Consider the following 60,371-nt stretch of genomic DNA (forward strand, 5'->3'; position numbering starts at 1 on the left):
ATTGTACATTTCACCTTGCATTGTATTTTGCTTATACTCCTGTCTCCCCTATGAGACCATAAGATTCTTGAAGGCACAGATCCTGTGACCCTTGCCTCTAGCACATGTGCTCTAGCCCGATACATGGGTAATCACGTAAACAAATGAACCAAAACTCCAAGCAGGCTTTCAGATATGTGCAGGACTGTCCTGTAGACAACAGAAGAGATTTTAATATGCCCACCTCCAGAGAGCCAAGAACAAGGATGAATGGGGTCATGTGGTCAAATTTGGCAAATTCGGGCTCATTAGAAGACGAGGCTTTAGTATTGGTTAGGACTCTTAGATTCCACTAATAGAAGCCTAACTTGAATCAGCTTGAGCAAAGGGAGAACTTTAGGGGTATGGATTCCAGGAAATGGTTGAACTGCCAAACTGCAGGAAGGCCATGGACAAAGGTGGATCACAGGAACACTTGCAACAAGGCACCTGAAAGCCATCAGGACGCTGTACCCCTTGCCTTTGCTTCTCTCTGTGTCAGCTTCCTTCTTCCTCACTGCAGACTGGCCTCCTCCACATAGCAAGAAACATGGCTGCTAAAAGCTGGGACCTTGCAGCTCACAGCTTTCCACCACAGAGGGACAGGTTTTCTTTCCCAATTCCAGGTGAAAACATATTGGTGAAGAACCTTGATTGACACAGCTTGGGTCTGATGCCTGCTTCTGTAGTCAGGGAGATGGGTACCATGAATAGACTGGCTTGAGTCAGAAGGGAGGGTGTGGGGAGTGGGGGGAAGGGAACATGTAGGATCAAGGCAGTTGCCATTGGAACCACACAGTGAAAGTGAAGGAAGAGCCATTTCCAAAAGGAGTGGGGATGTGAATGTAGCTTCTAGAACAGAGGGGTTGTACTCCTTTGCTCCAACTTTCTTTCTTTCTTTCTGGCTGCATTGGGTCTTTGTTGCTGCGTGCGGGCTTTCTAGCTGCAGCGAGCAGGGGCTACTCTTTGTTGTAGTACACAGGCTTCTCATTGCGGTGGCTTCTCTTGTGGAGCACGGGCTCTAGGTGTGTGAGCTTCAGTAGTTGTGGCACTCGGGATCAGTATTTGTGGCTCATAGGCTCTAGGGCGCAGGCTCTGTAGTTGTGGCGCATGGGCTTAATTGCTCTGCGGCATGTGGGATCTTCCCAGACCAGGGCTCGAACCCGTGTCCCCTGCATTGGCAGGCAGATTCTCAACCACTGCGCCACCAGGGAAGCCCTCCAACTTTCTAATAATTATAACCATCCAGCTCCAGGTACTTTCTGGATGCTCTCAAGGATGTAGGAAACGAAAGAATGGGTAAACAGACTGTGGTCATTCCCAATATTTACAACCAGGTTTACACAGTGATTAGAATTTTGCTCTCAGAAATTGTTGAATGATTGTTTTTCTGGGCATTAGGACTCAGCCCATTTCCCCCTCGGGTGCTGGGAAATCGAGACTGAACAGGGTGGAGAAGGAGGTTCAATTATTCTAGAGGTGTTTACTGAACCCCTAATCTACTAGATAATGGAGAGGAACATTCTGAGGAGTACTGGCCTCCTCCTCCGGAACTGAGGTCACTTATGCAGGTATGTGGGTTTGGGTTTGTCTAAGTGCTGCATCAACAGCCACTGGCAAGGCCAGGGTCAGTCAGGGCTGCTACCAGCAAGAGGGGCGGGTCCCTGGCTCCCTGGTCTCCCACTGGATCCAGCACCCCAGGTTCCGAGCAGCTTTTCCGCCCCCTCGCGCCCCCCGCCCCCCGCTTCTTTGGCCTTCCAGGGCTTTGGGTCGCACACCCCACGCAGCTCCTTGGGTACTTCTGCACCTTCCCCTTGGCAAAGGCCGAAGAGCCCGAGCTTCCACACCTGCGAAACGGGGGCGCGAGCAGGAAAGGAAAGTTGGCAGGAAGCCTGGGTCCTAGGGACCTGGTGAAGGGCATATGCTTGGTCTCCTTTTAAGAACCGCACCCCCCTTTCCCCTCTAGCTCCGGGAGGCCTCCCCGGGCGGCTGGCCCCGACGCCAGGGCGGCTGCTGGTGCGGAGGGGGCGCTCCACACACGTCGGGCGGTGGGCTGAGGGAAGGAATCGACGGACCCTCGCGCACGGCCTGGCGGGGCTGGCGAGGCCCCTGCGGCCCGGCGCCCCCCGGCGCCTCGGAGGCCGCGCTGGCCGGGCCGGGGGAGGGACAGCAGCAGGTGACGACGGCCTGGCCCGCGGCTATAAATAGGGGCGCGCGTCTGCCGCGGGCGGGAGCGGCGGCCGGCAGCGCGGTCCTGGCGGGCGGGGGCCTGGAGAAAGGGCAGGGGCCGGCGGCGGGCGCGGGCCGGCAGCAGCATGGGGTCACGGAGGGCCCCCGGCCGCGGCTGGGGCTCGGGCGGACGGTCTGGGGCGGGGGGCGACGGCGAGGACGACGGGCCCATGTGGATCCCCAGCCCCGCCAGCCGCAGCTACCTGCTCAGCGTGCGGCCCGAGACGAGGTGAGTCGCGCCCTGGGGGCCTGGCCGGGCCGGGGCGGCGTGTGGGGAGGGCGGAGGCCTTCGGATGGGCCCTTGGAGCGCCCGCCCGAGGCCTGGGGACATGGTCAGGCCGGACCGGCCCTCACGGCCCCTCACGGCTCCCCTGACCTCTCATGGCCCGTGGGCCTCTAGCCTCCGGCAATGCGAGGCTCTGGGGACGAGGAAGGCCCTACTTTGGGGTGATTTCACAGGGGCCTGAACGCTCTCTTTATCTCCCCTACCTCACTCTTGCCCCTCGCTCAGCTACTCCCGGGCCTCGGATTCCACAGCTCGCGATAAGGAAAGCCAGAGAGGCTGACATTCTTGCCGGCTGGAAGGGAGGGGGAGAACATTCTCGGGGGTGGGCAGGGGAGAGGGAGACATGGGGGGCGCTAGGGGCACTGCCCTGAAGGGGGCTGCTTCGCTCCGGATTCAGCGGAAAAAATAAACTCTTTAGAGAAGGGTCTTCCCCTGGGCCCAGGACTTTGGTCTTCCCCGGGATCTCGGTGGGAGCTGGTGAGGTGAAGGGATTGCTCGAGGTGCTGGTCGGCCCGGCCTGAAGATTCAGAGCTTGTGGCTCTGAGGAAGCCAGTTTCCCTGCCCAGTCTGGGGGACTGGGATGCCAAGGGAAGGGGCCGAAATGATGAGCCCTTTACTTCTCTTCCAAGAATTAAAGAGGTGTGGATGCTTTGTTTTGGGAGCTAGGCTACCCACCCGTGTAAAGACTTGCAGACAATAGAGGGGCATTTTGGCACTCAAAGGCACCCAGACACACAGGAACACGTTCATTACCATGGAGACGGACACTTCCTGTCCCCTCTGGACAGCTTCGTTTCCCTCCAACTCTGGAGTCTATTCCAAAGGGAATTGTGATGGTTGGCTATTGGGTTAGTGGTTGTGTCACAGCCCCAGAACTTGTCTTACCGTAGGTCACACAGAAAACAGCCAGTCCTCTGAGAAGCTGTCTGGAGACTTCTTGTCCTCCGTTCTTAAAACAGCACAAAAACAGGCATCAAGGACATTCAGGAAAAGTCCCAGGCACTTCCTCGTGGATTGGCTGAGTTCTGTTGACCTTGGAGTTGGAAAAGTTCAAATGTAACCGGAACCGGTTTCTGCATAAAACTCGTCAAATGGTGTCACATGTCTGGGACAGGGCTGAGGGCTGGTGTTAGTGATTGAGTCAGACTCGACAAGGTCCCTGGCTGCCAGAAAGAATGGCCCTTCCTCCTAGCGACTGGCTCTATGGAAAAACTGGAATGACATTTGTATATTTACTCCAGTCCATGGTGAAGCTGACTGCCTTCCAGGAGCCTCACACTTGTCTCATACTTGTCACAGTGATTTGTCTGGGCTTTGCCTCCTGTGTCTGGCTTTTGTCAATACCAGTGGAACAAGGAGAAGCGGGATGCAGGGCCCTTCTCAGAGACAGCATTGGGGTGGCTTGAAAACCAGGCAGAACTGGGAGGGCAGGGGATCTGGGCTGTTAGGAAAAAGGCTGGAGAGTGGACACATGTCCACTCTCCAGCTGCCGCCTGAGAAGTTGTATGGTAGATACAATTGCACATGTGATGAGTGCAAAGCAGCGTGTCAGCCTGAGAACTGCAAGTGGATTAGAAATGTCTGGCTTCAGTCCCTTTGGACCTAAGTGAGAATGTTCTTAAATGGAGACTCTTTTCATCAAGTGTTTGGAGGGGCAGGGCTGGGGCAGTGGGAGAGAGGGTTTTCTAGCCCAGGACTGTGGGCTGTGGTTTTGCCTCTGCCACCTGGCCACAGACCCCCGCCCCGTCCCCGGTCCTGAGAGACAAAGAAGGCTAGGTTTCTCTTACCTCTGGAAAAACCTCTGGCCAAAGAGGGGAGACTGTGAAAGTGAATGGGGCTGTGTTGGGTACTTGGGGCGGAGGCAGTTCACAGCTGTCTATCAAGGCCTGATTCCTGTGTTAGAGCAGGCAACCATATAGTCTTCTGTCTCTCAGAGCAACCTGACTGCCTGTGGGTGTGGGAAGAGGGCCCAAGAGATGGAGGAGAAAGAGGGTCCCTTGAGGACTTTGCCAGTTAGCCCTGGCTCCAGCCTAGATGAGCCCTGACTATCCAAGAATTCTGACCAAGAGGCAGGTTCCGTCCCACTCACTCTTGACTTCAGTGTTTTTGGGTCTACCTTGATACACAGCTATCACAGAGCTTGTGAGTCATCATTCTCATGGGACCTTGGGAGGGTAGGCTGCCCCTGGGAGCCGATGGACAGCTGGGCTGTGAGCCAGGCCACCAGAAGCCTTGGCCCAGGTCTAGAACCTGTCTTCCCGTGCATACCTTTCCTTCCTCCAACCCTGGAGGGATTTCCAGTCCGTAGTCAGCTCAAGGATATTTCCAGTACCCCTGGGGTCAGAGGTTCAACATGCAAGTAATCCCCCCAAACTGTAGGCCCTCCCTCCTAGGGCATCCAGCCTCTAGGACCTCACCCCTATAGGAAGGTGGGGCATGGGTAAGCTAGAGTAGGTTAAGGAACCACAGTCGGGTGGTTGCAGTTATCACTAACTTGCTTCCGAGGGACACTTAGAAGTTCCAGAAATCTCTGACCACTCATTTCTTGGACACTCTGGTCCAAGTGGGCTCGGAGGAGCAGCAGAGCCCATGATATTTGCTATAGCTTTGTGACACCTCTTCTGTTCTGCTTGGGTCAGGCAGGTTGTCTAGGGCTTTCAGGGAAACTGAGGCAACAGGCCAGGACTTTCTGAGGGCCTTTTATGTCCCAGAATATATGAAAGCCAGGAAGAATGGGAGGCCCCAGCTTCCAGGGCCAGTCCTGGTCCCCCACGCTGCCGCCCCCTCTCCCCCCAGGCCTACTTTTCTCCTTTATGAAGAGACCTTTCCTTCCTGGGCCCTGAATGTCCATTCTATAAAATGAAGGTATCATTAAGAACTCTTTTAGTCTTTCTACCCCAACATTTGATGGCTCTAATTCTGACCCACTCGCAGTCAGTAAATGGGGAGTTCCCTTCCTCCCCATTTGGGTGAGAGCCCTGAACCTACCTCTGGCCCAGTCAGCAGCGCACAGGCACCTTCTGAAGACAAGGTGCCTCCACAGCCCAGGACTCCTCCTGACATGGCTAATTATGTAAGGGTGAGGCCTAGAGAAAGCAGGATGATGGAGCCAGGGAGCAGAGCGTCACAACCAGCCCTAGAGAGAGCCAGGGAGGGGTCACTATCACAGTTCAGACCCTTGCCCACTTGCAGGTGGAACCTATCGTTTTCTGTCTGAATTAGAGAGCTGATTCTCTCCCTCTCCCTCCTAGGGAAGAAATCCAGACCCAACAAGGGAGAAATCTCTCCACTCTGAGGAGAAAGGCAAAGGAAGTTCATGGTCAGGAAAGGATGGAGTTGGCTAGTGCCTTGAAACCACGGGAGGTGTGCCCTCTTGGCCTCCAGAGGGTTTTTGAAGCTGTGAGCAAAGGCAGCTGCATTCTGGAGCAGCAGCTCCCTCTGGGGGGCAGGACCCTTCCAGACTGAAAGAAATACTTCCCTTCTCTCCCTCCCTCCTCCTCCCTCTTTCTCCCTCTTTCTTCCATAAAACAGAGGTTGAAGACCCACTGTATGCCTAGCACTGTGCCAAGAGCTACAGAAGCTACAAGAGCTAGGTTGAAGGCTGGGTAGGCAGGATTTAGATGAGCAGAAGGAAAGAGGGAGGGCTTTCTGAGCAGAGAGGACAAAAGTGAAGTCTCAGAGGCCAGGAATGGACCTGTCCATGCCAGTTAGGCGACAGGTCTGGTTACAGTGGAACCTGAGTATTGCGAAGTAGAGAACCGTGTGTGATGGGGTGCGAGTAGGTGAGGGAGGGCCTTAAGTGCCCAGTCAAGGAGTTGAGACTCAATATAATACACAGTGGGGGGATTGTAGCTTTTTTTTTTTTCCAGAGAGGTGGTGTGATGACGGGTGAAGGAGAAGGGGATTGTGTGCTCATCCAATATGGAGGCACGAGGGTCTAGATCAGAACACAGCAGCAGGAATAGAAAAGGAGAAAGAAGGGCCTAGAATTATGGACTAACTGGACTTGGGAGGGAGAAGGAGGAGTCCAAGATGGCGGATTTACAGCTTCAGGAGAGTGCTGGTAGTATCCACAAACCCAGGAGCCCTGGAGTGGAAGCCATGTTTTGGGGTAGAGGATGAGTTTGGTTTTTTTTGTTTATAAAGATACAGGCTGTCAGGGGTCAGAGATGCAGACAGAGTTCCATCGAGCAGACTGGACTGCTGATAACGAAGGGAGAGCTATTCTCATGGTGGGGACAGACTGAAGGGAGTGAGTGTGGTTGGGTGGCCCCTGAGATCTCCCAGAGAGCAGTGGGAGATCGTGGCCCTAGACTCCACTGGAGATATTTGTGTTAGGAAAACTGGAGGCAGAGGCAAAAGTGTCTCATGTCAAGTGGGCTGGATCTCCACTAAGGGGCAGCTCTGTGTGAGTCCTCACCCCCCAGTGGCCTACACAGCCCCTAGCTGGTGTCCGCTTTCAGCTGCCCCCGGGGCAGGAGGGATGATCAGGGCCTCTAAGTGTAAAGGGCCTTGGGCTGGTCTGACGGAACTGGGTGCCTCCTGGCTCCTGTTGAATTAACTGCTTTGTTCTTCTCCTGTTCTTCACACTCCCAGCTGGTTTGCCTTGCGTGGTCTGTTTAACCGTACTTTAACATGTTAATGGGTGTTCTCCAAGCCACCTGTCTCCTTCCCAGCCTGTGAGGGGATTTCCAGGAACGGGGGCTCTTCTCCCCATAAAGGCCGAGGGTTGAAGCAGGAGCTGCCCCCAAGCTGGCGTGCTGTGGAGTGGGGAACCGTGCCAGGAAGCTACAAGTGATTCAAGGACCTGGGACACACCTTTCTCAAAGCTCAGCCCCTGGGAGCCTCCTTCCTGCCTAACCATTTCCCCGGACTCTGTTGCATTTAACGAGCTCTTGGTTTCAGATACATTGTGTCGGGTGGTGAGGCCACTTGCTAACTGGAGCTGGCCAACTAAGACAGCTGGTCCCTTTTAATAGAAAAGCCCCTGGGCCCCAGATGGTGGCCGATTAATACTTTGCCGACTGTTGTTGATTTCTCCTCCTCCTCTCCTTGCTTTTTTGGCCTAATGATTCCATTTGCTGTTTTTGCTTAGCTTATCAAGCAACTGGTTGTCTCACCCCAGCTCTGGAAGGTAAACGCACCATTGCATTACATTTCTCTGACTGCTTTTTTTCTTGGGTGTGGGCATTGAGGGGCCTCTGGGTGACTGCTTTTGCACTAACCAGGCTGCATGGGGTGAGGGGAAGGTGGAGGGTGGTTGGGGAGGGTGTGAGAGGGCACTCACGTGAGCATGGGTCTCACGGGGGCCAGAGTTGATGCCTGCATGCACCATCCGAAAGGGGTGCTGGGACCCAGAAATAGGCCAGGGTCCCTGAGATGCCTGCAGCTGTATCTCTGTGCCCCTGGGAGAGGCACCATGGGACCAGAACAGAGAACCACCAGTCATGTGCCCCATTTCTCCCCCATCCTAGGCTTTCATGGTTTTTGTAACCACATATCTAGGTTTGACACCTTATTGTTTATCTTCTAACCATGGATACTTCCTTGAAAAAAATTTTTTTTCTCAGTCCCATAAGTTCTCCTTCTGTCATCTCTTTCTCCTAATTTCCCTCTCCTTTGGCTCCTCTCCACCTCTGCAGGCTGTGAACCCTGTAAGGTCAGGGAATACCATGTTAGTGTATTCCTGCATTAACTTGTTCTCTGAATCTGCTTCAGAGACAGAACGGGGCCTGAGCAGGCCCACGGGCCGGGTTTGCCCGTTGAATGACTGTCCTCTTGCCTCCTTAGCTGGGGACAGCTCTCCACCCCTGGCAGAACTGACAATTATGATCAAAATGGGAACGTTTCCTGGCTACTTCCAACCACTTAGGCCTCATCCCCGACTCTGGCAGATTTGGGGAGAGTTGGCTACAGTTTCTTTACACAGAGAAAGATTTCTGCGTAGCTAACTGGTTTCTGAATAGCTAATAATTAGTGCCTACCATGTACGTTTCCTGTGATAGGCAAGAATACTGAGAGACCTTTGTTCTGGGTGGCTCACTGTCTGAAGGGGTAGAAGAGAGGGTATCACAACGAATTCAAAGCAGAGTGTGGTAAGTGCTAAAAGAGAGAGGGTCTTGGAAGTCTACTTAAAGCAAGGTAAATAACCAAACCTAAGGGCAGGGTTAGGTTCCTTTGAACATGTTGAAAACCAGTGGTGATTCTGGTGTTCTATAGAGACACATGATTAGGCTGTGATATCCTTATGAAGTCACAGAATTGGAAGGACCTGGAGGTATCAGGGTGGGACCAGACCATTTTCAGATGCATGGACTTCCTGGCTTTCCAGGGGGCAGGAAGCAGCAGACTCAGAGTCCATCCCATGTCTGAGTGGTTTGGAAAATGGGAACAGAAAGTGGGTGACATTCAGTAGAATATGATAGTATATGCAATGACTCTCCCTGTCCCCCCAAATGTACCCCAGATCCACTCTCCTAGAGGGCATTCTTCTAGCTATACTTTTCAGCAGTTAATATAGTTAATAATATAGTTAGGACCTAGTCTGGAAAGTTTGAGAAGATAAGCATTCTTTCTTATTCAAAAAAAGTAATGAAGTAACATAACTACCTGTTGTTGAATATCTAGTGTGAGCACTGCAAATTTTCTTAAAGCATAACTTTCCTGTTTTCTCACTTACCCAGTAGCTTATTTTCTTAGATTTTCCCCAAGCAGCTTCATCCCTAAGAGCCTAAGCTGAATATGAGATCCAGGCTCATGTTCATGAGTAGGGTAGGATTCAGATTACGTAGGGAGGACATAATTAGGTATGTTTTGAATTAGTTGCAAAATCGTAGAAGTCTGATTACTTTTGGCATGGCACTTTTCCTTTAGAAACTGTTGGTTGGGATCTGGTATTCCCCAAAGTCAGAAACTGCTGCTAGCATGAGAGCAGCAAGAAACGTTTTCAGATGAAATTCCCGAGTGTCAGGGAGTTGATAGTCTAGATCCTGAAGGACCCTCTATTTTGAATGGATTAAAAGGGAAAGGAAAGGACAGTAAGTTGTAAGAAGACAGTTCTTACAACCATCTAATAAGTTACTTAGGTTCCAGGTGAGAGCGTGGCAGGGAGTGTTATGGTAGCCTTAACTGCAGTCCCAACTAAAGCGTTCAGGCATGTGAGAAGTTGGGATCCCCTTTCTGGGTAGTCTTTGTGGGGGAGGACTCCTGTCAACTGCTCAAAGGCCCAGGCATCTGCATTCCTGTACAGAAACCATGGCTGGACCCCCTCAGTCCAGAAGTCTTACTTGATCCCAGATACTCTTCCTGGGATGTGACCTTTCTCCTCAAACTCAAGTCCAGAATGATAACCACAGAAGTGATAAATTGAATGTGGAGCCCTCCCCACAAAGTAGGGTTTAGCTTCTATTTGCTTGTGTTCCCACAGACTCTTACCTGCCCCTGGTGGAGAGATTACAGGCAGACACACACTGCCCGCGGGCGACTACCCGTTCCTCTGAGGCTCAGAGAAAGGCAGCTCTGAGTGATTTGTCTTCCCCCACAGCAGTTTCTCCTGCTCCCCTTCACATTACCCCTTGCAGTCCTCCCTGCTGCTCACAAGAGGGCGTGTGAGTTGGGAGGGGGAGGAGGGCTGGGCACGGCTTGTGCCCCACACAACCTGGCTATGTGGTTACACGTCACGCCTAGGGATGCATTGTGTCTCTGCTGGCCCATGGAAGGGTTTGGCATGGTGGTTTGCTCGTGTGTGCAGGCAGGAGAGGACTGTAAGTGCTGAGCAGTGCTGGTGAGTCTGTGCTGGACTGAGTGAGCGCACAAATGCCCCTGAGCTCTGGTAGATGGGCTATCACGAGGGAACTGAAAGCCCTGGCTTTTGCAGTGGTGGATCTGTTTGTGATTTGGCGGTCTTGCTGGTTGGTCCTGGAGCTGCCAGCCGTGTATTCACTTGAGCATGTGGATCTAAGGGGGGAGCAAGGGAGCCATGACTGGCTTTCCACTGGAAGTCCATAGCCCTCTTTAGGGTGAGAATTCATTTGAGTCTTTCTTTTCTGATACTCCTAGGAGCTAGAGGCCTGAATAGACCCCTGGCATTGACCAGCTTATTCTTTGTCTACTATGGGTCTATGCTCACAAATGCAGGGGCTTTTCTTCTGAGCCTAAGCTTTAGGAGAGGCCCCTGAGCTCCTAGGACCTATGTATACATGGGGTTGGCTGGCTTTTCCCTCTGTGGCATGAATGGAGGCTCTGCTGTGCTGGGGTCTCCATCTCTGAGGCTGGGCCTATCCATGTGTGTGTATCCCCCATGCACGAGCTTCCCTGAAAGGTGGAGTGTGAAGCAAGACTCCACAATAAGGATGGAATGGGGATGCCAGGACTGGTGGTCTGGCATGCTCAGGAGTCTGGTCCATGGTCAGATGCTGCCTACTGTAATGGGTCTGGGTCAGGATCCCATTCAGCCCCTTGGTAACTTCCCTGCTCCCAGCCTGGCCAAGAGGCCTAGGCTTTCTGGAGGAAAGACTTGCCCAGGTGCTGGAGCCATGGCCACGAGATGACGGATGGACATGGTAAGATTTAAGCTACCTTGGGCACCAGGGTGTGGCGTAATGCGGTGGAGGTGGGAGAAAGGCTGCTCTGAATAGTTCTTTGCCTTTCCTAGGAGCACCTTCTGCTCCGTCATTGCTCAGCTAACAGAGGAGACCCAGCCGCTATTTGAGACCACGCTCAAGTCCCGGGCTGTGTCCGAGGACAGCGACGTTAGATTCACCTGCATCGTCACAGGTAATGAGGCCGTCTGTATGATCCATGCCAGGGTGCTGCACAGGTCGGGGTCTAAGGGGGCTGTGGGGACAGGCACGGAGAGGGGTTGGCTGTGTGCACGAAACTGTGCAAGTTGACATTTGTCTTCTTAGCTTTCTCTCCAGTTTCATCTCCCTGTGTGGGCTGGGGTCCCTTTCTCCTCCCATTCTGGAGCCACATATACACCCTGCTCTTCTTCAAAACCTGTCTTCTGTAAAGGTTCCTCACCCTCAGGCATACATACACGACTGATGAATCTTATTCCAAGGAAAGAAGCTCTCCAGTCGAAAGAGGTTTTCAAGGCTACTCCTCAAATATCCCCATTTTACAGTTGAGTAGTTTGAAACTTGGGAGTCTCAAGCCTGAGAGACAATAATGTAGAGTGATTCTGACCGCAGACCCTGGAGACAGACTGCCTGGCTTGGAATGCTGGCTTGTCCCCTTTCCAATTATGTGATGCCGAACACCTCACCTGCAAAGTGGGGACGATAATAGTATGAATACATGCAGAGCATTTGGAATAATACCTGGCATACAGTAAGTACCGTGTAAGTGTTAGAAGTGAAGACTATCATGTGTGCATTTCACTGAACTCCGTGGTGGAATTTGAAGCAACAGTTTGGCAGAATAGGAAGCAGAGACATACTCCTTGGAAGGGGGGAATAAAGGGGTGAGGGTACTGGGAAGCTGGCCCTGGGCATTGTATCCCTCCCCCAAACCTCCCAGCAGTGGCTCCATTGCACTAACCCGACCTGCTTCAGGGCCTGCAGGACTCACCAATGGGTGCCTAACTCTCCCAGCTCTGCAGCCACCAGGTCAAGATTCCCTCCAAGAGCCCATTTTTTTCAGTAAATCAAGGGCGTTGGTGGTTTCCAGCTACTGACATGTCCTGATTCTGGGGAACCTGTCTGCCCCAACCAGCTAAACATCTTCTCTGAGACTGGGTTCCCCTGGGCAGTTTTCACCTTGCCCAGAACCCTCTGTGCTCAAAGCTGAGAACACTTCCGAGGGATGCAGAGATGCGCCTGCATCCCTTAACTTTGTATAGCATAACACCTTTTGCAACGTGTATCTGTTTCCATTGTTGTCAAATTCTTACAAAACCCTGTGAAGTCAGTGCTATTATTAGTCAGATTTTACAAAGGAGGAAACTAGAATAGGTTAGGTGACTTGCCAAAGCCCACAAACCTGGTGAAGAGGAGAAGCTGCTTTTGCTCTCTGAAGCATCTGATGCTGCTTGCTTATGCCTGCATCTGCTATGTTACTGTGCTTCTCTGCTTCCCCTCACTTATCTCCTTTATTTATTTATTTATTGGGTCTTCATTGCTGCACACGGGCTTTTTCTAGTTGTGGTGAGCCGGGGATACTCTTGGTTGTGGTGTGCGGGCTTCTCATTGCGGTGGCTTCTCTTGTTGTGGAGCATGGGCTCTGGGCACGCGGGCTTCAGTAGTTGTGGCACGCGGGCTCAGTAGTTGTGGCTCGCGGCCTGTAGAGCACAGGCTCAGTAGTTGCGGCGCATGGGTTTAGTTGCTCCGTGGCATGTGGGATCTTCCCAGACCAGGGCTCGAACCTGTGTCCCCTGCATTGGCAGGTGGATTCTTAACCACTGCGACACCAGGCAAGTCCCTCTAATAGCCTTTTAAAACAACTTTCCTCAAGATCAATGCCATCGGTACCCTGTCAGTTACTTTCCTTAGAGACATCCCTATTCTATGTGAACTGGTGGCCTTTTAGGCCTACTACACAGCTGTTAACCTGGGTCTTTCCTTTGCCTTTCTTCTGGGTTTGATTCAGTTTCCTGGATCTCATGTCTTCCTTTTTCTTGGCTTACTCTCTGGCTTTATTGAGCTGCATCCTCCAGTGGCTTCATCAGGTCCCAAAGATGGTACAAGAGCAGGAGGCATTATGATGACAAGCTCTCAACCTATCTCTCCTTTGAGTCATGCTGCTCCAGTATGACTTAGTTGTTCTCTGCGTCTGGTACACAGTCGTCATCCTAGGATCTCCCTTCATCATCATCCTGTGGATTTCCTTTACCCCTCCTGTAATGGATTTCTTGTTTATTTGTATTCCACATTTGTCTCTTTCTTGATTTACATCCTTGTTTTGGTAGCTTCCTAGGAGGAGTACATGGTAAGTAAATGTTAGACAACTTTTGTCTGAAAATGTCTTTTTTTCCTGCTTTACTCTTGATGGAGAGTTTGGCTAGGTATAGAATTCTAAGTTGAAAATAATTTTCCTTCAGAGTTTTGAAAACATTACTACACTGCCTGCTTCCAGTGTTTCTGTTCAGAGCAGGAAGACGGTTTGATTCCTGATTCTGTGCATGAGACCAGTTTTCTCTCTGGAAGCTTTTAAGGGTGTTTTGATATTTCATAATGATGTATCTTGTTACGGGTGTCTTCATCCAGGGGCATGCTTGGATGCTTTCAGTCTGGAAACTGATGGCCTTTAGTTCTGAGAAATCTGAGATGATTTTGATGTTGATTTCTTCCCCCTGTTTTATCTGTTCTTTCTTTCTGGAACTCCTGTTATGTGCATATCTGCTCCCCTGGACTCATTCTCTTATTTTCTTATCTTTTCTTCCCTTTCATCTTTTTGTCTTTTTGTTCTTTCTGAGATTTCCTCAGTGTTATATTTCAACTTTTCTATCGGGTTTTTTATTTATAAGAGCTATTTTTTAATCCTTTTCTAGAACATCCTGTTCTTTTCATGAATGTAGTATTTTCTTTTAACTCTCTGAGACTGGTAATGATAGTTTTCTAAACGTTTCCTGCATGGTTTGTGTTTCTTCCAGTTTGCTTTTTTTCTCTTTAATTGTTTTGGTCCTGAATCTCTTGCTTATAGGCTTTCCTCAGATATCTAGGAATCTTTGGTTGTCAGATAATGAGTAAGAGCAGGAGACTAAAAAGCGAATTGGAAGTTCTGAGCAAGTAGGAGGGGCCTGAAACCTTGGGTCTTCACTCTAGGGTGACCTGGCCACCACTAGAGTTGGGAACTGACAAAGTGCGTTTCTTTAGTTCCTTCCTCTTGGACTAGCCAGATTCCCTAGTGAGTATTCTTCTAGTGTCTTGCCTGAGTTTTCTGGAAGCTATGCAGATGAGAGGATTGGGTGGGCTCTCAGCATAAAGCATTTACTTATTTACTTTTTTAAAATAAATTTATTATTTATTTTTGGCTGCATTGGGTCTTTGTTGCTGTGCGCGGCTTTCTCTAGTTGCGTCGAGCGGGGGCTACTCTTCGTTGCGGAGCTCGGGCTCTAGGCGCGTGGGCTTCAGTACTTGTGGCTGTGCGCTCTAGAGTGCAGGCTCAGTAGTTGTGGCACACGGGGTTAGTTGCTCCCTGGCATGTGGGATCTTCCCGGACCAGGGCTCAAACCCATGTCCCCTGCATTGGCAGGCGGATTCTTAACCACTGCACCACCAGGGAAGCCCAAACATTTATTTTATAGATTCGTTTTTCCATAGAATATTTATGCCCTCCACCGAGCTGGCTTACCCTCAGGGCAAAGTTTTACCTTTCCAGTTACTAAACTGCATCTTTGGACATAGGGGGAAGGAGCAGTTAGTTACACAGTGGTATGGAGTGGGTGAGGGGATCCAAAGATCTGACTGTTTTCCACACCTCTTTTTACCTTTCCTTCTTTCCCTTTACCCCCAGTTCCAGAGATATCTGGTTGCCAGTTCCTATGCCCTTTGAGGATTTTCTGGTGTTCAAAGGGTAGTTCTCAGTTTCTCATTGGGTTAAGCTGTCTTGGGTCTGCTAAGTCAGTTTCTACTTGTCCATCTGCTTTCCAGCTTTCAAAATGTTGTTGTTCCTGTTGCTCTCCTTCCCCTTATTCTCCCCTTTTTTAGTGGCTATACATATACTACATATACACACACAAACACACACACACACACATTTTTTTTTTTTAAATAAAAATATCTCATTAGTGTAGCTTAGTGGTTTTGGGTGAGAGAGTGAAAATAGATGGTATGCTCATGCTGCCTTTTTACCTAGAAACCTGGCAAGTTCCTTATCATCTTTCAAGGCCCAGCTCAAACAGCTCATCCTCCAGGAGGTCATCTCCAGCATTTCCACAGCGAGCTCTTACTCTGTCTTTCACAGTACAGCTTCTTGGTCCATCTCTCTCCCCAGTGAGCCCGTGAGATCTGGGGGATAGAGCACACACCTGACACTTCGTGCCTCTGGAGCAGGCACGAAGAAGGCGCTCAGTACATATTTGCCAGTATGACCACAGTGACCCTGACTGTGTGGACAACAAAATCAGTGTCTTTTCCACTTTCCACATTGCCTGTTCATTGCAGCTGCAGCTTCAGTGCCTTGACAACAGCAGCTGCTGTGGGGGCCTCCCTCCTTTCCTTCTTCCATTCTGTCCTTTGTAGCCATGGACTCTGAGAGCAACATGCTGAAGCCGACATGAGTCTGACTTACAGAGTCTTGGAGTATTTTACTGGATGCCCCCAAGGTCATCATGGGAGTAAGCTTTTCCCTGTCTCAAGCCCAACTCAAAGGAACAAACTTTTACCCCCTCAATTGCCATAATACCCATGTCTCATGATGACCAGCCAGGCCCATGGTCTTCTGCTCAGGAGCACCTGCCATGATGAGATCTACGACTCTGCTGAGTAAGGCTGTAAGATTTCTAGGGCTCTAGCTATCTCTAACATCCACACCTTAGTCCACTGTCATACCTAGTTCCCTCCTGCTCCCTCCTCATCCCCATGTATATAAAAAAATCTCAGGTTACCTGAGTCTTTTGTAGCAGATTAAGGAAGAATTCTCTGTGATCACCATAGTTCACTTGGTAAGTAAGCCTTTCCCAATTAACAAGGAGAAAAGGTAGACTGTAAGAGAGGGGCCAGGGGGAGGGGAAAGCATTATGCAGAAAGATCAGAGAACAAAGGAAACAGGGCTAGAAACTGGGTCTCCCCTCCGCCCCCATCTGGAATGGAGGATCGTGGATGGGTGTATGGCTCAGACTGGCCTTTGTATGAGACTGGTGTGGTGATCCTGGCTCGTCCCATGGAGATGGAGTGACCTCACTTCCTCCCACCCTGCTGGTAGCACTCCTTGAATGAGGTTGTGATGAGTCAGTCTAAGCAGGGCCCTGCCAGGAGTAGGTGATGCTTTCGTGGTGGGTCAGGATCTAGTCCAGGTGAGGAAGAGGAGTCTGTGCCAGTGCCCCTGCTGGCTGAGCTCTGAGGGAAGCCCTTCGGGACTTGGAGAAGTGGTATATGACCCTGGGGTTCTCCCCTCTCAGAGTGGGCATATGGGGGATAGCAGGCCTTGATTGGACCTTCTGGCTCCTGTCTCCCCCAGGGGCCCCTCTGGCCAGAGTGCAACTGTCCTCCTTGAGGCTGCCCATCTCTGTCCAGCATGGTGACCCCTTTCCCCCACTCTCCTCAACTCTGTTGTAGATTCTGTGTTAGCCTGTGTGTGTGTGTGTGTGTGTGTGTGTGTGTGTGTGTGTGTGTGTGTGTCAGGACAACTGGGCAGAGGGACTTAGCCTTTAGACAGAACCAAGTTCTTGAAGAAACTCCTTTTAGAGAAATAAGTCTAAGATAATGACTGCTGGGGGCAGAAACTTACATATTAGTCCCAGAGTCCCCAGGGGAAAGAGCAGTGGAATAAGGAAAAGGACACCAAGGGCTTTGTCATGTGCCAGCTGTGTGACCCTGAGTAAGTTACTTGATTTCTCTGAGTCTCATCTTCCTTTTGTGTAAAAGGAAGGGATTGTGTAAAAGGGATTCAAACACCTGCCTTACCTGTTTTATAGAAGAGAGGGATTTGAATTTTGGCTCTTCTGTGTACCAGCTGGATGACTTTGGGCAGGAGCTTAATTTCCTCTTCCTTAAATTGAGGATTAATAACAGTACATTCCTCATAGGATTTATGAGAGGATTAGATGAGATAATACATGAAAAATGTACAGGTCAGTATCTGGCATATAGTAAGTCTTCAGTAAATGTTCACAATTGTTTTCACAGGTTTGTTATGAAGACCAAATGAAATTTTATATTTGAAAGCTCTTTGAAACCTCTAAATTTACATTCATCATTAGTCTTCTCCTGAATCTGAGCTTCTCCAAAATGGGAATGGTTAGGATGAGGCTGTAAGTCTCCGAGCTGAGTTCTGGACTCAGGCATGCTGGCTGTGGAGCAGAGGTGTCAGTGTAGGAAGGGGAAGAGGGAAGGCCTCAGGCTTCAGTACTGCTGTGGGCTCTCCTGGTCAGGGCCAAGTGTGTGTGTGTGTGTGTGCATGCGTGCATGCCAGCCTGTGGGTACACATACGGGCACACGTGTGTGTGCAGCTGGGAGTGAAGGACCTCCCCTGCTTTTGTGTGTTTCAGAATACAGTTCTATTACCCAGGGGACAAAGAAATGTTTTCTCCCCAAATAAAGTTGTTTCCAGAATCCATTGTTGCCGTGGAGCCCTAAGCTGTCAGGTTGGCCCCCACCTAGCAAAGAGGCACCAAAAGGTGGCATGGGGGCTGAAGCCCCAGCCTTGTGGCTGTGGGCTCCATTCAGCGTTCTCTTCTTGCCCCATCTCTGCCCTCTCGCTACAGCCTGACTGGACTCGGATGCCCTGGAGGCTGAGGCCTGACTGGGCAGATCATGGGGCAGGGAGGCTCTGAGCCTGGCCCTTGTAGGAATGAGATCACCCCATGGGATGGTGAGGACATGCACGGTGATGTAACCAGGGGCTTTAGCTCATTGTGGAAACATGGGGCTCGCTTTACAGTCAGGGCTGCCCAGAGTTTGTTCCTAGCTGACCCAGCTGCAGCCTCACCTCCCTTGCTCCCTACTCCTGTGCACAGTTCCCCAGTGTGTCCTCTGCTTTCCACCCCACACTCTGCTGTTGTGGTTCCTTTGTCAGGCATGCCCTTCCCACTCACCTCTTGTTTGCTCACTTATTCCCTTCCTCATTTACTAACTCATCCAGCAGATTTTTATTTTTATTAAGTAACTACTCTGTGCCAGGTGCCATCTTAGGTGGTAGGGATACAGAAGTGAAGGAGAGATGATGCTGACTCACATGGGACATAAGTCTAGGAGGGGAGACAGACAAGGGGATAGTCAGTTACAGTATTGTGATTAGTGCCATGAAGGGGGGAAGTACAGGCACTGAACCCACGTTTTCTGAAATTCTACCCACCCTCACAGCCATTTCAAATGCTGCTCATGCCATAAAGCCTTTCCTGATTCCCCAGCCAGAGGTGCTCGTTCCCTTCTCTGTACCCTGAGCCATTAGTGCATTGCTTCATTCATTCACCTATAAATATTTAACGAGTGTTGATTCCATACCAGGCACTATTCTAGGAACTGGGAACATAGCACGAATAACACGGGTGAGTCATGGAGCTGTTCTTTCCCCAGGGAGTTGGAGAAGATGGATGTAAACCAACAACCTCATCAGGGTATAATATGTCAGGCAGCAATGCATTCTATGAAGAAAAAGAAACATAGTAAGAGGGCTAAGAGTTTCCAGGGAGACAGAGTCGCTGTTTCACAGGGGCTGGTAGGGAAGGCCTCTCCAAGGAGGGAATGTGTGAACAGAGGCGGGAGGAATCCAGATGTGATTCTCACCTGCTTTTAGAGGCCAGCCAGCAGGGCCGTGTGGCAGGGGTACCGCAGGCAAGGCAGAGAACGGGAGGAGCTGAGGCCGGTGCGCTAGTGCGGCCCACGTCATGAGGGCCTTAATGACATGGGAGCTACTAGGGTGTTTTGAGCAGAGGAGTGCTATCACTTGACTTTATTTACTTCATTTTAAAAGGTTCACTCTGGCTGTGCTGAGAATGGGCTGAAGAGAGGCCAGGATGGAAGTAGTGAGATCAGCAAGGAGGTTGTTGCAGAAACTGAGGTGTCAGATGATGGTGATGGACCAGGTTGGCGGCGGGGAATGGCAAGAAGTGATCAGATCCTGGATACAGTCTGGAGGAAGGGCCCATAGAATCATCTGATGGAGTGGATGTGAGGAAAAGAATAAGGGATTGCCTCCAGGTTTCTGGCCTGAGCCAAATTAGAAGGATGAATTTGCCCTTTACTGATATATGTGGGACTTGGCTTGGAGAGGGGAATAAGGAGCTTGGTTTGGGACCTGTTAAGTTTGATCCCTATTAGACCTCCAAGTGGAGATGTCAGGTACGCAGTCAGAAATAAGAACCAGGAGTTCAGGGGAGGTCTGGGCTAGAGATACAAATTTGGGAGTCAGGAAGGTATAGCTATTTAAAGGCTGAAGGACAGGAGTAGATCCCCTAGGTTTTATGGCTAGAGAATGGAAAATGGTTCTGAGGCCTGAGCCCTGGCCTACCTAACACTTATAGTCTTAGGTGGTGATGGTGGGGGAGTGGTGGAAGAAAGAGATTAGGAAAAGTGGCCAGTGGAGTAGGAAAGGCACTCAGAAGGAGTGGCATCCAGGAGCAAGCGAGGAAAAGGTTTCAAGAAGGGACGGTCAATGCTGATAGATCGGGTAGACGAAGCTTAAGAAACGCTAGTGGATTTGGCGATGTGTGACTCATGGGTGACCTTGCCAAGAGCAATTCTGGTGCAGCGGTGGGTACAAAAGCCTGATTGGAGGAGACGGAGTGAAGACAGTGAATACAGACAACTCTTCCAAAGAATTTCTCTATAAAGGAGAGAATAGAGAGATGGGGGCAGGAGCTAATGGGGGATGTGGGGTCAAAGAAAGTTCTTTTAAAAGAAGGGAGACAGTTACAGAGGCTTGTATGCTGATGGGAATGATGTAAGAGAGGAAAAGCTTGATGATGCAGGAGAGGAGGAATGATTGTTGGAGAGATGTCCTTGATGAGGCAAGAGGAGATGAGATGCAGTGAGGGTGTCTTTAGATAGGCATGGGGGTAGTTTATCCATAGACAGTAGGGAAGACAGAGAATGTGTACCCAGATACAGGTGCATCCCTCCCTTGTGCGGAGACCTGTCTTATCTTCTCTATAGTACAGTCGGTTCCCTGAGAGCAGAGAGCTGTCTGTCAAGCTCCTATATCTTCATAACCCTTGCTTGGCAGTCAGCACACACCTAAGGGAATATATATTAGGAGTCTTTAATTTCTAATAAACATTGCAAATTAATTGGAGTCAGCTTAAGAAATGAAGCAGAATTTTTTGGTAAGGCTTAGATGGGCTTCTTATGGAATTGACAAGTAGGAATGTAGCTGTGCCCAGGCAAGGAATGGAGCCAGTATTTGGAAGGATATTGGGACTCTCTCTGTCTTCTTTTTTTAATTTTGGCTGCACTGGGTCTTCGTTGCGGCGTGCAGGCTTCTCTCTAGTTGTGGTGTGCAGGCTCAGTCGCCCCGCGGCATGTGGCATCTTAGTTCCCTGAACAGGGATCGAACCCACATCCCCTGCATTGGAAGGTGGATTCCTAACCACTGGACCACCAGAGAAGTCTCTGTCTCCTTTTTCTTATTCTATCCTGAACACCAACTTCATTTTCCATCTCACCGTCGACCAGCTTTGTCTGCTTCTCAGTCCATGTGGCAGAACATGGCTGTACCCCTTCCAAGTTATTTCCAGACACTAGGGTAGACCGTCTCTAGGTTCCAATTCCCAAATACTAGGTCAAAGAATTGGATTAGATTAACTGATTATGTGTCCATTACTGGACAAATCAGCCAAGTGTCCAGGGAGGAAGGGACATGTGACTTTTACAGTAGGAAGCTCTTTGTGAGTAGGGCTGGAAATCCAGAGAGGAGGGGCTGGGAAAATACCTCAGTCAGTTTCACAGTAGTGAATGGATGGGAAAGTAGGTGTGGATGGGTGGATGGACGGATGGATGGATGGATGTTTTAGCTGTGTCATCAAATAATACTAACAGCTCAGGAAGCTGGAATGAAAGAAGGAGGGCTCTTGGCAGTGGTGTTGATATTGGGTATTGGTGAGAGACCTCCGAGGATAGAGCTGTTACTACTGTTGAGGATGTAGAACAGGCCACTGAAGAAAGGAAGCTTATTACTACCAGCCAAAGCTTTCTGGAAACTCCTTGCTTCCCTTCTTACCAGAAGCTAGGCAGTTTCTCCTCTATATTTGCCTTCCAGCTGCTGAAGGGGAACAGTTTTAGGCTTTGACAGGGCCTAGCTTCTAAAAATAAGCTGAGCCATATGATAGCCCTCTTCTTGCTACAAGCCCCGGGGGCAGGTGGGCCAGTCCAGTCTCTTCAGGTGGTCTGGGGAAGCCATGGCATCCTGTTCTCTCCTCCCACTATGTTGGAACTGGTCTCCCTGCAACCCAATCTCCTGCTTCCCTCTTAGGATACCCAGAGCCAGAGGTGACCTGGTACAAGGATGACACAGAGCTGGACCGCTACTGTGGCTTGCCAAAATACGAGATCACTCATCAGGGCAACCGCCACACACTGCAGCTCTACAGGTGAGGGAGAGGGGCCTGTTCTGCTCTCTCTGCCCTCCTGAAGGTCCTATGGCCCACGTCTGCCCTTAGAAATGGAGTCAGCTGGATGAAGACGCCCAGACAGGATCTGGGGGTGGAGGCGGGGTTCTGCGGCTAAGCTGAGCCACCTGCTGAAGCGTGTCTGCCTGCCAGTGTCTGGGATCTCCTAAGGCCAGGGCGGGAGTATCTCTGACAGCCAGAGAGCTGAGTGTAACCAGAGGGGGTCCTGACCCATAGCAACATTTTCCATGAGGTCAGCTTCCCAAAAAAGCTCCTGTGTCATCCTTACTTCACAAGGGGCTGTGTGGGTCACCTGCTTCTGAAGGGAGCTCTCCTGGGCCCCAAGTCTAATCTGTCCTGGAACAGCATGACCTTGGCCAGCTCCCACCCTCTTGCCAGACTCAGTTTCCTCAGCTGTAGTGGGGAATTTTGGAGGTGGTGCTGTCGGAGGTGGGGCGTGGCACTCGGGGCAGGGCTGGCAGGGGGTGGGGCGGGGCGCTCAACTCTGCGAGGCTCTGGCTGCGAGGATTGTGGGCTCTCACCTCCCATCTCATGCTCCTGCCTCTAGGTGTCGAGAAGAAGATGCCGCCATCTACCAGGCCTCTGCCCAGAATGCCAAAGGAATTGTGTCCTGCTCGGGGGTCTTGGAGGTGGGCACCATGACCGAATACAAGATCCACCAGCGATGGTTCGCCAAGCTGAAGCGCAAGGCTGCGGCAAAGATGCGTGAGATCGAGAAGAGCTGGAAGCACGGGAAGGAGGCCGTGGAAGAGGCCGACACCCTGCGCAAGCTCAGCCCCGACCGCTTCCAGCGGAAGCGGCGGCTGAGTGGGGCCGAGGTGCCAGTCCCCTCGTCCCCCACCCGGGAGGTCGAGAACGGGACACCGGTGGCTTGGCAGGAGGGAGAGACGGAGCCTGGTCAGCACCCAGGTTTGGGCCTGATCAACAGTTTTGCTTCCGGAGAGGTGACCACCAACGGCGAGGCTGCCCCTGAGAACGGGGAAGCTGGGGAGCATGGCCTGTTGACATACATCTGTAAAGCCATGGAGCTGGGGCCTCAAAGAGCCCCCAAAAAGGAGTCTGGGGCCAAGAAGAAAAAGAAAGATGAGGAACCTAAGCAAGGTGTGCAGAAGCCAGAGGTAGAGAGGGCAGCTCGAAGCCACCGTTCCTCTGAAAACTGTGTCCCCAGTTCAGACAAGCCTGACTCCTGTGGGACACAGGGGCCCATGGACATGGAGCAGGTTCAGACCCAGCCGAGGGGCAGGGCCGCACAGGGGCCTGGATCCTCCGGAGCAGATGGCACCAGGAAGCCAGCCTCTGCTGTGGGTACTCAAGACCAGGCCCAGAATGCCCCTGTCCCAGGCCCAGACCAGGAAGTGTATTTCTCCCTGAAGGACATGTATCTGGAGAGTACCCAGGCAGACAAGCCTCAGGGGGAGGAGGGGGCCCAGACCCCCCGGGGCAGTACACCTGGAGAGCTGCCCTCAGGGAAGGTATCCAGCAAAGCCAGAGGTGAGAGGGAACCTGCTGTCCCTGGCCAGCCCACGCCCTCAGCCCCCCAGCAGACTAGGCCCTTCAACAGGAAGAGATTTGCTCCTCCGAAGTCCAAAGGGGAGCCCACCACCAGCTGCAAGCCTGATTCTTCCCCAAGTCAAGATCCAGAACCTGGGGCTCAGAGCTCAGGGAAGGCCCCGCCTCAGGCCTCTGCCCAAGTGCCCACACCCCCCGCCCGGCGGAGACAGAGCACCCAGGACAGCCCCTTGCAGGGGCAAGCAGGCCACAGGACTCCAGGAAAGGTAAGTGTGGGTGTTGGGTGCCCGGAGGCCGCTCGGGAAAGATGACCTCATGGAAACTGTTGCTGCAGCAGCTGGGCAGCCAGTGAGCAGTGGGATATTTATAGAAGGGGGTGGGGTGAGGTGGAGTGCTGGCCAGGAGCAGGGGACCACAGGCCTGGGCCTCGCCCCAGGCAGTCCCCAGATGCCAGGCGTGTGGGCGGCACAGCCTGACTGTGACCATCTCCTCTGACAACACGGAAGTTCACTGCCGAGGGGACTATGTCGCAGAGGGGGGCGGAGGAAGAGGATGTTCTTTGGGGAGGAAAGAGAATGGGGAGACTGAGGAGTGGTCTGTAGTGTGCAGTGGGTCTTGACCTGGGTACTTAGTAGAAGATTGAAAAAATATCCACTGTCCAGAAAATTCTGACTTGATCTGGGGTTTTATCTAAGATTTCGGAGTCAGGTATACCTATGTGCAAATCTGACTATCCTTAACATTGTGCGATCTTGGGCAAGTCATAAAACCTTAATAGAAACAGTGCCTACTTCAAAGGGCTGCTGTGAGAATCAGGGTGCTTGGCTCAGGGCTTGGTGCATGCTAAGAACGAAATAAATGGCAGTAGGTCTGAGACATTACTGTGGTGGGAGGTAGAGGCAAACTGTTTTCCCTGAGTACAGGAGTGCTGGCATTCTTCTGGGGATCAGGTAGCCAACAGAGGACAGAGGTTTTGTGTGGAGACAGGGGAGGGGAGGGCATCCAGGTGGCAGCATTGAGGAGTTTGATGGGGGTAGGGGGCAGGGGAAGAGGGAAGAGGGGAGCGGAATTGAGAGGATTAACAGAAGGAAAACAGTTTATCCCGTTTGGTCAGTGTTTCATGTTTCAGGGGCAGAGGGCAGGCAGTATTTCACAGGAGTGTAGAGAGAAGGAGTGTTTTATGGTGGGGCAGAAGGAAAAAGTGTATCAAGACTGGGGGTGGGTTGGATAAAATAGATGGGATATACTTATACTAAGAAATGATTGGTTTTCTGTCTGAAATTCAGATTTAACTGGGTGTCCTGTATTTCTCTTTGCTAAATCTGGCAACCCCAAGTGGAGACAGCGTTTTGGCGGGAACTAAGATGAAATTGTTTCTTGGGGCAGAGGAAGCAGGAGCATGGGTCCCAGGAGACAGGAGGAGCAGCTGAAAGCAGTGTTTCACAGGGGTCAAGGCAGAAGACAGACGGCTTCTTGGAACAGTGAAGGGAAACATGAGGGACAAGCTGCTGCAGTACCTCCTGGAGGGCAGCGGGAAAAGGATGCTTCCTGGAGGGGCTGCCTTTCCCACACAGAGAGCTTTCATGGGGGCAGGAGGGAGAGACCAGTTTCAAGGGTGGCCAGGGGAGATGGTTTTCTTTCAGTGTGTGCTGAGGGTACTGAGGTTAGTCTGTGGGGACGGTAGTTCAGAGGTCTTTGGAGTGGGGTGAACCTCAAACCAGACTCTCTGAATCTGTTCATGACTCTCAGCCTCTCATGCCTGGTCTCAGGAGGTTTCAGCAGCTGCAGTGGTGAGTTCCTAGGAGCCCAGATGGGGCCGCTCCACATGCGGACAGCAGAGCATATGGTAGGAATGGCCCTCATGGGCCCCTAGGGAGCACATTTGGGAAGAGATCAGGCTGGCGGCCAAGTCTGTGAGTGAATCTGGCTTCTCTGCCCACAGCGGTGGGGAATACCACAGCCAGAATGGCTGCATCCTCCTGACAAGGCCCTCCTTGCCTCTTGCAGGTGGGACGAATGGGCTGGGGCACTGCAGGCACAGGAGAGGCTGTCTGTAGAGGTTCTGCTGTTCCTGCAAAGAGCTTTTGTGGCTTTTTTTTTTTTTTTTAGTACTGAAAAAAATTGTGAAATGTATCATACATGTGAAAAATGCATTTAACAGCTATATGTATTTTTGAAGCTGTTGCTTTTTAGTAGCTGAATTTGATTGGTTTTTCATATTCTCATTCTACCAAATCTTTTTTAAAAAATCTTTTTTGATTATGAAAGAAATGCATGACCATAGTAAAAAATATGGGGGAAAATTCTAAAAGCTGAAAGGAAAAAGTAAAAATTCACCTATAATTCTACCATCCAAAGACATCTTGATATATCTACCAATCTTTCTGTATATGTATTTTGTTATTTAAAAATTTGATTTACATTGTTATTCTGATTCAGTTTTATATTCTCCTTTTGTTACTTCTCATTATTTCATGAGCAGTTTTTCATGGTTCCTGAAAATTATCTGAAAAACTTCATTTTTAGTGGTTATGTAAGATGCCCCAATATGCATATTTTAACCATTTCTTCAATAGTGTTTATGCTTTTTTTCCTTATTCCAAGGTTAGTTAAATATATATCTGTATTTTTATAATTTTTTTTTGAATTTCTTCATTTGACTTTTAAATTAATCTGGAATTGATTTGTATGTATAGCATGGTATCAGTCTCTAGCTCAATTTTTGGTTAATAAGTATTCCCCCAAATTCAACCTTTTCCTATTAGTTTGTGATTCTTTCTTTATACACTAATTTTATACCCACTAAAGCCTATTTTAGTTCCCATATATACATCGATCATAATCCATTAATCTGTTTGTTGACTCATACAACAGGATGATCTCATTTTAATTGTTGTAGCTTTCATTTCTGGCAGAGCAACCCTCTTATGCTTCTTTTAAACATGTTTCAGCTATTCTCTCTTGTTTATTCCTGTAGGAAAACTTTAGAATCATTGTTTGAATTTTTCCAAACTCCCAGATAACATTGTTTTTTATACCTTGTATCCTTATATTCACCATTTTAAAAAACTACATTTTCAAAAAGGGATGAATTATTTTTAACAAGATCAAAAGCATATTACATCCTTTCATGGAAGACTAGTCAGATTTGAATTTTGAATGGTCTTTTAGTAAAATTTGTTAGGTTTCTATTTTTAAACAGCTTGATCGAGGTATAATTTATACACCAATAATAGTCACCTATTTAAAATGTACAGACCAGTGTACACAATTCACAGTTGTACAGCCATCACCACAATCCGGTTTTAAAACATTTCCATCGGGCTTCCCTGGTGGCACAGTGGTTGAGAGTCCGCCTGCCGATGCAGGGGATGCGGGTTCGTGCCCCGGTCCAGGAAGATCCCACATGCCGCGGAGCGGCTGGGCACGTGAACTATGGCCTATGAGCCTGCGTATCCGGAGCCTGTGCTCCGCAGTGGGAGGGGCCACAGCAGTGAGAGGCCCGCGTACCGCAAAAAAAAAAAAAAAAAAAAAAATTTCCATCACCCTGAAAAGATCCTTGTTCCTTTTTTGCAGTTAATCCTTGTTCCCACCCCCACGACCAGGCAACCACTAATCTGCTTTCTGTCTCTATACCATTGGTATTTTGATTGAGACTGCATTAAGTATAAGACTGCATAAGAATTAATTTGGAAATATCAATATCTTAATATTTAGCTTTCTTATCCAGGAGCATGGTATTTTTTTCTATCATTCAAGCCTTCTTTCTTTTTTTATTTTTAAATTAAAAAAAAAGTTTTGGCCCGAGCCGCGCAGCTCGCGGGATCTTAGCTCCCTGACCAGGGATTGAACCCAGGGCCTCGGCAATGAAAGCGCAGAGTCCTAACCACTGGACGTTCCCTCTTATTTCTTTTTAAGCTCTGTTATTTTCTCCATATGGGTCCAGCATGCCTCTTGTTAGCGTTAGATATTTTAAAGGCCTCTGCTTCTGGAATCTGCTGCTGCTTCCCTATACTGTCTTGATTTCCTGTCCTGGAAATAAGGGACATCTCTGACAGCTCAAGTTAGGCTTTCGTCTTGGATATATGGATGAGGAGCAGGTGCTAAAACTGAGGCCTCTTGGGTTGTTAAGAATGTCCAGGGACCCTCTCCTTGAGCCCAGCCATGCTATTCAGGGAGCTCTTTCCCTGGGCAGAAGCAATCTTGCTTAAGGTACTTGGTGAATGGCCTTCAGTTTCCTCAAAGGCTGCTTTTTAGTGCCCTAACCTGAGATCTTCTCTGAGACTGGCTCAGATCTCTGGAGCTGAGCTACAGGAGCCTGGGGATATGGTGGAATGCCCCATTTGCCCAAATCCTCAGAGTGGGTGGTATAGACATGAAAGGGCTCTGCTGAACGCCTTGAGACCTCACAGTACTTTACATCCTGTATGTCCTGAGGATGATCGTCTCAATATGCGGAAACTCTCCTTGCATAATTAGGGTGCTTTGGTTTTCAGAGACTACGTGAATATAAGTATTTTCTGAGAGCTGTTGAAGGGAGGGGGGCTTGAGGAGAGACATGATCGTTGCCTTAAGAAATTATCTAATGAATCCAGGGTATTAGACTTGTACCAAACCATAAGCGCAAAGAGGCTGTGGTGAATGTTATTGCGGTAGGTTTCTAGGGACGGAGAGTGGGGTGGTCTGCAGTCACGAGAGAAGGCATCTGGGAAGAGGCCGGTTGGCAGCATGTATAGGGTTTATTACTGGAAATACCATAGTAGAAAAACATCGAATATAATTTTTTTAATATAAAAGAATGCCCAGGGCTTCCCTGGTGGTGCAGTGGTTGAGAGTCCGCCTGCCGATGCGGGGGACGCGGGTTCGTGCCCCAGTCCGGGAAGATCCCACATGCCGCGGAGCGGCTGGGCCCGTGAGCCATGGCCGCTGCGCCTGCGCGTCCGGAGCCTGTGCTCCGCAACGGGAGAGGCCACAACAGTGAGAGGCCCGCGTACCGCAAAAAAAAAAAAAAAAAAAAAGAATGCCCATAATATCCCCAGATAAAAAGAAATTAGATAGGTTAAAGAGAGGAAGGAAGACATTCTGGGAAGGACAAATAGCATGAAGCAAGGTAAGTGGTAGGTAGGAATGCACACCTGCCTGTCCTAATCTTTTTTAAATTAAAAAAAAATTTTCTTTAAAATTTTTTTTTTTTTTTTTTTTTTTTTTACCATACCACACAGCACATGGGATCTTACTTCCCTGGCCAGGGATCACACCCATGCCCCCTGCATTGGAAGCACAGAGTCTCAACCACTGGACTGCCAAGGAAGTCCCCTGCCTATCCTCGCTCCCAGTCTTGGGAGTGAGACAGAAAGGGGAGAGAACTAACATTTTTTGAATATCAGCTTCCAGTAATGCTGGGTTAGATAATTCCAACCAACTTTCCTACTGAGGGCAACTAATAAAGCTGAGCAAAATATTAAAATGTCTGCTTGAAGGCACTGGAGAGCTAACAAAGTGAAGAATCACTTGCCCAGGATCTGGGAAGAGATGGAAATCCAGAATGGTGAGCTCAGCCTTTGGCATAGCTTTTGTCCTGGGGTTGTTTGCCACTCCAGAAGGGGAGAATGAGAGACTCAGCAGTGTTGTAGACAGCCTCAAGGGACTTGGGAGACCAGAATTGGAGCCCATGGTCTCAAGGGTGGTAGCCCTGATAAACCCCCTTGTCTTTGGGTTGGGAACCCTGAAGGTTTGTACCATAGGATTAAGGGAACCAGAAGCAAATTACCCTCATGGGGGTTGAGGCTTAACTCTGAGTTACCTGGGTGACCAAGAAATATCTCAATCCTTGAAATCAGATTAAGGTGGTTCAAGATACCTTGCTCCCAAGCATCTGGAGGATGATAACATCATCTAAAGCCACAAATTATTTTTGAAAAATGTTTCAAATATAATATTCAGCACCTAAATGAAGATAACTAGGCACACAAAGAGAGGAAAACGTGAAAAGGGGGACTTGCCCAGCAGCCCAGTGGTTAGGACTCAGCACTTTCACGGCTGTGGCCCTGGGTCAATCCCTGGTTGGAGAACTAAGATCCTGCAAGCTGCGTATTATGGCAAAAAAAAAAAAAAAAAAAAAAAAAAGAAACATGAAAAAGAGCTAGCAAAAACAGCAGACAATATATTCCAAGTTTTGGAATTATCAGACATGAACTATTAAAACTAGAACTATACATTCTATATTCAAGAAGATAAAAAGGCAAGAGTGAAGATTTCGGCAGAGAACTAGAAACTATAAAAAGTGGCAAAGACTTTAAAATGAACCAACTAGAAATCCAGAACTAGAGAATACAGTAACGAATGTTAAATTAGTTATCGTGGTTATGGTAGTTCCAGTTCTGGATAAGATGGAGTAAATACCATCTACCCTGTATCTCCCACTGAATGCAACTAAAAACTTGGGCTAAATGCATGGTGCAGCTACTTGATGACTTTTTTAAAAAAATATATTTATTTTATGTATTTATTTTTGGCTGCGTTGGGTCTTTGTTGCCGTGCGGGTCTCCTTGTGGTGAGCGGGGGCTACTCTTCGTTGCAGTGTGTGGGCTTCTCATTGTGGTGGCTTCTCTTGTTGCAGAGCACGGGCTCTAGGTGCGTGGGCTTCGGTAGTTGCGGCTTGCTGGCTCCAGAGCGCAGCCTCGGTAGTTGTGGCACACGGGCTCTAGAGCACAGGTTCAGTAGTTGTGGCCCAGGGGCTTAGTTCCTCCACGGCATGTGGACTCTTCCAGGGCTTGAACCCATGTCCCCTGAATTGGCAGGCGGATTCTTAACCACTGCACCACCAGGGAAACCCTACTTGATGACTTTGATAAGCAAATAGTAGCAGACAGACTGAGGAATAAGACCAGAAATAAGTACCACTGATTCAGCAGTATTTACCCTTAAAAAAATCTAGTATTACCTGGCCTGGTCTTAATGCAATCAGAAACTCAGAAATAAGCATCAGGATGAACAGAGAGAGCTTTAGAAGCCCTTTTGAACAGGCTTGAGGAATAGGAGAGGAATCTCCTGGTAGTGACAGTAGCAGAGGCCACAGGGGTCTAAAACTTTGAGGGAGGACTGGAAAAGGGAATCCTAGGGACCCAGAAAGTAAAGGGTAGATCATACACAGGAAGAAGTTTGGGAAAGTGACTTCATAAGCTGTTTATAAATTCCTGGGCTTATTCTCACGCTGTTCATGCATGGATCTGGTTCTGAACATTGTATCAAAAAAGAACTAAGAGGCCATCATCCAAGTCCCAGACTGGCCACTGGGTGGCACACATACAGGACAGATCTGAATAGCACTGCAAAGACTTTGAAAATGGAACTGACACTGAAACTACAACCTCAGAATGTTGAATGGAACTTGCAGCCTGAACACAACCAAGTAGAGTGTCTGCTAAGACAAAAATATTAACGTTCTCCATAGGATTTATATAAGAAACCAGAATCTCATAATATTCAAAATGTGCCAGATATAGTAAGTATTATTTGGCATATGAGAAAATCAGGAAAATCTCAACTTGCATGGGAAAAGGCAGTTAAAGAATGCCAATGTCAAGATGGCAGATATGTTGGAATTATCTGACTCTAAAGCAGTGACAGAAAGTAAGGTTGAACACTCTGGAAATAAGTGGAAAGATAGAAAGTCTTGGCAAAGAAATACAAGATATAAAGAACAAATTGTTCATTTTAGAACTGAAAAATAAAATAACTGAAATAAAAAAGACTTGCTTGTTGGGCACAACAGCAGAATGAGGACAATAGGGAAAAAGTCAGTGCACTTTGAAGATAGGTCAATCAAAAGTATTCAATCTGAATAACAGAGAGAAAAAGACATGAACAGAGCTTCAAGGATCTGTGGTGCAATATCAAAATGTCTAACATTCATGTCATTGGATACCCAGAAGGAGAGAAGAGAGTATGGTGCAGAGAAAATATATGAAGAAATAATGGCTGAAAACTTCCCAAATTTGGCAAAAAAACCCCCACAAACTTACAGATCAAGAAGTTCAGCAAACCCCAAATAAGAAACACCCACAGAATTCCATGCCAGGGAACAGCATAGTCAAATTGCTGAGAACTGAAGACAACAACAGCAATAAAATCTTGAAAGTAGTCAGAGAAAAAATGACGCACTATTTATAGGGGAACAATAACTTGAATGACTGCAGATTTCTCATCAGAAACAATGGAGGTTAAAAAGGAAGTGAAATAATATTTTTTAACTGCTGAAAGAAAATGCTTTTCAATCTATAATTCTACATTCAGCAAACATATCTTTTAGTATTGAAGGTGAAATAAAGACATTCCAAGATAAAGGGAAACTAAGAGAATACAGTACTAGCAGACCTGTTCTAAAAGAATTGGTAAAGTAAATTTTTCAGACAAAGAGAAATGATACAAGGAATCTTGTAAATACCTGGGTAAACATAATAGATTATTCTTCTCTTCTTGAATTCTTTTTTAAAAATTATTTATTTATTTATTTGGCCGCGTTGGGTCTTCGTTGCTGTGCGCAGGCTTTCTCTAGTTGCGACGAGCAGGGGCTACTCTTCGTTGTGGTGTGCGGTCTTCTTGAATTCTTTAAAAAGTGTTTGAAGGTAAAAAGTACAGATTATAACGTTGTCTGCTAAAGTTTTTAATGTATGTAAATGTAACATATAAAGAGGGAGAGGGTAAAGGGACCTATGTGGTGGTAAGATTACTACATTTCACTTGCAGTGGTAAGATGTTGACTCTAAGTAGACTGTGGGAAGTTAAGTGTATGTATTGCAGGCCCTAGAACAACAATTAAAATACAAAGAAATATAGTAAACATCACAATATGTAAATTAAAGTGGAATACTAAAAATTTTCAAATAATCTACAAGAAAACTGGAAAGGGGAAACAGGAAGAAATAACAGAGGGAACAAATAGAAAACAAATAATAAAATAATTGATGTAAATTCAAACGTATAAATAATTATATTAAATATAAGTAGTCTAAACACATGAAGTAAAAGACAGAGATTGTGAGACTGGATCAAAAAAAAAAATTCCCAACTCTATACTTTTTAAAAGAAATTGACTTCAATTCCAATGATATAGGTAGGTTAAAAGTAAAATTATAGAAAATATATACAATGCAAACACTAATCAACTGAAAACTGGACTGGCCATATTAATATCAGACAAACCAGACTTCAGAGCAAAGAAAATTACCAGGGAAAAATAGTGAAGTACATAATGATAAAAGAATCAATTCAAGAAAATGAAAATGAGTTTGCCCCTAACAACAGAGCTTCAAAATACATGAAGAAAAACTGGCAGAACTGAAAGGAGAAATAAACAAATCAACAATTATAGTTGGAGACTTTAACACGCCTCTCAATAACTCAATAATTGAACTAGTAAACAGAAAATCAGTAAGAATAGAAAAGAACTGAATAGCTTTATCAACTAACTGGATCTAATAGACACATAGCATACTCCACATAACAACAACAGAATACTCATTCATTTCAAGTGCATATAAAACATTCACTAGAATAGATCATATCCTGGGTCATAAACAAACCTTAACAAATATAAAATATTTGAAATAATACAAAGTATGTTCTCTGACAAAAATGAAATTAAACTAGAAATCAGTGACAGAGGATAATAGGAAAGTCTCCAAACACTTTTAAATTAAATATCGCACTTTTATGCGTCAGAGAGGAAGATCTTAAGGTCAATTGGGAAATATTTTGAACTGAATGAAAGTGAAAGTACAACATATCAAAATTTTAGATGCTGTTAAATCAGTGTCTTGAGGAAAATTTATAGCATTAAATATTTATATTAGAAAAGAAGGTCTGAAATCAATACTCTAAGCTCTCATATTGATAAACTAGAAAAGGAAGAACAAAACTAACCCAAAGCAAGCAGAAGGAAGGGGAAAATAAGAAAAGAGTAAAAAATGAAATTGAAAACAAAAACTATGGAAAAAAATTAAACCAAAATCTTGTTATTTGAAAAGATCAATAATATTGATAAACCTCTAGCAAGACTCACAAAGAAAAAAAAAAAAAGAGAAGACACAAATTACCTGTATTCAGAACGAAAGAGGAGCTTGATTGTGGTGATCATTTCACAGTATATAGATATATCAAAACACAAGTTGTACACTTTAAATGTATACTGTTTTGTCAATTATACCTCAATAAAGCTCTTTAAAAAAAAAGAATGAAAGGAGATATCACTAGTGAACCTGCAAGCATTAAAAGGATAATAAAGGACTATTATGGGAAAAAATGCACTCACAAATTCAACAACTTAGATGAAATAGAACAATTCTTAAAAAAAAAAAACTACCAAAACTCATGTAAAAATGAAACAAGATAATTTGAATAACACTATGACTGTTAAGGAAATTGAGTTTGTAATTTTAAATCTCCTCCCCAAAATCTTTAGGGCCACATGGTTTCACTGGAAAATTGTACCAAATATTTAAAGATGATGAAGCCTCAGTATGAGCCCTGGGTCTGGGTTTCATCAAGGAAGTAGATTCCAGGTCCTTGACAATGCCCTGCTCCATCCCTGTTAAGCCCCTGGCTTTGTATCCTGCTTCTCCAAACCAGCACTCTCTCCTCTTAGAGGATTACAAGCCATAGTACTTGCCATTCAGTGGCTCATTCCTGTGAACCTCCTATGTGCCTCGGTCTGTGAAGGATGCAAAGGTGATTCAGACTGGTTCCTTAATCTCAAAAATTTTACAGAGAAGACAGAAAGACAGGATGGAAAATTAAAACTGCTAATGTTCTTTGTAATGAAAAAGCCCACAGAGAACCAGATAGGTTCACCCCAGCTCACACAGTTTTTTATTTTTAAGAAATACATGACATTCCTCCTCACTTCTCCATACAGTTCCAGATGCAGACACACACACCCACCCCACATAGTGTTTAGATAGGTCAGTCTTTATAGTTATTGCACACCAAGTCTAACCCTGGGCCTGTGCTGGGCCCTCTTTGAAAGGGAAGAGTTCACAGATTAGCAGGTGACACGTGCATAACTGCCACAGAGAATGAGGGTATAATAATAGAATTAGGTACATTTGCCATGGGTACATAGGATAAGAAGCCACGTACGTTTTGGGGGGTGGAGAAGGGAACTCAGAAGTCTTCTAAAACGAGAAGAAACTTGAGTGAGGTCTTCAGGGAAAAGAAGGAGGAGTTCTTCAGGTGAGCAATGAGAAGGCTGAGAATGTCCAGCAGAGAAAAACAAAGTGGTTATAAAATAGCACAGTAATCAGCATGGTACGTTAGTGTTGTTGGATGGAGGGACCCAAGGGATGAGGCTGGAGAGACAGACCTGGGTTCTCTGCTGAAGGACAGCCCTCACTGATCACACAAGGGCCTATTTACTTATGCATTTTCATTCTTAATTGGATTTTGTTAAATATGTGTCATAGGCACATGGTATAAAATCCAAAAAGTATAAAAAGTATTTAGAGAATATTAAATCTTCACCCTTTCCCTACCGCCACCACCCCATCCCTCTTCCTGAAATAAGTTGCCATAACTGGTATCTTGGGCATCCTTCCAGAGCTGTCTTCTGTGCATTTACAAATATGTGTCTCTGTATTTTCCACATAAAGGTGGCATATGATACTTTCTGTCCTATACCTTGCTTTTTTATTTGGGTATTTATTTTATTTATTTGGGGTGTGGATATACCATAATTCATTGGATCGATCCTGTATTGATGTAATTTAGATATTTTCTAGCCTTTTGCTATTATAAACTATGAGGCAACGAGTATCCTTGTATATATGTCAATTTGCACATGAAAGTATATCTTTAGGGTAAATTCCTAGGAGTGGAACTGTTGGGTCAAAGAGTATAAGTATTTTTAGTTTTACTAGATAATGCCAAATTACTATCCATAGAGGCTGTGCTGATGCCTCTATGATGCCTCTATAACAGCATCCCTCTAGATGCTGATGCTGATGGGGTTTCCCCATACCCTGCCGGGCAGGGAGTATTCTTAAACTTTTTGCTCTTTTAGGCTAGGGCTTTTAGGCTTTAACCTGTAAGTGATGATAAGCTGCTGAGAGGCTTTTAAGGAGGGGAGTGTCACAATCAGATTTATTTTTTATTTTTGTATTATTATTTTTAATTTATTTATTTTTGGCTGTGTTGGGTCTTTGTTGCTGCACGCAGACTTTCTCTAGTTGCAGCGAGCGGGCATTACTCTTTGTTGCGGTGCATGGGCTTCTCATTGCGGTGGCTTCTCTTGTGGAGCTGGGGCTCTAGGCACGCAGGCTTCAGTAGTTGTGGCACGCAGGCTCAGTAGTTGTGGTGCACGGGCTTAGTTGCTCCGTGGCATGTGGGATCTTCCCGGACCAGGGCTCGAACCCATGTCCCCCGCATTGGCAGGCAGATTCTTAACCACTGTGCCACCAGGGAAGTGCCCAGATTTATATTTTAGAAAGATCACTTGGGCTGCATATTTGGCAGAGGCAAAGACTAGAGTCACGGATACCAATTAGGAGGCTTTACTATAGTCCAGGCAAGATAGAATTGTTGGCAGCTTAGATTAGGGTGTTGGCAGTGGAGACAGAGAGAAGGGAATGGATATTGAGATACTGAAGAGGCAGGTTCAGTAGGACTCAGGGACTGATCAGTCTGCGGGTGAGGGGGAGTGAAGACAGCTTTAATCAAAAGTTCTGTTCACATGAGCCTTGTGTGTAAAGTCAGCATTTTCTTTGTAAATGTATAGGTCTCATGTCCATATTAATACTTTCTAATCCTGGGACTTCCTTGGTGGTACAGTGGTTAAGATTCTGCGCTCCCAATGCAGGGGGCCCAGGTTCAATCCCTGGTCAGGGAACTAGATCCCGCATGCCGCAACGAAGATCCCGCATGCTGCAACTAAGACCCAGTGCAGCCAAATAAATAAATAAATATTAAAAATATATTTCTTAGTCCTAGAATATCAGAAGTTAAAAAAAGGTTCTAATATATGCTGTTTGTTGGCTCCAAGGTTTTTTTTTTTTTAAATTATTTTTAAAATTTTATTTTTGGCTGCATTGGGTTTTTGTTGCTGTGCGCAGGCTTTTCTGTAATTGCGGTGAGCACGGGCTTCTCATTGCGGTGACCTCTCTTGTTGCAGAGCAGGGGCTCTAGGCACACGGGCTTCAGTAGTTGTGGCACACGGGCTCAGTAGTTGTGGCTCGCAGGTTCTAGAGTGCAGGCTCAGTAGTTGTGGTGCATGGGCTTAGTTGCTCCATGGCATGTGGGATCTTCCTGGACCAGGGCTTGAACCCATGTCCCGTGCATTGGCAGGTGGATTCTTAACCACTGCACCACCAGGGAAGCCCAGCTCCAAGGTGTTTTTGTACGTGTCTTACTGGTTCTCAGAGAAGTTGGAGGAGCGTTTTTACTAACATTCTTCGGTCAGTCAGACTTACATTTGATGGCTCCTGTTATTCACCAGACTCTTCTATTTCTTTCGTATTCATACCATTCATTCAGAATTCCATACGCAGTAAAGTAACTTTAAATTTTATATTTAATTTAAATATAATTTAATTAAATACATATTAAGGTCTCATACGTTCCGTTTGCTTTGGTTTTGTGTGTGGTTCTTCTGATACTTAGAAATATTTGTACGTAGTACTTTATAATTTAAATTTTATGTAATATCATCCATAATTTTATCTGTTTAGTCAGTGTGTTTTACTTTTTTATGATGAGCAGTGATCGTGCTTCCACTTCCTCCCTACCTTTTTTCCCTTTCATTTTCTATCTCCTATTTTCCCAAAGTTTTATTTCTAAGTGACTATCTTTGTATAATTGAATATGCTGTATTTCTGTTACCTGGGTTTTCAGCTTTGAGTCATGCCTTTGATTCCTGGCTTGTATAACTGATACAATTAAGGCATTTAACTCCACTTGTCATCTTCTTCCCCCTTCCCCTTCTGTGCTAGTTGTATCGTTTCTGCATTGTCAGGGCATAAACACTGACATTCTGATCTGCCACTCTAAACTTTTTTGGTTTTAGTCTTGGTTCTATGGTTAAATATATGTTCAGCGTTCACCATCAATTCTTCTGCTGTGGTTTCCCCAGTCATCTTTTGGTTGACCAAAGTTTGTTCTCCAGTAGTTTCCTCCAGGGCCACGGAGCACTATTCCTTAAGTTCTCGTATGTTCAAAATCTATTTTCTTAGCAATTTTCCTGTATTTTTGCTCATGTTTTTTGAGAACTGCCTGCGGTAGGCTGCTCCACTGTTCTTTTCCTGACTGTTGGACGTCTCCCTTGTATGTCTTCTGCTTGATTTCCACCCAGTCCTCCATGATCCTACAGCTCTTGCAACCTCCCAGAGTTTCATCTATCTGCTTTTGGCAATCCTTCCCATTTGTTTTTTTTTTTTTTTGAGACTGTAGGTTTTATTAGCCTCCATTTCCACGAACAATGGAATTTGCTTTGATTTTTCTTGTTTACTTAGTTGGTTTTGATTATATCCAACATGAAAAGAGGCAGTTTACTGTTTTATGCCAGGATGTTTAGATAGAAGGTCCTTTAATTATATTTAAATGTGTGACCATATAGTGTAACAATGAAGAACATGAGATTTGAAGCTAGACACACCTGGCTTCTAAACTAAACTCTACCACTTACTCTCTGATAATGGACAAACCATATTCCTTCTTTGACCATCAGTGTTCTTATCTCTAAAATAGAGATGATTCTTGCAAACTATTTGGTATTGTTGTGAGGAGCGAGGTAATACATACGTGATAAGTAGGGGCCTAGCATGGTGTTTTGCAAATAGCGGGTGTTCAGAAGGGTAACGTTATAATGTTTCACGGATCTCCTGGCACAGGTGTCATTTGTAATGACTTTAACCCTCTCTGGATGGCATTTTGTAATTGCCGCTCACTCAGCATTAATGATGATGCTGTCCCTGATGCTATCAAGGAGACCCCCTGGCACTCTCCCACTTCACCCATAATTCTATCCAGGACAGTTAGTGCCGCAAGAGAGGGACAGATTGACTGCTCGGAGGCCCTGGGGAGAGGACACTCTCCTCCGAAGGGCAGCGTTGAGGGGTGGGGTAGCACGTGATCAGGGGCTGTCAGGAGAGGCAAAATTTCTTCGGGGAGAGGTGGGGAGGGCCAGAGCTAGACCTGGATTCTGGATATTCCCTGGTATAGACTCTGGGATCAGGGATTGGGTGGGTGGGCTTGGGACTCTGTCAGCCCCAGCAGGCCTGAGAAACCAGGTGGCAGGATTCTCATCATGGCAGTTCTGGATGAGGTCAGAGGAGGCTGGGATGTTGGATTGGAAAGAGATCCTAAGGCACGTGTAGTTAAGTTCTTGCTTCTGTCCATGTGTTCTCAGGTCCAGGAGTCCCAGGCAACCATGGCTTCTACCACATTGGCCAGCAGCAGCTCTGATATGGTCTCTGCTGGTTGCAGCACCTCCAGAAGTCAGGACATCATTGAGCCCATGGACACAGAAACCCAGGAGGACAGGAGAGCATCTGCTGATCAGAACACTGGAGGCAAGAAGAATACAGAGATGGATAGGAAGATGCAGGTGGATGGGAGGACGCAGGGAGATGGAACACAAACCACCCAGAGGACACAGGCAGATAGGAAGACACAGGTGGATGTTGTGACACAAGAAAGTGAGAGGTCAGAGTCAGGCAGGAATTCCCAGGAGGACGTGATGGCACAAGGAAAGGTGGGGACCCAGGCAGATAAGAGGACACAGGCAGACAGAAGGGTGCAGGAAGACAAGGGGACATGGTCAGAGGGGAGCATTCCCACAGCTGTGAAATGTTGGTCAGAGAAGGCGTCCATGACCGGTATCAGCCCACAGTCCAGGGCCCCCAAACGCCCACCTTCAGAGGATCCTAGCTCCCCTCAGATTATTGAATGCTTTGAACAGACCCCAGAAGAGTTCTCCGTCCCAGACAAACCTGAGTTTATGCTCAGATCTGACGAGGCAGCAGGAATGGCCTCCGGGAGCCGTGAGGAAACTGTGCCAGGTCCCCTGGCGGGGGGCCTCACACGCGGGGCACAGCTGCCTCCTGAGGGCAGTTTGGAGCAGGTGGGAGGAGAGAGATATCGAGGGCCGGAGCAGTCGGGTCCAGTTAAGGACAAGGCCGACGAGGGCCTGTCCCAGGGCCCCAAGCAGGAACAGCCGGGAGAAGTGCTGCCTGTGGATCTGGGTGGCTGTCCTTCAGCGGGCCTGAGCCCCCAGGTGCCCACTCTGCCCTCTCTTCCTGGGGCTGGCCTGACGGATAACTCACAGCAGCGGCTGCCCAGCACCCCGGCTTCTCAGCACATGAGCACAGCTGCCTTCCTACCCTCTGGGGACAAGGCCTCGCTGAGTTCTGCCCCCGCACTGCACCTGGGGCTGGGCGCCCCCAGCCAGAGTCACCCGCCAGGAACCAGGGCAGCAGACGCTGAGGGGGCCTGCGCCAAGGTGCCCGGTGTGGAAGGGAGGACTTCAGGCCCCCAGACCTGTGACCCTGGCCTCATAGACTCCCTGAAGAGCTACTTGCTCCTGCTGCTGAAGCTATCCGGCTCAGAGACGAGTGGCAGGGGCCCAGGGGCCCAGGAGGAAGCTGCCGCTGGGGATCAGGCACCCTCACCCTCTCTGGCCCCCACCGTGGAAGTGGCCGGTCTGAGTCCCCGGACGTCACGGCGCATCCTGGAGCGTGTGGAGAACAACCGTCTGGTGCAGAGCGCGCAGACTCTGCTGCTGAGCCCCTGTACCTCCCGCCGCCTCACTGGCCTCCTGGACCGCGAGGTGCAGGTTGGCTGTCAGGCCCTGGCTGCTGCCCGGTGCCCTGGCCCCAGCCCCCTCTCTGTCCCTGCCATCGTGGTAGGTGAGGAGGAAGGCCCCGGGGTGGCCTCAGGAGGATCCAGTGAAGGTGAGGGAGAGGTTTCCCTTGAGGGGCCTGGCCTCCTGCCGACCTCCCAGGAGAGCGGCATGGGTGGGCCGCTGGGGGGTGTGGGTGGACAGGCAGCCCCTGGGCAGGGACTGCTGTCAGCAGAGAGCAGAGCCCAGGAACGCTTCCGAGAGGAGGAGATCCCAGGGGAAGCTCTGACAGATCTCCCCGCAGCTACGCCCGAGGAACTGGCTCTGGGGGCCCGGAGGAAGAGGTTTCTCCCTAAGGTCAGAGCAGCAGGAGATGGGGAGCCAACCAAGCCCGAAGAAAGGGAGAGCCCCTCGGGTTCCCCCCGGGGGCCCCGGAAGGGCCTTGCACCGGGGCCCCCTGGGAGTCCAGGGCGGCAGAAACGCTCCCCTACTCAGGGCAGAAAGGCAGACCTGCTGGAGGTGCCGCGGGCAGAGGAGGAGCCGGCAGCAGGGGCCCTGGGCTCCAGCCCCAGAGCCAGCAACCTGGAAGCAGAGCTGGCCCTGGAGGAAGGCAAGCAGGGCACTCCGGCCAAGCCAAGGAGAGCCAAAGACCTGCTAAAAGGTGAGCAACAGGTACGGCTTCCCAGGAGCAGGGCCCTGCTAGAGGTTTAGCGTACCTCTGTAAAGGGTATTCTTACGTAATAATCCCGCAGGCTTTGGAATCGGAAAGGCCGCTTGGAGTTGGAAATAGTACCAACTTTGTAACATTGTGAGGGTTACATGGGATAGAATAAATCAAGTACTCAGCACAGGGCCTGGCTTCAATAGTATCCTAGCTCTATCATCATCATCACCACCGTAATCGCCTTTTTGCAGACTTGTCCCGCGAGTACAGAGTGGTACGGACAGGATTCAAACGCAGGGTCTTAGGTTTAGGAGCCTAGGCTGCAAACTGAAGTTCCTCTCTTGACTGCTGTCTGCGGCCTCAGCTGTGAGGCTCTCCCTGGCCTGGAGTGGAGGTGTCATACCGTGTTCTTTCTAGCTAAGAGGTGTGCTTTGAAGTCAGGGCAAAAGCCTCAGAGATACAGGTGGGACTCAAGTGGGGGCTGTGTGGAGGCTTGAATCCTGTTTTCTCTCAGCCTGTGCCACCACAGACACCCAGGGAAGCAGGGGTAGGGCCAGAGAGGGCACACGATGGAGGGGAAGTGGCTTGTTCCTCTCAACTGTGCCCCTGCTTCCAGCCCCACAGGTGATCCGGAAGATTCGGGTGGAGCAGTTTCCTGATGCCTCGGGCAGCCTGAAGCTCTGGTGCCAGTTTTTCAACATTCTTAGTGACTCAGTCTTGACATGGGCCAAGGATCAGCGCCCAGTGGGCGAGGTGGGCAGGAGGTAAGCCAGCTGGGTACCACCTCCACCTGTCCTGGCTCCCTAATAAATTGTAGCAACACTACTGGGGGGGAGATTGTCCCAGCACTTTGGATCTACCTCCTCATTTAATCCTCACAAGAACCCTATGAGGGAGATTCTAGTATTCCCATAGTGAAGGGGAGAACATTGAGGCTCAGAGGTATTAAGTCACTTGCCCAAAGTCACACAGCTAGTGCAGTCCTGACCTGTGTGATGCAGGCCCAGCTCTTCCCAGAGCTCTCGGAGACAGGGCTCACAGCATTCTCTGAGAGCGGGATCTGCGAAGCCTCAGGACCACAGGGTGGGCCTGGGCTGTGCCATGGTGATGGCCTCACGGAGAGGGTCTCCTCTCTGCAGTGCAGGGGATGAGGGGCCAGCGGCCCTGGCCATCGTGCAGGCGTCCCCCGTAGACTGTGGCGTGTATCGATGCACCATCCGCAATGAGCACGGCTCGGCCTCCACTGACTTCTGCCTCAGCCCCGAGGGTGAGTGTGAGCTCTGCCCCCCCTCCCCGGGGTCTCTGCCTGGCCCCCACTGGGGGTGGGGCGGGGAACAGTCGTCTTTGCAGAGGTGGAGCTGTCTCTGGGCAGACCTGCCTGAGGATAGCGGCTTTCTCTTCTCTTTCTCCACACAGTGCTGTCAGGATTCATCTCCAGAGAAGAAAGTCAAGGTAGGTGCCCCTCAGGGGGAGGAATGGGTGGGCCTGTGTCCCTACCCTGCTATCTAGAGGGGCTTCTTTAAAGACTTGGAATCTGTTCTAAATGCCATGTTTATCTCCACATACAGCCACCCTTTGCCTCCTAGTTTAGGATATGGTTTGTGGAGGAGGATGGGGGAGGACAGCTGTTTCAGAAGATGAGGGGGGAGGAGGTGGCTAAGGGGACGTCCTACAAGGAGTTCATTCAGCCTGTGCCCTTTGCCCATGTCAGAGCCCTTGATCAAGAGCAGGACTGTCCACTTGTCACCCTGCCAGCTCCCTCCCCGGAGTTTCTCACGGTGGTCTGTGGACTCCTGCATTAGAGTCACACAGGGAGCTTGCTGAAAATGCAGTTACTTGAGCCCTACCGCAGATACTCTTAATCACAATCTCTGGGGTAGGGCCTGACACAATTGCGTGTCAGTAGATGCCCTGGTGACTGTGATACACCCCAAAGTTTGATAAGCATTTTAAAGGCTCAAACATTAGGGGAAGAGATGTATTGCTCCTGCAAAAGACACACTGAGGATTAGGACCGTGAAGGCGGCTGGTGATGGAAAGGTTTCTAGAACTTCATTTGCCAACTAATACCTTAATTCTTTCCTTCATTCACTTATTTACTCATTCATTCAACTAGTGCCTTTTGTTCAGTTATCAAATCAGATTTAATCAAATATAACCTCACCTAAAAACTAAAAAAGCCTAAAAACTTAGTAATAATACTTAATTATCATCAAATATCCAATCAGATTTTCCCAACTTTCTCATAAGTGTTGGTTTATTTCAGTTAGGAACCACTCAGTGCTTTTGGCTAACATAATCTCTTAAATCTATCAAATGTATAATAGTTCCTCCTCCCTCATTTGTTTTCCCTCCTTGCCATTTATTTGTTGAAGAATTTCTTACATTTTGGATTTTTATTGATTATATCACCATTTAACATGTCGCTTCATTGATGTGCTTCCTCTAAACTGGTAATTAGCTTGAGATGCTTGCTCCAATTCAGGTGCAAATTTTGGGGGTGTGTGTGTGAACATTTCACAGGTGTGCTGTGTATTTCCTTTGCGTCCTATCTGGAGGCATGTGATGTCTGACTGTTTTAGTAATGTTAAGAATGATCACTGGGTTCATTCAGGTGTTTTCTGCCTGATCTATCCCTTTTAAACTTTAAAAAACTGTATCTGATATAACCCCTGTCATCATCTAGGGGTTTTAGCAGTCACTGATTATCACCTAAGTCCTTTATTTCATTAAGGTTTGCAACATGGAGTATTTTAATTCTGTCATTTCTTCTTTATTCATTGGCTGAAATTTTTTGGAAAAGAAGAAATGGTTTTTGGTAATCCTGATACATATAGGTCCAACAGAAAATGAAGGAAAAAATACTTTCTTTTCCTCCTTGCTCTTATTAGATTTCAGAATAATGAGTTGGTGCCCTAACATCCTCCAAAGGTCACGAATGAGGGGTTTTTTTTCCAGAGGGAAGGGTTTTTTTTACTTATAATTATGAAAGTATGACTTTTTAACACATTTGAACGTTCAATACTTTGCAATTATTTTGCTCTTGTTGTTGGTAAGATTGTCTCATTTTTTGCCAGTAGAAGCCTCTTCAGGTTGGCTCTTGTGTCCTTTTGACAAGTTGCCAATTGTTTATGATACCTTACTTGCTTTCTGGTCCAGAGATGTTTCAGGTCAGTCTAGGACACTTCCTGCCCTAGACCCGGAATCACCCATTTCTTTAGGGAGTTCTGGTTCCTTTTAGTGGAAAATGGTATTTAGTGATCCCAATTTGAGCACTAGGAGTGCTCACTGCTACTGGATTTGTCTCACAAACTTTTTGTTTCAGTCAAACATGTTGGTTGTCACGGAGTCATTTATTCATTTGATCAAAACACTGAATTCTAAAACAAAGGAATTCTGATATTCTGTATTGATTGCTGCTTCCTCAGAAAACCCCTGCCTTCCACAGACACTGGCTGAGCCCTTACTCTGCACACGTGAGCACTGTTGAATGACGGCGGTTTTACCAGATACAGTGTCTGCCCTCAGGAGGTCATAGTTCATAGGGCGCCCCCCACAAGTGCACACCCAAAGAGAAGTCATGGACAGAGTGGTGGGGTGCTACGGGTCCCACAGCAGTCGAGGGGGAGCTTCTAGTTTTCCACATTTCTCCTGTTCCCCTTCAGTTGGAGAAGAGATTGAGATGACCCCCATGGTGTTTGCTAAGGGTCTGGCTGACACTGGCTGCTGGGGGGACAAGCTCTTTGGGCGCCTGGTGAGTGAGGAGCTACAAGGTGGTGGACACGGGTGTGGCCTTCGGAAGGCCTCCCAGGCCAAGGTCATCTACGGGCTGGAACCCATCTTCGAGTCAGGCCTCACGTGCATCATCAAGGTGTCCAGCCTGCTTGTGTTTGGGCCCAGCAGTGAGACTTCTCTCCTGGGCAGAAACTATGACGTCACCATCCAGGTACTGTCCCATCCCCCTGCCCCATCCTTCCACTCTCTCATCCCTCCCCTTCCCAGCCTGGGTCCTACTGGGAAGCCCAGTATGGAGGAGGAAGCCACCTTAGTCTCAACTTTACCTCAACGAGAGCCTGAGATGTAGTCCAGGCTACATCTTTGGGGCCATAGTTTTCAAACTGTATTTTTCAGCAGAAAACTTTCTTCACTGCCCTCAAAGATATCTTTCGCAGAAGCCTTATTTGGGAGTTAAAAGGGGAGTGACTGTGGGCGGAGTCGGTACCTTGCTCTCCTGCAGTGGGGCCCCTGGGGCATTGCCATCTATCACTAGGGCTCCAGGAAGCACACTTTGGAAACCACTTTGAAAACAAGTCCAGAGCCTCTTGTTTTACAAATGAGAAAAATGAGGTGCAGAGTAGGGAGGAGGGTAGGAATGAACCCCACCTCCCCCAGGGCTGGAATCCTCCCTGCAGCCTCTAGCAGATGGCCTTCCCACTAAGAGCCAGGCAGATAGAGAACCGGGATGCTTCCTTGCTGATCAGAGTTGCTTCTCTTCGATCCACAGGGGTGCAAGATCCAGAACATGAGTCGAGAGTACTGCAAAATCTTTGCGGCTGAAGCCCGGGCTGCACCTGGCTTTGGGGACGTGCCTGAGTAAGTGCACAGGGAGGGGGCCGTGCAGTGTGCAGACCGGTTGACTTGAGCTTCTGCAGAGAACCATGATTTCACAGCCTCCTGGGGGCCTCCTGAGTCATAGTCATGTGTAAATGGGCCCCCAGCTAACCCCATGCTCAGCTCAGTGGTTCCACAAAATCTAGAAATAAAGACCTCAAGATTCACTGCCCACTTTAGAAAAGCTTCTGCTCTGGTCTTCAGTCTCCTCCCACCCACCCTAATTCCCCACTCCTTTGCCCAGTTTTTGCTGATCGCAGGGTTTGGGCACAGCAGGTTCTGGGCCTCTCTGAAGGTGATGGGGTGGGCTAAAGCTTCCAGGCAAACTGGTCAGGATTCTAATGTGGTAGGTGGGCAGGGTCCGTGTGGATTTTTGTAGGAGTCAGCTACACATGGAAACTGTTTTCATTTTGAGACTTGGAACTTCAACTCTTGAGTATTAGGGTCTAGCTGGCATTGAGCACAGTCTGGTTGGATCCTCTCAGAGGTATTCCTTTCTGTTTGGCACTTACAGGTCTTAGTCCCTCACTCAAGCACAGAGGCCTCCTGGGGCTATAGCAGGGTTCAGTTCTAATCCCACTGACCTCAGAGAATGGAGGAGGCCACCATTTCCTTTCCTGAACTCAGGGTGGAACCCCCCCTTCCTTGCTGTCCTCCAGGCTCAGAGCTGAGAGTTCTGTTCTTGGAAGGGCCTTCCTTTTGGATCCAAGAGTGTAGAATTGAGGTGGAGGGAGGAGCTCTCTGGGGCCATACTTCCTGCTCACTGCAGGGTGACACTATGTTTAGGATCATCCCACTGTATCTGATCTACCGGCCTGCAAACAATATCCCATATGCTACCCTGGAGGAGGACCTGGGCAAGCCCATGGAGTCTTACTGTTCCCGGGAATGGGGCTTTGCTGCGGCTCCAGCAGCATCTAGCAGCTCTGAGGCCGTGCAGAAATGCCAGACCTTCCAGCACTGGCTGTATCTGTGGACAAATGGCAGCTTCCTTGTCACAGATTTGGCAGGTATGAGGGTGTGGGGTGTGCATGTACATGTGCAGGAGAGCATGCGGAGGGGCAGGGTCACAGTTCTCGTTTACTAGTGTGCAGCGCACTTTTGCACATATTCTCCTTTGCTTTCACAGTAACCTTGTAAAGTGCGCTGGACAGGAACCACTTTGTATGCACCGCTAATACGTATCAGGGCCTCATGGTGCCTAGTCTATAACTGCAGCTGTATCTAAAGGAGTACACTCCAGGCTTCACTTAAAATTAAAAAGGAATTTACTTCAAAGACCGTTCCATGGGATCTAATTCAAACCCGCAACCGCGTTTTCAAAATCTCCCTTTCCTTCTTCCCTGCAGCTCTGCTGTGAACTTTCTTACTCTCTAACTTCCTAACCTCTCTCTTCCATCCCTGCACACATAGCTTTGCAATCTCCTCCTTCCCTGCTCCCCCCTCTGTCTTTGGTAGCTTTTTATTATGTAAACAAACTTAGTCTCTCTTGCTTCTTTTTAGTTTATTTCTATTTCTCCCATTACTCAGATTCTCCCCAACAAAGGAAGGCCAGCAAGCATGAATTCTCCTTCCTTCTTTGACCACTCCTCTCCAGGCCTACTCTCTGTAACCAGACAGGGCAGGGGAGAGGAAAAGATAAAATCCTCTCTACAGTGAGAGGACTGGAATGCTGCGAATATCACACACTATTACATTTTATCCCTGATGTAAATAAGTGACAAAACCAAGGGCCAGAGATAGAAAACTGGCTTAAATGTGCTTTGCATTGGGGTTAAAGAATAAATATTAATACAATAAATATTGTATATACAACTCTATATATTGAAGGGAGGGGGGCTAGTAACACATTAAACCATTATCATTCACTCTATTTGTTAACTCATAAATTTTTCTTTCCTTCCTTCTTTCCTTCCTTCCTTCCTTCCTTCCAACATTACTAAATATTGGGAAGATAAAAAGGTGAATTAGGAATAGCCATTGTCCTCAAGAAGCTATGATAAGTATACCAATTTCTACAATGAGATGATAACATAATATAGTAGAAAGACTTGAGAGTCAAAGAAATTCAAGCCTAGGTCTCATCATTTTCTAGCTGGGTGTCTGTTTTACAGAGAAGAAAACAAGCTCAGACAGGTTAGGTCATTTAATCTCTCCGAGCTTCTGTTTCCTTTCCCTCTCTAGGAATAACCATATCTTCCCTGCCTATCTCTCAGACTTGTTAAGAATATTAAATGAGACTGTATTTATGAAAGCCCTCTGCAAACCAAAATTCTGTGCAAGTGTAAGGGATCATCATTATTATAATGCAAAATGGAATGTGATAAATGCTGAAAGAGAAATAACAAAGAAGTTAATATTTATTGCATAACTACTGTGTTTCAGATACTAAGTTATAGTCGTACACATACTGTGATCTTCTCAATTCCCCTGCAAGATGGGCAGCATTATCCCTACTTTTACTGTTGAGGATTAGAGATAGTAAGTGACTGGCCAAGCACACACAGCTCCAAAGTGACAGAGCTGAAATGTAAATGCAGGTGTGCCTGGTTCTCAAGCCCACATTTGCGCCACTCTATCATCCACGGGTACTCAGGCCTGTTAGTGAGAGGTAGGTTCCTGGAGGAAGGCAACCGGACAGTGTACAAACAGGGAAGGAGAGTCACAGACCTGACGCATGAATGCTAAGATGCTGGGGTGGCCTGGACGGGGTGGGAAATGCCTCCTTTGTCACCACCTGCCTGGATCTGCTCTTCAAGGCTAGGAGCCCATCTGGGCTTCTTGGAGTGCGTGCTTGCTGCACTTTATGAGTAGGTGGAAGCCAGTCTTATCCAGTGTTAACGTTTCTGCTGGCCCAGCCCCGAAATACCTTCACATTTCCACCTTTCTCCCTCTTGCCCAGATGGGCTAATCTGTTATGAGGAAGGAGAAGGTTTTAGCTCAAAGCCAGAGGCCAGCTCAGTTTGTGACCTAATCTCATCCAGTAGAGGCAGGATTGCACAGCTGGAAGACTTTTGGATCTAGGAGTAAGAAAGACTGAACTTTGATTCACGGTGGTCATTGCACACAGACAGCGTTCAGTTATTAAATGAATGAATAAATGTGACTTTGCTGCAGTCACTTAACTTTGAGCCTATCTCCTCACCTGTGAAAATGGGAATATTATTACTACTAATAATACAGAGATACCCACACCACTCATGAGACAGGCCAGGGTGATGATGCCCAATGAGAGGGTACCTGAAGATGTGCCCTGCAATCTGGCAAGTTCCCATCTAAAGTGATATCCATCTTGGAGACATGGGGGCCCTAGAGCCAGCCCAGGATGCCCTCAACTCCCCACTCTCTCTCTTTTCAGGGGTTAACTGGAAAATGACTGATGTGCAGATTGCTACCAAACTGCGAGGGTGAGTGCTCCTTGGGGACAGAATGCCCTCTGAGGGTCTGCTCAGGGTGGAAAATGTCAAAGTTCTTCTGGTTCTCCATTCCTGAGGTGCTAGACCTGTGACCAGAGAGTCCCACTTGCACCCATGGCCATGTAGTAATGTCTCAGGGGCCACTGATCCCCACCTGCTGTGCCCCTGACCCCAGACCTGGACCAGTAGCTCTTGACGCCCATGCACAGGACCACCTACATCCTGGGCTCTCAGTGTACCTGCTCCCCTTCCTTCTCACTTGTGAAAGCTCATCAGGGTGCAGATAAGCAGGGCCCCGTGAGTAGAGTGGTGAGCTGGAGTCTGCTCTTATTTATGTTAATAAGGCAGATGGTCCTCACACCGAGTGACGTCCCACCCGATGAATTCCATGGGCCAGGGTGTAATGAGACCTCAGTTTAGAGTTGAGGTTTCAGATGCTGCCGTCTGAGGTGGCCCCAGGTGGACTCCCCAGCACCCCGAGGTAAGGTAGGATGGACCTTGGGCACCACACCCTGGTTGTGGCCACCCCACAGTCTGCCCCCCAAGGACTCTCTCTCTGGGTGGGGCTCCTACTCAGCTCTCACTGTTTGGCTGCAGATACCAAGGCCTCAAGGAGAGCTGTTTCCCTGCCCTGCTGGACCAGTTTGCCTCTTCCCACCAGTGCAACACCTTCTGTGAGATGCTGGGGCTAAAACCTCTCAAGGGCCCTGAGGCTGCCCACCCCCAAGCCAAGGCCAAAGGCTCCAAGAGTCCATCTGCCGGCAGGAGGGGCCCCCAGCTGAGTCCTCAGCCCCAGAGGAAAGGCCCTCCCAGTCCCCAGAAGAGTGCCCCAAGCTCCAAGGCCACCCCTCAGGCCTCAGAGGCAGTCGCCACCCAGTTACTCGGACAACCTCCCGTCCGAGATGGAGGCTCCAAGGCCCAGGGCATGCGGTAGCCCCCACAGGAGGCTGGGGGCCTCCACCCAGCAGCAGACCGACAAGGAAGCAGCTCGAACCGATGGAGACGTTCCCAGTACGGGACTGACCGGAGCAGGTGCAGAGGGGGCACCCCTCGGGGCCTCTGCCCGCAGCCTCTCCTCATCAGATGCTTGGTGCCTGACACCCAGCCCGGTGGCCTCTCCTGGTGCCATCGTCCCCGCGGCTCCCAGGCCCTACCTCCCGGGGCCTGCAGCCTAGCCCTCCTTGAAGTTTACACTGGCCACTGCTGGAGGCTCCCTGAGTCCTCTGCATGAGTTCTGCAACCAACCCCTCGCCCCAGGCCCTGCCGTGAATGTTGCACTCTGGGGGCACGCAGGCCAGCACCTACCCTTTTCCCTTCACTTGGCCCTGATCCCTCCCTATCCTCAGGGCTCCAGACTTCCTCTGCGGTGTCTGGCCTGGTGACTCTCAGGGTGTCTTTTCCTTCCAGTCATTTTGCCTCATTCATCCCAGCTTATCTTGCAACTAACCTGTCCCTGAGCCCGAATGGTGCTCAGGGCCCTTCCAGAGACTGTCATATCCTTGTGCAGTGGTCTTTGGTGATGTGTGTTCATGCTCTTCCTTCCCCCATCACTCAGGCACTCAATCACCTGCCTACCATGCTCCCTTGCACCCCATCCCCCATCCCTGGCTTTGAGCCCAATTGCAGCCTGCTGCCTGTCTTTCACTGAGTTCTGTTTGTTCCTCTACCCGAGGGCTTCCCTAGCCTGACCCCCACCCTACCCACCATACCTAGGTGAAGAGCAGACCCTCTGGCCTTTCAGCCCACCCCAGGACACTCCTCCCCTACTTCTCCCAGGCCCTCTGCCCGTGAGGTGAGAGCTGGCATGAGGGTTGCATCAGCAGCTGTGGCCAGACGGAAGGTGTTGACTTTGTGGGACCTTGTGCTTCATACTGAAATGAGGTGGGGTCACAGTGAATTTCACATCCCCTCTTGACCAGGGATAGAGGGCTGGGACTCTTCTCCAGAGGGCGTGCACCTGGGAGCTGTAGGAAGAATGCAGTCCACCCATGTGCAGGGTGGAGGAGTGTCTCTGTGCCTGGGAATTAGGACCCCCTGCCCCTAACCATTAGCTCTTGATCCTGGGACTCCAGCTCTGGGCCTCAATATAGGCTCCCAAGGATTTGCTGTGCTCAGCCCAGCACCCTGGGCCCTTCCTGAGAACCCTTCCTTGAGGCCTGGGATGGGGTGGGTCTCGAGCTAGCCTGCTCCCCTTGGAATGCAATAAAGGCAGCAACTGTGTATCTTGCTCGCCCTTATCTGGTGTGGTTGTAGGTATATGGGGTCAGGGTCCCGTCTCCCCAGGCGGTTCTCTGAAGGCGTCCTGCAGTCCCTGGACCCACTGGAAAAGTGAATCCATGTTTTGGATCCTAGATTGGCATTCAGCCTCAGCCTTCTGTGGCCGCAGCTAGACAGTCTGTGCTGCTTGTACTAATGGAATGATGGCTTGTGCCCCTTACGAGGGCGCTTAGGCCTTTGGAATTGCTCATTCATTTGGAAGAGGAATGCAGAGGAAGGAACCCAGGAAGGAAGAGCAGAGCTGGGGCTCTGGGGAAACGCCCAGTGTCTTTGGCTGCCTCCACTGGGGCAAGACCAGCCTGGGGGAAGACCAGCTCCTGCCTCTCAGCTGCTCACTGACTGTTTCCTGCCTCCCAAGCTGCAGAGGCTTCTCATTCCCAGCCCTACCCCATCACCCAGGCCTTTCCTTGCCTGACCTTTACCCCCCTCCGTTTGACATTTCTGACTTCTCTACCTCCTCTTGTGCTCAGGTGACTCTGCCCACTTTTTCCTCTTGCTCCCAACTCTCCCAGCCTGCATATCCAGATTGCCGTGGTGAACTGAGAGCTGGAATATTGTTGATTTGTTTATTCATTCATCCATTCATTCGGCAGACATACTGAGCAGACTTACTTTATGCCAGACCCTGAGCTGACCACTGCTGAGAGGCAAAGATGCATGAGGTGGTCTCAAAAGAGGTGCTTTCCATTAGGTTTCTTGGGTTTTGAGCAACAGAAATGGACTTGGACCTTCATGGGAAGGGTGTTGGGGGTAGTTCACAGAACCAAAGGAATAGCTGAACAGTTGGCCTTTAGAAGGGCAGGAGCCAGGGTAGCTCCAGAGCTTGCCTCCCAGGAGCTGCTGCCGTTGGCTCCAGTGGATCTCCCTCCACTCAAGGTTCAAATTCCTGTCCTGGAGCTCCGGGCATCGTGGACTGGGAGAGAGGTAGTTTTCCAAAGGATGGGGATTCTTACCAGAAGAATGGTGGAGGGTGGAAGGGTAGAAAGGGCTTGGCAGGCAACCACAGAAGATACCCTGACACACACAGATACACATAGACACACACACACACACACACACACACACACACACACACACACACACACCTTTCTTCCCATCTGATGCACTACAACTCTCTTACATACAACCAAAAGCAAATCGCTCTCTGCTTGGGGAGACCATTCAAGGTAATAGTCAATGACTAAGTCCAGGGGTAATGACCAGGGCTACCATTCTCCAAAGTCCAGTGTCACTAATGATACTCTTTCCTCTTTTATCACAATCTCCTTTTGAAATTCTGCAACCTGTGGAAATTATAAAACCCAACAAGAAGGGAAGTATGAGTAAAGGCTACGGTCCATTTCTATAACTGGTCATGAGAACTAGTATTTATGACTAGGGATTTTTTTGCCCTTTGGAGTGACCCAAATCTTCAGTTCCAAAGTCGAGTTCCTAAGCGGTCCTGCCTGTGTGGCAAGCATTAGCCACTGGACATGGCAGTACCAGGAAGCACTTTAGGAAACCCCCACGTCCATCTGTACCCTGCCCCCTTTTAAGTAGCCGCAATCATATTTTCCCTTGATAGAGTTAATCATCCTAGCTACTCCTACGTGTCACTATATTTACTCGTATCCTAGATATACTTCTATCCTAGCTCTGTGTGGCTCAGAGGTACAAGCAACCTGAGACGGCCAGGTGCCTAGCCTTCTAATTCACTTGAATCATTACTATGAATTTTTGAAGGTATGTTTTCTTGGGAACTAAAACCTCTACACCAGTCTGGTCCTAAACCTCAGATATGAGAAACGCACTGAGAGGTCGTGATAACGTGCCCCTCTTCACCCTGCTTCCTGGCCTGTAGGAGAAACAGCACCATGAATTGGTTGCCGGTTTGGAGCTTATGCTACATCTTGCAGGCCTTACCCAGCCTTGCAAGGTATTGTTTTCAGCTGGTGCCGTAGCTGAGTTTTCAACAAACCGTTTCACCATATTATCAAGCTAACTGCTTCTAGACTGTGGGGATCCTGACAAGATGAGCAAAGGCCATAGGCATCAACCCATTACTTTGCTATAAAGTGTATTCCCTGGTTGAATGCAATGTGTGGGGATACCGAAATGCTGTTTACAACAGTTGATAATTCCATGGATTTTTTTTTTTTTTTTTTTTTTTTTTTTTGCGGTACGCGGGCCTCTCACTGTTGTGGTCTCTCCCATTACGGAGCACGGGCTCCCGACGCGCAGGCTCAGTGGCCACGGCTCACGGGCCTAGCTGCTCCGCGGCATGTGGGATCTTCCCGGACCGGAGCACGAACCCGTGTCCCCTGCATCGGCAGGCGGACTCTCAACCACTGCGCCACCAGGGAAGCCCAATTCCATGGATTTTGATGGGAGAGGCATGATGGGTAAGGAAAGCAAATCCAAATCCAGAAGAAGGGCCCCTAATGGTCAAGATAAGTGCCTGCCCTGTTAAAGCCATAGCATAAGTGTAGACTGAGGCGAGCTCAGCCATAGGGCAGGAGGAGGCATTATGGGAGAGTGAGTGATGCCCACACACAGCTTGCCTGTGCCTCCAGAACCCTCTCCTGGAGCATTCACCTAATGATGGTGGCCATGCCTGATTTTGGCTGGGTGGATCCGACAACCCCTGTTCATAAGGGCCAGCATGGCCACCTGGTAGGCTGTAGCCAAGCAGTTAGACTCCCCAGAGCCCAGTGGCAAGTCAGAGGGCTGTGTGTCAAAAGGATAATAGTTACTTGTTGGCCAGCGTATCACTTGATTCCAAACTCTGGGTTCTCCTGCCATATTTTTAATTTTTTTTTATTTTTAATTTTTTAACATCTTTATTACAGTATAATTACTTTACATTGTTGTGTTAGTTTCTGCTGTATAACAAAGTGAATCAGTTATACATATACGTATGTCCCCATATCTCTTCCCTCTTGCGTCTCCCTCCCTCCTACCCTTCCTATCCCACCCCCTTCTGCCATATTTTTTAAATCAAGACTTGTCACAATCTCCATGTGCCTCCCCAATATGCCACAGACAGACCCCTCAAGCACCACTGGCTCTGCCAGGTCGTGTGGCCTCGTGGCAGAATCATTTGTGCTCAAGGCTTTTCCTGCTGGAGAGCCTTCACTTGCTCTGCGCCCTGCCCAAAGCTGGCAGTCTTCTGGGTCAGTCAGTAAACGGGTTGGAGCAAGATGCCCCAAACTGACAATTTTGCCTGGAATTGGGCCTTCGTGGTAAGGAATTCAAAATGTAGGAATTTGTCCTACATTAATGGAGGAACTATTCTGACCTCAACAGACCCCTTGATCCCCAGGAACGTTATTCAAGGAACAGACATTTGCATTTTCACATGCTTTATCTCCCACCTCTGACTCACATATATATGTCTTACCAAAGCATCTAGGGAAACTGTTGATCTCCAGACCCTATCAGCATGATGCCATCAGTGTGCTGGAACATTGCATTGCTGAGGTCAAGGTCCCTGTGAGGCAGTCTGTGGCACAGAGCTGAACAGCTAAGATAATATATATCATTCAGCAGGACAGCAGTGGAGTACTGCTACCCTGCCAGCTGAAGACGAATTGCTTCTGATGTTCTTTGCTCATGAAAATCAAGGGAAAAAATGAATTCACTGGATCAAAGGGTTCATACCAAATGCCAAGAGCTGGATGAATTTGCTTTAGCAAGAAGACCATTTCTGGAACAGCACCTGCAATTGGAGTTAACACGTTTTAAAGTTTACAACAATCCAAAGACCTCCTGGCCAGGCTGAGCTGTGGTAGGAATCACTATGACTTCACTCTTAAATCTGATAGTAACACTGATTTCTACAGTTCCCTCACAAATACGGAAGCACTTTTGATTTACCATTTCGGTCGGGAGCGGGAATTCTGATGGCTTATGCTTCTCCTATCCTATTATAGTCATTCTTACCCCACTAATCAGAGCCATCGTGGGGGTTATGCGTGTTTCAGAATATATCCATTTCAACTGTACACTCAAAATAACCTTTCATTGGCTTTGAGATTCCACTGGGTCTACTGTGGCGCAAAATTTAGTCTATTAAACATCTCTATGGATTGGGAGACCACATGCTCTTCTACTGTACCCAGAAATTGGGCTTGGCTTGGAGCCAGTGTCCTACAAAACCCCTCTCCCCAAGTCTGAGTACTTTCCTTTCCTTTCTGTTCCCAGATAAGTGAACACAGATCCCTTTGGGGAAGGTTGCAAGGAAGGTTAACAATATGCATCTAAGTGTTAAAATAAGGTTTTTCTTCAAAGATATTTGACTTCCTCTCCCTTGAAAGTCTGGAAATTAAGTGGGAGATTTTGACTCTACCTTGGCAGCTGAGAGAGACCTCTTTGCCCAACCAGAAACCTTTGGTTACAGTAGTAACTAGCTGATATCTTAGGCACTGTCTGGTCTTTTTCATTCCTGGGGCCCAATGATTAATTAACCACAGCTAGAGGTTTGGTTTCCATGCCCATGTCCATTATGATAACTCCTCTACTGTGTTCCTTCTGTCTATCTCTGCTGCTGAGATCAGGAAGTTCATTTCATAGGAGCTCTTCCAACCAGAATTCCAGGCCTAGAGAGGAAAGCCAGCAGAGCCTCGCCAATTTCTCATGGCAGGGAGTGAGACCATCTTCTGGGTCATGTCAGAGGCCAGAGGGCAGATGGGCTGGATGCATGTCAGGGACCCAATAAAGCATTCTTGTTTCCTAAAATCTGTGAGTTCCTGCCTTTCTTGGAATTTTGGTCTTTTGTTATAATTTAGCATGGGTCAGTATTTAGTCCAGATTTGTATTATCCACCCTCATCTATAGCCCCCCTCCCCCTGCACAAATGGTAAGAACTGTATCTGGCTGTATGAGCTTCTATAGAATCTCTGGTGAGTGAGAACATATCAATAAACAAAACCTGAATCAAAATTCTGTTCCGCTATCTTGGTCAAACAACCTTAAAAAGTTTCCATAAATTTCCCCTATATTTTTTGGCAATGTATATCAGCTAGCTCATACAGTTTCTTCTGGGAGTAACTCTTCTTTTTCCTGATTTGATTCTGCCTCTTATCCCCTGGGTTATGTTGACTGTGGATTCTGGTTACTGGCAGACCAGCAGTGTTGTGTGGGACGGGGTCTGGGTCTCAGTTTTGTACCTTGATGTTGTCAGTACCCCTGAGCTGATCACACTCAGGGAGCCTGTTTCATTCATTAAACGTACAAGGAAATGGAATTTTCACACTAAAAACCCACCTTGCTAATTTTTTATGAGACATGTAACCATCCAGAAGACTGGACACTTTACCTGACAAGGGAATTCTTCCCTTCTTCTGAAAGGAGAACTTCAAGGGAAGCCAAATTATCAGAAGGTTGTTTGGGCTGAGAACAGACAGACTTCAGTTCAAATCCACCTCTACTAGCCATGTGAGCTTGGGCTTGTTGCTTAAGCCCTTGGAACCGAGATGCACGTGAGTGATTGGAGCTAGCTCTAGGTAGGAGTGTTAAGAAAATTCAGCTGAGTAAAGATCTAAGTGGCCTTATTCACGAATTGGGCAGCATCGCATCTGGCAAGTATCAATAGAAAGGAGCTCTGAGGAGGTGTACAAAGTGGAAGGTTTTTAAAGGCAGAAGGAGGGTGGGACCATAAAGTCATAAAGGAAAGAACGGATTATTTCAGGCAAGGTCACCTTCCCTTGGGGGAAAAGGGGAAGTCTATCATGCAGGTGAGATGACCTCACTGTGCTCATCAGGTAATTCCAGACTGACTGGTTAAAGGTTGCAGTCCTGGGAGTGGCTGAAACTATAGTAGAGTCTTGGTTTGCTCTCCTACGGACAAGTGACTCCATTTTGTGCCTGTTGTTCCTTTTTCTAATAGAGGCATCCCCTACTGACACCCAGAGGTCCTGGAATCCACGAGGCACTGTCCTCAGACCTCAGAACTGATGTGGTTCAGAGACGGCTCTTTCCTATTATTTCCAAAGGGCAGCGAGAGATAGCAGCTACCGTCTACTCAGCCTCAGGGGATGCATCACGCGTGAAGATGAAAGACCTTCATGCATGATGTACGGAGTAAATAACTCGAACGAGAATCCCCATCTCAGGCCAAGGAATCTGCTTAAGATGCATCAGGTGTCCTACTGTGTAGACTGTGTCACTGGCAGAGAAATTTCATTAGGGCTCTTGTTTTCTAACAGGGCAAAATGTATATTCTTGGAGCAGTTGGAGTCAAATTATTCAGATTATGTGGCTGAGTGCCCATTAAATCAACCCCTGTGGAATTTGTGCTGGGTCTTACTCAGGAAGTTGCTCAGAGACACAGTATCCCTGGTTTCGTGGAGTCTGACTAGAGAATACAATTCACAGCCATTAGGTCTAAGTATGGGCCCAGAATCCATCCTGCCTGCCAAGCTGGGAGACCCTGGTGTTTCTCCCTTCCTTCAGGGTGGGGTGGCTAACGACATCTCCACCCCACCCCTGAAAACCGTCTTTCCAACTCTCGTCCCGTGAGAAACAATCAGTACTGCCTCCTGACCCACAGGCTGGTCAGTGATTAGCCCCTGGGCTGGGTCAGGCTCTCCACGAACCCCAACAGGCAGAGAAGTGAAGGGACTGGGACACAGCCTTTGGAAGAGGGAACCTTGCTCCTAAGGCACAGTGACATGGAAAGCAGTGTCGCACAGCAAGGCATGATACAGGCTTGGCAGGCCCATGCAGGAAGGAGAGTTGGTGCCAGTCGGAGAGGAGACCGTGCCTTGCGTCCTGAGGCACGATGTTACTGGTGGAAGCCCACCTGGGTGGAGGGAAGCAAGCACCTGGAGAGTCTCAGTGTCTAGATGTGACCCTCAGAGGCGTTCATTTTTGTTCTTCCTGACCATTGTATTTAACTTGTGATGCCCATTTGTCAGCACCTCCCCTGTGACACTACTGGTCTGTGGTAGATTCATCTGAGCGGCTCCTCCCAGGAGGCCTACAGCCCTCCTCACGGAAACTTTTATAAAAATAGCTGGCTTTGCTCTAAGTGGGTGCTACATCAGACCACTGCCCCGACAGAGGGAAAAAATGGAACAATCAAGGAACTATCTTTGCCTATATAATTAACCAGCTTATCAACTGTGACTCCGTGTCAGGCTCTGGGCCAACAAGGCAATGGAGATCCAAATTAACAGCTCCCACAGCCCCTGCCAATGGCTGGCAGGAAATACTGTGCCTCCCAGAGGAGGATATAGCCTTTGGTATAAAACCCACAAAAGCCACGGATATCATCCTTGAATTACGTCCTTCACAGGATGACGTGAATTAAGACCTACCTTTGTGGAACATCTTAACCTGCTTCAAACTGAAAAAGGAAGCATCTCAACCTCTCATTATATAAAAAGCTAATATGAGATGGAAAGGCAGGAGGGATAGAAGGTAAAACGAAAACAGAGACAAGGGAAATACACTTCACAGTGTAGCAGCCAGTTAAATATTTGGAAAGAGAGATCTCTTAGCTGTTTGGGGAAAATCCCCCTGCCTGGTGGCCATGGGCCCTCATGGGCATGGGACCAGGCATCTTACTTTACCAGCCCTTCACTGTTGCTGAGATAGATGAACCCCCAGACCCATTCTTTCATCTTGTAGTGGATAATGGCCATTTGTGCCCATCTGTTCCCAATGAATAGAAAGGGTCAAGGGGTGGACTGTAGCAGGAGACGCTGGGATAGTCACGGCAAGTAAGCTGGGGCAGGGGAGTTTGGCGTTTTGGGTGTTTGGAGTATTTCCTTCCTCTGTGAACACCTGGACTTGCTGTATAGGTGCTAGAAGACCACTGTGCTCTCAGTCTCGTGAGGGTCCCTTCTTACGGAAAGTGTGTAAGAGTTACAAGCAGAGGGCATACGCGTCTAAGATATTTCCTCAGTTTTTTTTTTTTAAATAAATTTATTTATTTTTGGCTGCATTGGGTCTTCATTGCTGCGCGCGGGCTTTCTCTAGTTGCGGCGAGCTGGGGCTACTCTTCGTTGCGGTGCACGGGCTTCTCATTGCAGTGGATTCTCTTGTTGCAGAGCATGGGCTCTAGGCACGCAGACTCAGTAGTTGTGGCGCACGGGCTTAGCTGCTCCGCGGTATGTGGGATCTTCCCGGACCAGGACTCAAACCCGTGTTCCCTGCATTTGCAGGTGGATTCTTTAACCACTGCGCCACCAGAGAAGTCCCCTTTCTTCGGTTTTTGTATTTTGCTCTGTGTCATCAGAATTTGTACACTCTTTCTAGTTTAGCATATTTCTTCTAGGACTATAGGAATCCCATCTTCCAATGCCCCAAATGAGAAAGGAACCATTGTATTGAATGTCCTTTCTGCTAACTGCCCAGGTGTAAGAGAGAGAGAAGCAGGTTTAGGAAAGAGGAATGACAACCTCATGCTCACAGAACTTGACCAGGGAGGAGCCTCTCTTTTTAGTCACTGCTTGGACTCATGAATAGGTGTGATGAAAAAGGCCTTATCTGTGAAGAGCCAAGAGGTGAGAGCAGGCAAAACTGTGAGAAGAAAATAAGGGGACTGTTGAACGTCCCTTCTGACGAGGTCTGCCTCTTACAGTTCTGAATGTTTCACTCACCCCTTGTAAAAATATCCTCTTCATTATATCAGAGTATGGCAAGGAGAAGGGACTCTCTACCACTCAGACCAAGAATTCCCCTGAAACAGGAGTGGCCCCAGAGAACTGAAGCCAGAAACAGGTAAGGGGTTGCCTCTGAGGAGTGGGACAGGGATGGGAGAGGTGGAGCAGCCTCCTCATTATAAATCCTTCTAAGTTCTTCTGTTTTGTTTTGATTGGAAGGGGGGAAAGATACACGATACACACACACACACACACACACACACACACACACACATTGCTATATATATATATAGCAACGTGCAGGCCTTTTTTTTTGTTTGCAGTTTCACATTTATTTTTGGCAGGAAGGAAATCATTGCAAACCTCTTGACTGACAATGTTCGCCCCCTGGAAACGTGCACATTCCACATGTAGTATTTCCCCAGTGATGCTGGATTGTTTATCACATTCAAATGTCCAACAGAAAACCACGACTACCCAGACACCAGCATCTCCACCACTTGGTGGGTGGTGCTGTTAGTCTACAGAGAAGCTCCCTGGAGAAGGGAACAGGAACAGACACTATCAAATCTACAGTAAAATAGGAACAGAGGCAGCCACTTGATTTTGCACAGGCAAAGGCAAGCACTTCAAACCATCCACTCTTCTCGAACCCTGGCACGCCAGCTGTCCATCACAGCACCTTTAAATGCAGAGGCACAAATGTCACAAGTGTTTGAC

At 48.4% G+C, this 60,371-nt stretch overlaps 1 protein-coding gene across 2 annotated transcripts; it reads left to right on the forward strand.

The window, feature by feature from the left end:
* Positions 1 to 2,080: 2,080 nt before the first annotated feature.
* On the forward strand, positions 2,081 to 49,733 carry ALPK3 (alpha kinase 3). Of its 2 annotated transcripts, XM_033852192.2 has the most exons (14): positions 2,081 to 2,476; positions 7,629 to 7,667; positions 11,187 to 11,308; positions 21,602 to 21,719; positions 22,306 to 23,533; positions 38,665 to 40,756; positions 41,376 to 41,523; positions 41,899 to 42,026; positions 42,176 to 42,211; positions 44,425 to 44,705; positions 45,264 to 45,352; positions 46,157 to 46,380; positions 48,729 to 48,777; positions 49,384 to 49,733. In XM_033852192.2, the coding sequence occupies exons 1-14, from the start codon at positions 2,334 to 2,336 to the stop codon at positions 49,718 to 49,720; spliced, it is 5,034 nt and encodes a 1,677-aa protein (XP_033708083.1). In that variant the 5' UTR covers positions 2,081 to 2,333; the 3' UTR covers positions 49,721 to 49,733. The 2 variants fall into 2 exon arrangements, with proteins under 2 accessions (XP_033708083.1, XP_073657535.1); XM_073801434.1 differs by lacking the exon at positions 7,629 to 7,667 and having other exon boundaries at positions 2,180 to 2,476.
* The last annotated feature ends 10,638 nt before the right edge of the window (positions 49,734 to 60,371 follow it).

The sequence above is a fragment of the Tursiops truncatus genome, chromosome 2, assembly GCF_011762595.2.
Source record: "Tursiops truncatus isolate mTurTru1 chromosome 2, mTurTru1.mat.Y, whole genome shotgun sequence".
Lineage (NCBI taxonomy): Eukaryota > Metazoa > Chordata > Mammalia > Artiodactyla > Delphinidae > Tursiops > Tursiops truncatus.

What these genes read in the sequence shown, in the direction of transcription:
- ALPK3 (XM_033852192.2), top strand. Translation starts at nt 2,334, where the DNA reads ATGGGGTCACGGAGGGCCCCCGGCCGCGGCTGGGGCTCGGGCGGACGG. An exon ending in ATTCACCTGCATCGTCACAG is followed by an intron (nt 11,309 to 21,601) that starts GTAATGAGGCCG and finishes CTTCCCTCTTAG; the next exon opens with GATACCCAGAGCCAGAGGTG. An exon ending in CCTTGTCACAGATTTGGCAG is followed by an intron (nt 46,381 to 48,728) that starts GTATGAGGGTGT and finishes CTCTCTTTTCAG; the next exon opens with GGGTTAACTGGAAAATGACT.